This window comes from Carettochelys insculpta, chromosome 4 (genome assembly GCF_033958435.1).
Source record: "Carettochelys insculpta isolate YL-2023 chromosome 4, ASM3395843v1, whole genome shotgun sequence".
Taxonomy (NCBI): Eukaryota; Metazoa; Chordata; order Testudines; family Carettochelyidae; genus Carettochelys; species Carettochelys insculpta.
The window spans coordinates 7,433,557-7,505,217 of NC_134140.1; the positions used below are offsets into that span (position 1 = coordinate 7,433,557).

The 71,661-nt window shown below is 47.5% G+C and overlaps 1 protein-coding gene across 2 annotated transcripts; it reads left to right on the plus strand.

Annotated features, from left to right (window-relative positions):
* Positions 1-9,586: 9,586 nt before the first annotated feature.
* Positions 9,587-33,431, plus strand: LOC142011925 (5-hydroxytryptamine receptor 7-like). 2 transcript variants are annotated; one of them, XM_074991659.1, is made up of 3 exons: positions 9,587-9,703; positions 10,362-10,933; positions 31,422-33,431. In XM_074991659.1, the coding sequence occupies exons 2-3, from the start codon at positions 10,425-10,427 to the stop codon at positions 32,191-32,193; spliced, it is 1,281 nt and encodes a 426-aa protein (XP_074847760.1). In that variant the 5' UTR covers positions 9,587-9,703; positions 10,362-10,424; the 3' UTR covers positions 32,194-33,431. The 2 variants fall into 2 exon arrangements, with proteins under 2 accessions (XP_074847760.1, XP_074847761.1); XM_074991660.1 differs by lacking the exon at positions 9,587-9,703 and having other exon boundaries at positions 10,320-10,933.
* Positions 33,432-71,661: the final 38,230 nt, after the last annotated feature.

The window sequence follows — 71,661 nt, forward strand, 5'->3', positions numbered from 1 at the left end:
CAACGTCTGCTTACAGCAAGCTGTAGTTTTAGTCCTTTATGCCAAGGTAGTAGAAAACACCACTGTGCTGAAAAGAACATACAGTCCTGGAAGCGAAATAGATTTTTCTTTCCTTTGTGCAGGAAAGAGTCAACCCCTGAAAGAGAATTGGCTTCAGAATCCATAGGCAATCAGAATGCTACCAAACATCCACATTCACGTTGGCATGGAACAGGTTGACCCTCTGTAGGCTGGCACACTCAGGACCTCACAGGTGCCAAACGAGCGGAATTTGCCAGTCCACGGGAGGGCAATATTGTCTAGCAGTGTTACCAACACTTCTGCTGCTTACGGGGCTCTTAGAAGACATCCGGGGTAAATTACAGCTAACTAGCAGCACAGAACACTGAGAGACAGGACTTATGGCTGCAAACAAACTTTATGGGACTCCGGGAAACTGGGCCACACTCATAAGTGGTCATCTGGTTAACTAAACTCATGCCGGATTACAGATATTGCTGGATGAGAGCATGCTGGACTAGAGAGGTTCAACCTGTACATGCCTTATTCTACAGAGATGGATGTGCAGGTGTTTCAGCCCCGATGGTGTGTCTGATGTGGTTAGGTCCTGGGATGGTGTTGCTTGTATAGATATCTGGACAGAGTTGGCAACCATGTTTGTTGCAGGGATAGGGTCCTGGGTTAGGGTTTATGTGCTATGTTGTGTGGCTGTAGGTGAGTGTTTGCTTAAGCTCACATCAGCTGCCTGTAGGCACGGACTGGTCCGTTTCCCAAGGTCTGTGAGAGTGAGGGATCATTCTGCAGGATAGCTTGTAGGGTGTCAGTGATGTGGTGGTCTGTTATTTTCCTTTTGGGGCCTGTCCCAGGAGACTTCTGGCTATTCATCTGGTTCTGTCAATCTGCTTCCTTACTTCCCCAGGTGGGTATTTAAGTTTTAAGAATACTTGATAAAGATCCTGTTGGTGTTTGTTTCCATCTGAGGGATTGAAGCAGGTCCAGTTGTATCTTAGGGCTTGGCTGTAGACAATAGATGGTGTGATGAGCAGGAGACCGTCACTTATCCCCCTCTGCCTTTCTCCTAGCTCCGCTCTTACTAATCTTCCATGGGAGGTTGTATTTCCCAGACTCTTCCTGCTAATTTCTCTCTCTCATCTCAGGAGCATCTCTAATTTGTCAGGCTTCTCTCTAGTCAGCTGCCCACAGTGGAGCTCTGCAATTGAATTACATCTGTTCTCGGCTGCCTCAAGTGGAATAACCCCTTTGCTTGTCTTACACATAACACGGTCCAGGGTGCCATCTGCCTATTTGTGCAGCAGGCAGCTTCCCGTGTGTAATGCAACATCTGGTCTATGGGCCATTTCCCCATTTTTATAAAGGGTCTCTTTTAAAAAAAAATCAACATGCAATAAATTAATTTTCTAAAGGCAATTCGTTATACACAATTCTAATAATATGTACTCTACAGTGAGTATTATACAATAACAGTTTGAGGGTGTTATTTACTAGGGCCCTTACAGCCTTATTTCAAAGGCTTGAAACTTCATCATCTATCATGTTCCCATTATTAAAGTCCTCTAATAACTGGTGTGTTAACGTTATGAATATGAATATTGGGTGATTGCCGGATAACATAAAAAGTTAATTAAACAACTAGAATTAAAAGTTCGTTATCATCAAAAATCCTGTAAAGCTGAAGCTAAGGCTGGACAAAAAGATAGCTTAATGTTAAGCCTAACAGGGTTATTGCATACAAAGACACATCACTAAAAATAGGAATACAAAAATTTTCTATGCGGAGATAAACATCTAATTTAAAGGTTACACTCTCCCTCAGACCAAGCAAAATCACTTTACCATAACAGAATTAATTAGGACTTTCAAAACCTTTAAACTATGCGTAGAGAGTAAACAGCATTTTCTCACATAGAATCACTAATCACTGAAACTATTCCAGTCTTCAGGCACCCACATGAAAACTCGGATGTGACGGAAAAATTGGCAGAGGCCTGAAGTCCCACAATGATTTCCAACAATTTTTGGCAGCTTCTTTTGTTGTCTCTGTCAAAAATAACTGAAAGGTGTCTAATAAATTCAAATGCGTCGGTAGGAAAATGTCAGAATGTGAGACCCCTTTTGTCGCCGGAGGCCCGGACCAAATGGCCCTCCAGTGCCCCACCCCGATAGGATCTACTTATGGGGTCTCATTCCCCTGAGCCCTGCATTCCATCACTGACACCGAACATGTGCTCATTTTTTCCCCTCTACTTTCATTATTCAAATTATGGTGAGGCCAGCGCAGATCAGGGGACCCTGGCACCAGCAGCTGTACTAACACCTAGTGAAAGGCAGCTTCCCTCAGAAGTTTATCCAAACTGCCCCCTTGCATCCCAGTTCTCCAGATCACCATCTTCTCGCCATTCCATTCTCTGCTAGTTGTTTAATATTTTTCTGATGGTGTGTTTGGTCCTTGTCCCCTTACGCTGAACCCTGGAGGGCAGTGCTAGCAGTCCTGTGTATGCACGGCGTCTAGTTGATCATGGGCACTGCTTGAACTGGTTAGAATATCTCATGGTGCCCTGCTACAAACCAGTTTCTTTGTCAGTGCTCTCAAGCAGCATTAAAATAAAAGCAGAATCGCCCCCTCGGGCTTTCCACTTCAGCCTGTTGTCTCTGTCTTAGGTCAGTCTAGGACAGCCACTGCCAAGGTATCTCAGCACCTCACAGTCTTCGGCTTTACCCACCCTCTGCCCCCATGAGATTCGAGATGGGGCTCTGGGGGGCAGAGCAACACAATGACACGCACAAGGTCACAAAGCCCAGGTGGAACAGAGGTGAGCTGAGGATTCCAAAGCTCTGGTATCCTAACCACTGGCCCCTCCTTCCTGTCTTAGGCTCGTCTGCATGGGGCATGATTCCTCACTGACTCCGTGTATGGATATTGTAACTGAAGAATAAGAACACGTAATTCTGAACTAGCTTAATCCACAGTGGTTTAACCTGCTTCGGCAAAAGGCACTCTTATTTGGAAGTAAGAGCATCCACACATGGAGTCAGTCAGGTATGATTGTTACCCAGTTTTCAAGTCACATCCTGCCTGAAGCCTGGATTCACGCCGTAGTGTAGACAAGCTCTTAGCTAGTAGCTCATTTGGAGCTGGGGACATCTTTGGTACATTCAGCGCCCAGTCTACACTGAACCAAACTACAGGCTGAACCTCTCTGATCCGGCACACTCTCATCTGGCCACATCCATAATATGTCATGATTTGAGTTAGCTGGACCACTGCTTGTCATGACTGGGGCCAAGTTCCTCGTGATCCCATAGGACTTGTTTTCAGCAACCAGTCCTGGCTCTCTCTCAGTGTGCTGTTCTGACATTTAGTTGCAGTTTACCCCTAAATGTCTTCTAAGAGCCCAGTAAGCAGTGGAAGTGTTGGTAACGTGGTAGAACATGGAGTATTGACCTCCTGGGATCTGGCAAATTCTCTCATTCGGCACCGGTCAGGTCCTGAGGGTGCCAGATAAGAGAGATTCACCCTGTATAATAAGCTTCACTGGACAAAAAGGGAGCAGAATGATTATAAAACCTGGTGTGGCAGCAGGGGCCAGACGCTGTGGCCTTGTTCACTTAATGCTTCATTCCAGCTCAGTTCAGCAAAGCATGTAAGGTGTATTTAGCCTGAAGTCCCAGTGAAGTCATTATGACTTTATCACATCCTTCGATGTGTTGCTGAAATCAAAATTAGACACCTCCCATTGCTGCGTGCAGGGTAGTGGTAGCTGTGCTGGCCCCCAGGTGTTAGAGAAACAAAATTGCCTCTCTCACCATGAGCGGCTGAGCCAGTAGAAGATATTAGCTTACCCCCGCCCCTTGTCTTGCTGAATCAAGACCTGTAAAACCGGAACTGCTGATGGAGCAGCTATGGGGCAAAGATGGCAGTGACTGAGGAGCCTGGGTAATTTAAACGGGCCTGGCAGCCCCTGGCTATAGCCAGCACTGCAGGGATGGAGGCTGGGGGGAGGGGGTGGGACAAGGACGTTTCCTGCCTGCCATCGTTCTGGGCAGCTCCCAGAAGCAGCTGGCACAGCACTGTGGCCGTGGGGTGAGGCTCTCCGTGCACTGCCCCTTCCATCCTGAGCACCGACTCTGCTGCTCCCATAGGCCAGGGACTGCAGCCAACAGGAGCTGGTGGGAGGTGCCTGCGGACAGCAGGGCCCACTGTCTAGAACCTGCTCCTAGAGTGGTGTGCCAGCTGCTTTCAGAAGCCTCCCACAGTAAGTACCTCCTCACCCTGTCCTGCTCCCTGGGCACCAGCCAAATGTCAGGCACAATTCTTCTGTGTAGGAAGGTCTTGTGCAGTTCTAGAGACCCATTGCCTGTTCTGCCCTAGGGCCCAGAACTGGTGTTGGTGGACTTGGTGGTTGTCCTGGTCACCTGGCTAAATTACACCTTCCAGCTGGAGCTTCACTAGGACCAGGTGTTCATTGTCTCCCCGGGAACTTCCCCCTCCCCACTGAGATACAACTAAAATAGCAGCTGTAGGATGGTGTCTTTCTCGCTGAGCAGGGAATAAATAGAAAGAAGGGGTTTGTACGCCGCCCCGTCACATACTGCAGTAGCTCTTCGAGCGTGTGGTTAATGCAGTGTGAATGCTGCTCACCTCTGCGCTGTGTGAGTGTAGTTCAGACCCACTGAGCGTTTAGTAGTCTGAATCAAAAAGCTCCTGCTTGTCATCTTCCCTGTCTGCCCTGAACTCCCTGGGTGGTGTTGCCGGGTGCTGTTACACCACTGCTGTTTTACTCCGACCCCCATGATGGCTGTACTTCAACCGTGAACAAAGGGATCCGTGGTGCATGACTAGTAAGTGTCACTTTCGGTTATATTTTAACAATGCAAATGAGTCTGGTTTACAGGTGGTGTACACCTAAAACATAGGTTGAGCTAGCTACATCGCTCGGGCGAGAGAGCCTGACACCCGCCCCCTCCTGAGCTACATAGTTAAGCCCCGGTATAAACATTGCCAGGTTGCTGGGCAAATTCTTCCATCAACCTCTGTTCTAGGGGAGTGATAAAGATCGCATCCATTGCTGTAGCAAGTGACTGCCCTTTGGCACAGCTGCAGTGTGGCCACTCTACCCTTTGTATGCTAGCGGCACCGTGACTTTTCCCTGACTTGAGCCAGTGTTGCAGATCTGTTATTGGTGTGGGCAAAGTGCGGTGGGATTCTTTCCGGCTCCAAAGTGACCTTTCTGCATTCCTGTACCTAGCAAAAACCATGCTGCATGTTGGCTGGGTGAGGACTGGGCCCATGCAGTTTTAAGATGGAGCTTCACTGGTTTAGGAATGGGAGGATGGGGTTACCTGTGACTTGGGGACTGGACTTTGGATGTCCTTTCCAGTCCTGTGTCCAGGCTCATTTCCTGGGAAACGGCAACAGATCCCCAGCTAATCTGCCGCTCACTAGCACACCTGGGTAACAATAAGCTGCAGCAACAGCACATTCAAGCAGAAAAAGAGTGGAGTCCCCACTGCATTACCCATACACTGATTCCTTCCTGGGGTAAAGTAAGGTAGCAGGCACAGCCTCAGTCACATGATGTGAAATGCCTGGCTGCGATGGAAGGTGGAGAAATCAGAGTTTTGTTCATTTGACTGATTTATCTCTGCTGGTCGTGGAGGTTTAATGCACACCTGTTAATGAGCTCGAGGAGCCCTTCTCCTGTTCTCATTATGGAACCAAACCTGCACCATCTTCCCCCACCTCTCCAGACAAGCGTAGGGCCTGTGAAGCCATTAAAAACCTTCACATTCTAACAGGGAACCCCAATGGCATATTGGGGTGCATTAGGAGGAGCATTTTGAGCAGATCTAGAGAGGTGGTTGTTCCCCTCTATTCGGCACTGGTGAGGCCACATCTGGAATATTGTGTACAATTTTGGGCCCTCCAGTATAAAAAGGATGTGGATGTGCTGGAGCAGGTTCAGCAGAGGGCAACAAAAATGACTAAGGGGCTGGAGCACATAACCTATGAGGAGCGGCTGAGGGATTTGGACTTATTTAGTTTGCAGAAGAGAAGACTGAGGGCCTATTTAATAGCAGCCTTCAGTTTCCTGAAGGGAAGCGCTAAAAGGGATGGAGAGAAACTGTTTTCAGCAGTGACACACAGCAGAACGAGGGGTAATCTCCCGGTACGCACAGTTTCAATTTGCGCTTAACTCACATTAATACGAGTTAAGTGCAAATCGAAAGTGCTCCAGCCTGGCTACACCAACTGGGGGAAGCTGGGGAGAAGCCATGCCTGGGTCCCAGAGTGGCAAGGAGCTGTGAACCAGCCAGTAGCCTGATTCCCAGCTCCTGCCAGGGGTGGGAGACCAGGTGCCAGGCTGCCCTCATCAGTTTCCTGGCTCCCCTCTGTTACGTGGGAAATTTGACTTACGCAGGGTTGCAAGAATGCAACCTCCACATGAGCCAGGGTTCTAGTGCAGGTGCTATTGTGCACACATACTGCATTTTGAAATCTCTAAGGGCTATTTTGAAATGCATTTTGTGTGTAGCAGCTCTATTTCGAAATAAAGTGTTCTGGAATAGCTCTTCCAGACTAGCTTATTTCGGAATATCACTGCTGTGTGGACATGCCCTTAAACAAACTGATAAAAGGCCAAACTGGTTTTAATCTGAAGCGTCAGTGAGAGGCTGAGTCAGGTGGACCTGGTATGTCCAGTGAGAACAGAAATGTGGCAATACCAATTGCAGCTGAGTGAAATTATTTTCATTTACATATATTGGCTTCTGCTCAAACTGCACTTGCTTCCACGGAGTGCTGCTCCCACCCAGCAGCCAGGGCTGGCATGCACTTAATGGAACCCGGGTTTTTTTTGTTTTTTTTTTTTTAAACAAACTCTGCTGTGTCTTGCTTTGCTGGCCCAGGGCTTTTCCACCAGGATGTGCTCTGAGCCTGCAGCTTCCCTTCTGCCCAGATGTCTGTGAGTGGCAGAAAATGGTCAATGCTTCACTTAACAGGCATGTGCTGTGCTTCCCGGGCAGTTTTAGTAAGAGCTTTTTCCTTGAAGAGCCCAAAGCTGCTTTTCCTTTACTTCTATTGTTTCTGTTTTCTTGATTCTCTCTGCAACGTCTCCCTCCCTCCCATGCTCTGCAGGCGTAGCAAATCATAGAATACAAGGACTGGAAGGGACTTCCAAAGGTCATCAGGTCCAGTCCCCCGCCCTCAAGGTGGGACTCAGTATCATCTCGAGCAGTGTTTCTTAAACTATGTTCCGTGGAACACTGATGTTCCATGACCAAATTGCAGGTGTGCTGCAAGCATTTGGAAAAATACACTGATGGTCTATATTTTCTGTTATTAAAGCCAGATACAATGTTACTTCTTCATTGCTGTGATACCCGGTAAATTCCTTTCATTTTATTTTTTGCCGTATATGTTGTTTGGTTGTTGGTTTGTTTTTTTGTTTTTGGGGTTTTTTTTCTTTTTGGTCTGACAAATTTGCCTAAAAATATTGTTTGGTGTTCTGTGGGCTCAAAAAATCTAAGAAACACTGATCTAGATGGTCCCTGAGAGAGATATCAAGCAGTCCTGGAGCACCTTAAAGACTGACAAATTTATTAGTTTTTGTGGGTAGAACCCACTTCTTCAAAACAAAAAGCAGTCAAGTAGCACTTTAAAGACTAGCAAAATAATTTATTAGGTGATGAGCTTTCGTGGGACAGACCCACTTCTTTGCTAGTCTTTAAAGTGCTACTTGACTACTTTTTGTTTTGAGAGTGTATAGACTAGCACGTCTCCCTCTCTGTTTCCGCTTCTTCAGTTTATTGGAGTAAACCATTTGAATCCAGGGTTTATATAACGGGGATGGGAAAGGAAGGAGGGGAAAAGGGGGGTTACCTGTCACTACTAGGATAGCAACGAAGGGTCCTGTGGCACCTTATAGACTAAAAGAAAAGTTTTGAGCATGAGCTTTCGTGAGCACAGACTCACTTCATCAGATGCTGGTCTTGGAAATCTGCAGGGCCAGGTATAAATAAGCCAGAGCAAGGGTGGGGATAACAAGGTTAGCTCAGTCAGCAAGGGTGAGGCTTACTACGGCAGTTGATCTGGAGGTGTGAACACCAAGGGAGGGGAAGCTGCTTCTGTATTTAGCCAGCCATTCACAGTCTTTGTTTAAGCCTGAGCTGAGGGCGTCGAATTTGCAGGGCTAACCTTGTTATCCCCACCCTTGTTCTGGCTTATTTATACCTGGCCCTGCAGATTTCCAAGACCAGCATCTGATGAAGTGAGTCTGTGCTCACGAAAGCTCATGCTCAAAACTTTTCTGTTAGTCTATAAGGTGCCACAGGACCCTTCGTTGCTGTTACAGATCCAGATTAACACGGCTACCCCTCCGATACTTGACTACTAGGACAGTAGCTGGAGCAAATTCAATTAAGTAGGTGTGGGCCGCTACTGTGAATATCACAGATAGGGAAATTGCCCTTGTAATGCATAAGATAACTGAGATCTCTGTTAAGGCCTAATTTAAATGTATGGAACTTGCAAATGCATTCCAGTTCAGCTGCTCCCCTCTGTAATCTTGGGGTAAGATCCTTTTGTAGAACGGCTACTTTTAAATCCAAGGGTGGTTAAAGTGTTCCCCTACAGGTTTATGTGTGCAGTAAACCCTCAATTTCACAGACCCCCACTGAGCAGCCTTCCAGAACAACGGACACCCCCTCCCCCCAGCAAAAAAAAAATTAAAGGTACTGCTGCTGCAGCCTGGAGGAGCCGCCATCTCCTCTGCCAGAGCCGCCAGGCATGAGTGGCGGCAGCTCCTCCAGGCCTTGTGGTGGTGCTTCCAGCAGAGGGCTGTGTGGCCGGGTGCCTTTAGCCACAGGCAGTGAGACAGCTCCAGTCCCACAGCGGGGCAGCACCAGCTAGGCGGCCCAGGGCCTCCAGCCACATGGCGGGGTCCAGCAGCCCCTCCGTGGGTGGTGGCCCCAGTGAGAGGCGGGGTTTTATTTTTTGGGGGTGGGGGAGGCTGGGGCAGGGGGAGCCAGGGGGCGGGTGGGCAGTAAACCCTCCAATGTAAGGGACTAGCGGACAACCTTCCCCCTCATTAGCCCCAGGGGTTCACTGCACTCCAGCCTGCTGTTCTAGAGCCCCAGGGACGGAGAGTCCCCAGAGCACATGGAGCCAAGAGGTGAGGTACCTGCAGCCATGGGCTGAGTGTGCCTCTCCCTACTGTCAGCTGCACCTCCCTGCCCCCTCTCCGGATCCGCCCCTGCCCCCGCTCCCCCAGGCCCTGGCTGCCTGAGAGGCCTTTTTCTGGGGGACGCAGGTGCCTGGGAAGGCTGCAAGAGGGGGGAGGATTTTGCAAGATCCCTGTAAAACCTCTCGGCCCGCGCCGGGGCGCACAGGGCAGCCGAGGTGGGCGCGGGAGGGCGGGGACTGCATCCCCCACCCCAGCCCGGAGCGCCGCGCCTGGCGCTGGGGCGGCGCGCGTGTGCTCGGGAGCAGGCGGGCCGGCAGGGGGCCGGAGACCCCGGGGAGGGGCGCAGGGAGGCGGGGCCGGCGCTGAGCTGCGCTCCGGGGTGCCCGATCCCGCCCGCGGGCTGCTTGCAAGGAGCCGGGGCCGGGGGGAGGCAGCTCCCGCCGGCGAGCCCTGGAAGATGCCGCGGGCAGGAGGGCGCCGGCTGGGCTCCGCCCACAGAGGTATCGCCGGGTGGGCAGAGCCGGGGCTGGGGCCGAGCCCCACGCAGCAGGGGGGCGGGGGGGGGGAGTCGGCGAGCCGCTGCTGCCCCCCGCCGAGGGGGCGCGGTCGGGAAGGGAGCGAGTGGCGGCTGCTGCGAGGCTGCCGAGCGGATTGCAGCCGGAGCAGCTCCCCCGGCGCCTTAGAGGTTAGCAGGTTTCTAAGGCATCGGCTTTGGCTGAGCGGCAACCGGGTCCCTTGCTCCGCCGCCCGGAGGGGGAGGAAAGCAGCAGGGAGACGGGGGGAGTCGTTCAGCCCGGGGGGCTGCGTGCGCGGCATGGGGTTTCAAGTGCGCGGCGCACGTGTGGCTCTGGTGACGGGTGCTGCTCTCTGGCACGCACTCATACCAGCCGCCCCCCTCCGGCCTGAGATGTCCCCAGCGGCAGCCTTGGCACCGTAAGTGGCCAGGAGTGTGCTGGAAGTTTAGCGGTGGTTAACTCAGCTTCCTGCAGACCGGCTGGAGGGGTGTTGAAAAAGCCAGGGAGTGACTCCGGCGGCGCAGGCGTTAACTAGTGGCTGGCACTGCAGATTTAGAGCCGAAGGAGAAATTAAAAAAAAAAAAAAAAAAAGAATCGAGGAATGTGGAAAAAAAAAACAAAACCCCAAATCTGTGTGTTGTAGGTGTCGCCCGGGAAAGCCGTGGGAGAACATTGGGGTTGTTCCTCCTTGCCATGAGCCGAAAGGATGATGCTGAGAGTCCTCCCCAATCAGTTTATGGAGCAGGGTCCTCTCTTTGTGGAGACGACAGGGCACAAGTATCCCACTCCGGAGTCACTGCCCGATCCACCCATGACTGAGGGATTCTCGGCCCCAGCTGAGCCAGACCTGCTGTCCTCCAACCTCACCAACTCTACGGACTGTGGGGAGGAGATCCTGCTCTATGGGGACACGGAGAAGATTGTGATCGGGACGGTGCTCTCCGTCATCACCTTAATGACCATCGCAGGGAACAGCTTGGTCATCATCTCGGTGTGCATTGTCAAGAAGCTCCGGCAGCCTTCCAACTACCTGGTGGTCTCCCTGGCAGCGGCTGACCTCTCGGTGGCCTTCGCGGTCATGCCCTTCGTGATCATTACAGACCTGGTGGGAGGCGAGTGGCTGTTCGGGAAGGTGTTTTGCAATGTGTTCATTGCCATGGATGTTATGTGCTGCACCGCGTCCATCATGACCTTGTGTGTCATCAGCGTGGACAGGTAAGCAGGCCTTCGCACCTCTGTGTGGAATGGTGGCAGCCGGGCTTGGCTGAAGGGAGCTTGGCTGAGAATCTGTGCCAAGGTGGGTGTGTGGCCATGTCCGTTCTATGGCTTGGGGAAAATGGGGCATGACTTGCTCAAGTCAGTGCGGAAAGGGACCTGGTCTCCTGCTGCCAGCCTCCCCTGGGAAGTGGCAGAAGCTCCCTAAAAGTGGGGGGGGGGTCCACAGGTACCCAAAGCATGGCTCTGCCTTCTGTGCTGCCCCTTCTCCTAAGGACTCTGCCCTCTGGAGTCTCGCCCCGGTGCTTTCTCTTCTCCCCCAAACTCCACCCCCCATTCACTCCGGTCTTTCCCCCTTCCCCTGCCACTTGCCCTTATGGCTGGTAAAAAGTGGGAGGATATGGCCCACCCACTTTTGAAAATGTGGCACCCTTCTGACACCCATCCTCCCCACACCAGCCCCTCTTCCTGCTCTCCCAATGGACAAGAATCACTCATCAGCCTCCATGTCCAAGTCCAACCCGGTGTGCAACTGCATAAAAAAGTAGGAAGTTCATTGAAAAATCTTGATACTCCATTGGGGCTGTGTTTTTTCCTGGGCAAACAAGAAACAATGTGTATTCTTACAGCCTTTCTGAATATTAGCGGGCCACTCCTGCTAATTCACCATTGCCCATGATTAACCAGCTTTGCTGAGTATTCCGAGCATGGCAAACAGCCCTTATATTAAACCCAAAATGATTAGAAAACTGTTGTTATAAATTGAAGTCTTCATTAGTCCCAGTTTTATTGTGTCAGTGGGTTTTTTGCAAGAGAGCTAATTAATTAAAGGCAGTGTGTTTAAAATACAGAAGCACAGATCAAAGCAGAAAAAAATCTATATCACTTGTTTTAAAAATTATATACAAATAGTGGAATATATGAATTTTTGCTTTTTGGGGATTTTAGATGAGTGCAGCATTAAAACAGGGACAGCTTAAAAATGAAATAGACCTGCCTTTAAAATGCACCCACCTCCTCTTTTTAATTAATAAAGTGGACAGACTTGAATTCGAAAACAATTTTTAAAAGCCACCATTGCAAGGAGCAATAGAGACCAAGAAGTGAACATGAAAAAGAACAGATCTCTTACTAAAATTAACTGCAGTTCATGCCACTTACTAATTTTGACCATCTGGGCCAAACTCACTGGTGGTGTAAGCAGGCACAAGTCCAGAGCAAGCAAAAAATTTGTGGAGTTTGGCCTGTCCTCTTTCATCACTGATAACAGACACAGGATTTCAGGGAACTGCTGGTTACAGTGGCCAGAAAGCATTTTAATCCAGAAAATGCAACAGGGCCAAATCCTAAATAGGGCTGAGTTCCTGTAACAGTCATTGATTTCAGTGGAGAAGCAATTGCTCAGAATTTGGGCTTTGGGGATTATAGAACAGAATGTGAGTTGATCTGAGTGCTCAGCACAGCTCAGGTGTAGAGGGAGACAGATGTGCATTCGATTGGCTTGGTAAAATAGAGCAACCTCAGGACTGCTCTAAATTACCTTGGGTGCCTGCAGCCATGAGTAGCCATTCTCCCAGTTGGGGATTTCTGGTGCAGAAGAGAACTCTAGCTACTGTACCCATCTCCAGATTGCTCCCTGACTAGGTGGGGGGGAGTGTGGGAGGTTGGTATATGAGTTGCTGCAGCAGCTCTGCATCGCCTACGCAACTGGGAACAAGAGTTACCTCTGCCATGAGTGATGCAAAGCTGTCGTAACGCAGGGCAGCATCAGGGCCTGTGAGCCATCCATTGAGAAATTCCTGATGCCAAAATCAGTTAAAAACAACCAACCCACCCCTTTCTCTCTCCACCTGCTCCCTGCTTCCCTCTTCCCCCAATTATTTACTGACACACAAAAATACATCCTCTGTTTAATCCTCTGCAGAAGTCAACAAATGAGTCTCCCGATGGTGAGTGAAACAAATCACTCCTCTGCCTTGATTGTTCTTTCCTGTGTGCCAGATCGTGAGCTACGTTTAGATCGAAAAAGCAGAAAAAGGGAACTAGCAGGGTGCTGCCTTAGAGGCTGGGGTAGGGGGTGATGTTATACAGTGAGGTGACTACTGTGCTTTCAGTTAGCTCAGCTGGGTGACCAAGTAAAGAGCAGTGACAATCAGAAGTTGCAGCTGAGCTGAGGTTGTTCCTATGAATGCTTAATTTGTACCTTGTAGTGAATCCATCTGGACCAGTAAATTGCTGCTTGTTCATGATTATACACCCCACCCCATCATTGCTGATTGGTAAATCCCTTTGGAAAGAGGGAGTAAAGTTTTGGTGACTAACTAAACAGCAAACAATTCAAGGAGGAAAAAAAAATCCATACACCAGGGGTTCAAATTGTAACCGGAATGGGCCGCTCACCAGAGAATTGTATTCCTGTGAACAAAGGCCCCTTTTGATTTGTATAAAAATAAATGGGGTCTAACCATCCCATGTCACTGGGGTTTGTAATGAGATCTATTTCATTGTAACCATTAAATGGAATTTTAATACAAGTTGAACCTCTCAAATCCAGAACGCTCTTGTCTGGCAAATTCCATAATCCAGCATGATTTTAATTAGTCAGATGACCACTTATCATGGGTGTGGCCAAGTTTCCCATGGTCCCATAAAGTTTGTTTCCAGCCACCAGTCCTGGCTAGCTGTGTTCTGTGCTGTTATTTAGCTGTAATTTACCTGTACATGTCTTCTAAGAGCCCAATAAGCAGTGGAAGTTTTGGTAATGCTGCTAGACAGTATTGACCGGCAAATTATCTCATCTGGCACCATTCCGGTCCCCAGGGTTCTGGACACGAGAAGTTCAACTTGTACATCTATGAACACGGTAACAGCCACTCTGTGATGTGTGTCAACTGCTCCTTCTCTGATTGCTCCAATAAGCATGTGATAGCTCTGTGAGCTACAACCTAGGCTCACGACCTTCCCCTACATGTCTGAATCAGGTGACGAAGGGAAGATGTTGGTTGCTCTTCCAAGCTGTGCTTACGTGAGTCTCCAGAACGTGATGCTGCTCACCGCAGAGAGTGCAGATGTTCTCCAGATGATTGTGCATCTCCCTGGGCTCTTCGTGGGTGGTGACACTTGAATGTGCCCATGCACTCTGCTAGGGTCTTTTGGCTGGGTCCCTTCTCCAGGAGGGGAGGGGACATGGAAGGGGGACAATATGTGGCAGTTTCCCAAAAGCTGGTGACACCAACATGAGACATCACTTACAGTGTCTGGCTCAGAGTATTGTGAACTACCCCCACCATCTGCATATGGGGTTACTGGGAAAATGTGGCATGGCACTGTTAACTATTTCATTCTTCAGAAGAAAGGAAAAGGAGGGTTAGAGATTAGCATCCTATGAGCCTCCCTCTCAGGTCTGTCCTCGTTGGGCTTCTGAGTTATTCTCTTTACAGGTGGGGCAGTTCACACCTTTCTCCTATTGCTTCAAGCTCTCTGGTAGACCTATCTTCAGGGGCTAGCTTGGCAAATTAGGAAGGGCTGGTCCTGCTTGGGGCAGGGGGCTGGACTCGATGGCCTCCTGAGGTCCCTTCCAGCCCCCTAGGAGTCTATGAAACTGGGGCCAACTGTTTCTTTTGAACCATCACAGCTCAACAAAACACAACTTTGTTTTAAATGAAAGCTGAGAGCCAGGAGAATAAGTGAGGAATTTTAGAGAGATATGGATATACTGTGTTAAAGAGTACTGCTGGGCCTGACCTCTGACTTAGAGTGTCATTAGTTTAAAATAATGTTGCCAGGTACTCTGTCATGTACTGCTGAAGACTCAGAGCCAACTCAGAGCCAAACCAGAGCCTGGTTTCTAGGATTTGCTCAGTTAGGCTATTCCAGATGCAGGGGAAATGGTCAGTAATTCCCCAGGCAGCCTCCTTCCTCTGTAAACTGTCTTTTGTTCACAAAACGGCAAGAAGTCCTGTGGCACCTTATAGACTAACAGATGTTTTGGAGCATAAGCTTCCGTGGGCAAAGACCCACTTGATGCATGATTCATCGTGAAGGTGCATGATGAAGCAGGTCTTTGCCCATGAAAGCTGATGCTCCAAAATATCTGTTAGTCTATAAGGTGCCATAGGACTTCTTGTTGTTCTTGAAGATACAGGCTAACATGGCTACCTCTGTGATACTTCTGTTTACAAACCATTTAATTAGCAATGAAGAGTGTCTGCCTTTGGTGGATCAGGTTGCACTGGGGCCCAGTTGATTTCTCTCTTGTGTTCTGGCTTCTCCTGGAGTTTTCCTGTTCACTAATGGGGTCTATATAGATTTCCATGATGGGGCATGTCTGTGAAGGGTCTTGAATGGGCTGCATTGCTGCTGTAGTTCATTTGTTCTCCTCCGCTTACCCAAAAATGCCCCTTGTTTTGGAGATCAGATCCTGCTCCTGACCTAGGGGCGGCTAACTATAAACAGAGATGGGATCAAGGCGGTACCATCTGGTCCAGATCCACACATGGGTTTGTAACCCATCTAAATTCTGGGGTGCTCAGGTGTGGGATTTTAGATTAACCTATTCTGAAGTGCTTTCACATACCTAAAAGGGTGTTACAAGGAGGAGGGAGAAAAATTATTCTCCTTCGCCCCGATGAAACTGCAGCAAGGGAGGCTTCGGTTGGGCATTAGGAAAAATATCCTAACTGTCAGGGTAGTTAAACACTGGGATAAATTGCCTCTGGTGGTTGTAGAATCCCCATCCTGGGGGATATTTAAAAATAGGTTGGATAAATATCTAACAGGGATGATAAAGATGGTGCTTGGTCCTGCCACGAGGGCAGAGAACTGGACTTGATGACCTCTCAAGGTCCCTTCCAGTTCTAGGATTCTATGAAGATAAGAGATTGTACAGGTGCCATGGCAGATACAGGCTAACACAGCTATCCTTCTGAGATTTGTTACTGCCTAGGCCTTTAACGTTTATTTAAGGAATGCAGTAGATTTTTGGAGGGCAGGGAGAAAGAGGAAAAAATTACCCCTTTTACTGGCCAGCCACAGCACCAGCCAGACACTTGGGAATTTTAGACACTAAGGACCCAGTGTGAAATCCACGCTGGTGCAGAGATGCCGAGGGCATGTCTGATCAGTGCTGTCCACTGCTATGCACCATCTTAAAGGATGCCTGAGCCTCATTCTGGCCCTCAGCGGGCGGTTGAGTTCGATACCAAACAAGGGTGGAGCACTGGGGCCCACTTCTTTGCTTGACCAATCCGTTCCAAAGTGCTGAAATCCCCTGCAGTACAGGCCACGCAGGCTCACAAGCATATGTGTAAAAGCAGAGCTGGTGCGTGGGGGATGCACAGAGGGGGTCACATGCACCCCCAGTTTTGCCCCCTCTCCCATCCTCCATCAGTGCTGGGCCATTCTGGAGGAGGAGCAAGGTACTGCCCCCACATTCACCAGAAGGATGGCGCTTCCCCGGACAAAACCAGTGGGAGTGGAGCATGGGCAGGGAGAAGATGGGACGGGGATATGGGCAGGGCAGGGGCTCAGGGGTGGTGCCCCTGCAGAATCCCACACCAGTTGCCTCTCTGGAAAAGCATCGAAGAGAGTCTTGAATGCGTCTGGGTTTACCTCAGTATGGGTACATTAACTACATATAGGCCAAACAGGTAATAACACCTCCAGGCCACTTGTACGCTGGTGGGAGCGTGGAGTGTACTTGTATCTACACACAGCAGGGAAAAGCTGTGGCACTGAGATACTGCAGGGGTAAATATAGCAGTGTAGAGGTTGGAGGTGCTGCTTGGGCCTCTTGAGCAGTGTGTGTACATAAGAACGGCCACACTGGATCAGACCAAAGGTCCTTCGAGCCCAGTCTCCTGGCTTCTGTCAGTGGCCAGTTGCAAGTGCCCCAGAGGGAGTGAATAGAACAGGGAATCATCTTGTGATCCTTCCGCTGTCATGCATTTCCAGCTTCTGACACACACAGGCTAGGGACACCATTCCTACCCTGCCTGGCTAACAGCCATTGATGGGCCTAACCTCCAGGAATGTATCTAGCTCTTTTCTGAACCCTGTTAAAGTCCTGGTCTTGACGGCTACGTCTACACGTGAAGCCAACATCGAAATAGCTTATTTCGATGTAGCAACATCGAAATAGTCTATTTCGATGAATAACGTCTACACGTCCTCCAGGGCTGGCAACGTCGATGTTCAACTTCGACGTTGCGCGGCACCACATCGAAATAGGCGCTGCGAGGGTACGTCTACACGCCAAAGTAGCACACATCGAAATAAGGGTGCCAGGCACAGCTGCAGACAGGGTCACAGGGCGGACTCAACAGCAAGCCGCTCCCTTAAAGGGCCCCTCCCAGACCCAGTTGCACTAAACAACACAAGATCCACAGAGCCGACAACTGGTTGCAGACCCTGTGCATGCAGCATGGATCCCCAGCTGCGGCAGCAGCAGCCAGAAGCCCTGGGCTAAGGGCTGCTGCCCACGGTGACCATAGAGCCCCGCAGGGGCTGGAGAGAGAGCATCTCTCAACCCCCCAGCTGATGGCCGCCATGGAGGACCCGGCAATTTCGACGTTGCGGGATGCGGATCATCTACACGGTCCCTACTTCGACGTTGAACGTCGAAGTAGGGCGCTATTCCGATCCCCTCATGAGGTTAGCGACTTCGACGTCTCACCGCCTAACGTCGAAGTTAACTTCGAAGTAGTGCCCGATGCATGTAGTCGCGACGGGCGCTATTTCGAAGTTAGTGCCGCTACTTCGAAGTAGCGTGCACGTGTAGACACAGCTGACGTGCTCTGGCAACAAGTTTCACAGGCCTATTATGCACTGCATGAAGAACTATTTCTTTCATTAGTTTTAAACCTGCTACCCATTGATTTAATTAATTTCAAAGTTTTGATGTTAATGGGAACAAGAAATAACTTTTCATTATTCACTTTTTCCACGCTAGTCATGATTTTATAGACTTCTATTATATCCCCCCTTAGTTTCCTCTTTTCTAAGCTGAAAAGCCCCAGTCTTTTTGATCTCTTCATATAGGACCCATTCCAAACCCCTAATCATTTTTGTTGCCCTTTTCTGAATCTTTTCCAATGCCAAGACATCTTCTTTGAGCTGAGGCGACACCACCCGTATGCCGTATTCAAGATGTGGGTGTACCATGGATTTATATAAAGGCAATGAGATATTCTCTATTCCTTTTTAAATGATTCCTAACCTTCTGTTTACATTTATGACTGCTGCTGCACATTGAGTGAGTGTTTTCAGAAGGCTGTCCACAATGACTCCAAGATCTCATTCTTGAGTAGTGATAACCATCATTTGTTATGTATAGTTGAGATTATTTTTCCAATGTGCACTACTTAACATTTAGCAACATAAATTCCATTCGCCATTTCGTAGCTCAGTCACTTAGTTTGGTGAGATCTTTCTGAAGCCCTTTACAGTCTGCTTTGTTCTTAACTATCAGGAGCTGTTTGGTATAATCGGCACATTTTGCCACACTACTGATTACCCCTTTTTCCAGATCATTTATAAATAGGTTGAATACCATTGGTCCCAGTATAAACCCTTTGGGGACACCGCTAGTTACCACTCTCCATTCTGAAGAGTTGCCATTCATTCCTACCCTTTGTTTCATGTCTTTTAACCAGTTATCAGTCCGTTAAAGGACATTCCCTCTCAACCCATGACAACTTACTTTACGTAAGAGCCTTGGTTGAGGGATCTTGTCAAAGGCTTTCTGGAAATCTAAGTACACTATAGCTACGTCTACACGTGAAGCCTACATCGAAGTAGCCTATTTCGACGTGGAGACATCGAAATAAATAACGTCTACATGTCCTCCAGGGCTGGCAACGTCGATGTTCAGCATCGATGTTGCGCAGCACCACATCGAAATAGGCGCTGCGAGGGAACGTCTACACGCCAAAGTAGCACACATCGAAATAAGGGTGCCAGGCACAGCTGCAGACAGGGTCACAGGGCGGACTCAACAGCAAGCCGCTCCCTTAAAGGGCCCCTCCCAGACACACTTGCACTAAACAGCACAAGATCCACAGAGCCGATAACTGGTTGCAGACCCTGTGCATGCAGCACGGACCCCCAGCTGCAGCAGCAGCAGCCAGAAGCCCTGGGCTAAGGGCTGCTGCACACGGTGACCATAGATCCCTGCAGGGGCTGTAGAGAGCATCTCTCAACCCCTCAGCTGATGGCCGCCATGGCGGACCCCACAATTTCGATGTTGCAAGACGCGCAACGACTACACATTCCCTACTTTGACGTTGAACGTCGAAGTAGGGCGCTATTCCCATCCCCTCATGGGGTTAGCGACTTCGATGTCTCACCGCCTAACGTCGATGTTAACATCGAAATAGCGTCCAACACGTATAGCCGTGACGGGCGCTATTTCGAAGTTAGTGCTGCTACTTCGAAGTAGCGTGCACGTGTAGACACGGCTTATATGTCCTGGATCCCCCTTGTCCACATGCTAATTGACCCTCTCAAAGAACTGTAGTATAGTAGTAACGTCTGATTTCCATTTACAGAAACCATGTTGACTTTTCCCCCAACAAATTATGTTCATCTGTGTGTCTGAGTATTTTATTCTTTACCATAGTTTCAACTAAATTTCCTGGTACTGACATTAGACTTACTGGTCTGTAATTGCCAGGATCACCTCTAGAGCCCTTTTTAAATATTGGCATCCCATTAGGTATCTTCCAGTCCTTTGGTGCAGAAGCTGATTTAAAGGATAGCTCACAAAGCACAGTTAATAGGATAGGGTATACATTCAGGTGCATCACACGCTGCTGGCTTAAGCAGAACCTTGCTAGCTACAGGACTATTTTGACGTGTGTTAGTTGCCGGCCACAGTCTGTTCTGTACGCACTGCTGTCGGTGTAGATCTACCCAAAGTTAAGTTTACCTGGCACTCATGGGATGAAAGATGGTGCTAGGATTCTAGTGCTGTATAGCACATGCATTTTGACACACCCGCACTCCCCAGTGATTGTAATGCTGCCTGTCAAGTGTCACAGGATTCTTCCTCCCCTTCCATTACCGTGGGGGAGCCATTAATAATGGCACTCAGGCAGTAACCATAATACCCACCCTTTTTCATCAAAAATTTTCAATGTGCTTTTCAAAGGAGGGCAGTATCATTATCTCCATTTTACAGGTGGGGAAGCTGAGGCATGGAGTGTAAAGCGGTTTGTCCATGGTGACTCAGCAGGCCTATGAATCCCAGTAGGCTTTCAGATGTGGACACTATATAATAAACAGTCAAAAAAGTTTATTAGGTAGTAAACTATTTTGCTAGTCTTTAAAGTGCTACTTGACTGCTTTTTGTTTTGATAGTGTATAGACTAGCACGGCTTACTCTCTGTTACTAGTCAAAAAAGTGTGGCACATCTGCGCTGTATAAATATCCCCCCCCCCCCCCCCAAAATAGCCCAAATTGCCACTGACCCCTGCATCAGGCAATGTGATTGCTTATTGTCTGACAAATGGAATCAGAAAACAAAGTGACCGTGGCTGCTTTTGGACTGTACCTTCTGTCAGTTGATGGGGGTGGAGGACTCTGTAAAACATCTGGGCCTACTTATAAACTCTGACCGTTTTCATCGTATTTTCCCCATTTTATGAAACCAGTCGGCAAAGTCCATAGCATTCAAGTATCCATTTTCTCTGGCTGCGGCAGCACAATGCATGTTGCTGCACCTGCTGTAGAAAGCTACTTCTAATAACGAGCCAATGAAATGCAATTATCGGCCTGTCTTCTAGCTATGGTTACAGCTGTCTTCACACCAGTTAATGTGTAACTTCCACTTTTTAAAGCATTTTAAATGAATCAGAAATGTGTCGGCTTCTGAGGAAACTGGGTGAATTGCTTAAAACGCTTGTAGGTTTAAAAAGCCGTTGGCTTAGATTTCCCCCCTTCACAGTGGCTCTTTGCAGAGCCACTACAAGGGGAAATGCCGACCCCGCAGGAGCCCGTTCGCGCTGGGAGGAAGCTAAAATGCTGCTTCCAAGCCCAAAAGGGCTGGTGGGGAGCTCACCCTCCCTCCCTGCTGTGGGTTTGAATCATAGACTCATAGAATCATAGAATGCTAGGACTGGAAGGGACCTTGAGAGGTCATTGAGTTCAGCCTCCTGCCCTCATGGCAGGACCAAGTACTGTCTAGACCATCCTTGATAGACATTTATCTAACCTGTTCTTAAATATCTCCAAAGATGGAGATTCCACAACCTCCCTAGGCAATTTATTCCACTGTGTGACCACCCTGACAGTTAGGAACTTTTTCCTAATGTCCAACCTAAACCTCCCTTGCTGCAGTTTAAGCCCATTGCTTCTTGTTCTATCCTCAGAGGTCAAGAAGAACAAGTTTTCTCCCTCCTCCTGATGACACCCTTTTAGATACCTGAAAACCACTATCATGTCCCCCCTCAATCTTCTTTTTTCCAAACTAAACAAGCCCAATTCTTTCAGCCTTTCTTCTTAGGTCAGGTACTCTAGACCTTTGATCATTCTTGTTGCTCTTTTCTGGACCCTTTCCAATTTCTCCACATCTGTCTTGAAATGCGGTGCCCAGAACTGGACACAACACTCCAACTAAGGCCTAACCAGAGGCCTAACAAATGCCACGTCTCAACTCCAATGGGCTGGTGGGGAGGGGAGCCTTCCCTTTAGAGCTGCCTCCCCCACCCCAACTCACCCACCTTTTTGCACACTGGCAAGCCCAGGTTTCCCCCAACCCAGAAAGTTGATGTTTACTTTGCATTTTGCTCTGCTCCATCACATTTAATTACTTTATCGGCTCAATTATTTAATAAGAGTTCCACTTTTAAAATATTTTTACAAATATGAAATTCATAAAGAGAAATGGTGAAATTCAGATGCCTGAACTGAATGCTGCATGTGCAACAGATTTAGGGCTGTGGATAATTAGAAATAGTTGAGTTGTGGAGATTTAGAAAATGTGTCTGCGCTCGCCATCAAAGGTGGTGTGTTCTGCGGTGAACTTGAAATGTTAATACATTTGATCCTTGTTTAACTTGTTCTGTGCACTACCATGTTGCTAACCTCTCTAGTAAGACTGTAACTACAGTAAATGTAAGTAAATGTGACGTTTATGAGCAATCGGTTCAGCTGAAAAAAGTGGGTGTGCCGTAGAATTGTTTGTCCCACTGAAGTGTGCCACGTTACTGAAAAGGTTAGGAACCACTGCCTTAGACAACAGCTAGTGGCTATTCAAGAGCTTAAGACAGGTTCTGTGCTCTGATCCACTTCCTTCTCATGACTCAGCCAGGGACAGGATGCAGAAGCCATCCCCAAGTACCCTCCTAGACAGACACTTACTCTAGTGCAGGCACTGAACCAATTCCTGTGCCGCCTTCCATGGTCCCTTGTTCCAGCAGAACGTGCAGGCTGCTGGAGAGAGGGGCACGGCTGAAACACAGCTTGATACTTGAGCATTCAGTAAGGATTTAAAAGTAGCTATCCTTAACCTTCAAAACTCCATTACAAAGGAAAGCAGCTGAATTGGAGCTCAGCTGCCAGTTCAATACCATACAGTTAGGCCTCAATAAGGATCTTATTTAGTTAACACTCTACAGAGGCAACTTCTCCTCGATGACCATTCACATCTCTCCATCAGCTATACTGAATGGCCACAATCATCCTGACTAATCACCCTAATTTACAATAGCTAGTAACTTCCTTCTTTTGCAGTCATTTTCTTACATGTATACCTGCCTTGGTGTTTCCACTCCAGTCCCTCTGATGAAGTGGGTTCTAACCAGAAAAGTGTATGCCCTAATAACTCTGCTGGTCTGTAAGGAGCTACAGGACTCCTCGTTGTTTTTTGTCAGGTGCACAAGTTAGAGCAGCCCCCAGACACCAGGGCTGGGACAGAGAATTAGGGAGCTGTAGTTGGCCCTGCACTCTGGTGCACTCAAAGAAAGCTATAAGAAGCAGATAATATCGCCACAAAAAAAAAAAAAACTGTCCTGTGGCACCTTCCAAGACTAACAATTTAATTAGGTAATGAGCTTTCCTGGGTAAGAGCCATGTCTTCCGATTTGGAGCAAAAATAGGCAAAAAAGCGTTTAATGCTTTAACTTCCCAGGACATACTGTAATGGACTTTAAAATGGTCATCCTACCACAAAAGGATTTTACCACTAGGTTACAAAGGTTACATCTAATTGGAATTAATTTGTAAGTGTGACACATTTAACCTCATGCTTAACAGAGATCTCGATTATCTTATGCATTACAAGGGCAATTTTGCCACATTTGATATTCACAGGAACGGCCCCCATCCCACTTCACTTCATTTACTTCTTCCACGGGTCCTATTTATGACAGGTAACCTCACCCCCTCTTTTTTTCCCTTTCTTCCTCTTCCACTCCCTGCTCACTATCTATCTATCTATCTATCTATCTAAGATAGATAGATAGATAATGTCCTGTATTCTTATTTTTGCGTCAAATCTGATAAAATGGGCCTTACCCATGAAATCATCATCATCAATAACTGTGGGCTCAGCGCCCGTTGGTGTCTGATGCCTCTCTCACTAATCCTTTCCATCATTCCCTGTCCAGTGCTGAGTGGCTTAGTTTCTGTAGACTAGCTCCTCACCAATCTACTACATCTATCCATTCTCTGTGGGGTCTGCCTCTCCTATTTGAACTGTCCATTATACCGAATACCAAAGTCTTGATTTTTCATTCATTGTTCATTCTGCAAATATGCCCATATAGTTGTAGTTTCCATTTTATAACCTTCTGCAGCAGGTTCTCTTTCGGCCGTATCTTTCTATATAATTTCTCATTGGTGACCTTCTGCATCCATCCTGTTCTCAGAATCTTTCTATAACAGCTCCTTTCGAACGTCAATATTCTTCTTTTCGAACCTTTCTTTATCACCCATGTCTCACAGCCATACAACATACAGCTGAATACACACGTTTTCAGGATGCTCAGCTTCATTCCTAAGCTAATCACTTTGCTTTTCCAGATCTTATCCATCACCTTCAAACTCATTCTTGCTTTCGCTATTCTAGTCGCTATTTCCTTCTTACAGGCTAGGTCATACGTTACGTTGCTCCTCAGATATGTAACTTCTCTACATTTTCTAGTTCAATACCATCGACCCTGATCTTCCTTCCTATTTCCTTATCTCCAAATACTATTGTTTTCGTTTTATCGATGTTCATAATAAGTCCGTACTGCTTCCCTTCTTTGTTTAGCACCTGCACCATTTTTGCTAGCTTCTCCTCATCTTCCTCAATGATAACTATACCATCCACGAACCTCAAGTGGTTAATCTTTTTCTCATGCACAGATATCCCTTCTACCTCTTCCTTGATTTAGTCCATTGCTCCCTCCAGATGTGTGATGAAGATACTTGGTGATATTGGATCTCCTTGTCTCATGCTTCTACTTGTTTTAAACAAACCTCCCAACTCTCTGCTTGTTCTCACCACTGCTTCTGCATTGTCATTGATGTCCTTCAACAACTGTATCAGTCTGCTATCCACTCCATACGACTCCAACATGGCTCAAGTCACTTTTTGATCTATACTGTCAAATGCCTTTTGAAAATCAACCAAGCAAGTGTATATGTTCTTGTTCTTTCGTCGAGCTTTCTCCGCTATCAGTCTTAGTGCCAATATGTGCTGTATGGTACTTCTATCTTTTCTGAACCTCACTTGCTCATCTGCTGTATGTTCTTCTATCTGCGATCTTAATCTCTAGTCAGTATCATCATCAGCACCTTACCTAGATGACTTGTTAGGGCAATCGTTCTGTAGTTCTTGCACTCCAATGTGCTTCATTTCTTGGGTACTGTCACTAGCACAGATTTTGTCCATTCCTTAGGGGCCTTCCCTTCTTTCCATGCTATATTACATAGTCAGTGTATTTCCTGAATCATGCTTTCTTCATCGTATTTGATTGTCTCTCCCGTGATCTTATCATTTCCAGGGCTCTTGTTGTTCTTTATTCATTTCACTGCTTTTTCTACTTCCTGCTTCAAAATATCGGTCTTGCTGTAGATGCACAATGCCGATATCTTTCAGTTCTTCAATCAGTCTCTCTGAGACACTTGGGTTCAACTGTGCTTTGTATAGATCGGTTCAATATCTCGTCCATTGCTGCACTATCTTCTCCTTGAATAGTAACAGAGAGGTCATGAGAACTTCTTCGTTCTCATCTTTGATCACCATCTGCTTTGGTTGCCACTTCCTATTAATATTCCTAATCATTTTATACATCTTCCTGGTCTTACATTCGCCATAATACCTCTCTATGTCTTCACATTACTCCTCTAACCATTTCTCCTTATCCTTTCTGGCTGCTTTCCTCAACTCATTGCATTTCACCCTATATTACTGTTCTGCCATCTCGGAAACATCTTTTCTGAGCTTCAACACTCTCTTCTCTTGTACCAACTTCAGTGTCTGCTGAGTAATCCACTTATTATTGTTTTTTACTCATGAATGCTCATTATCTAATAAATAAATGTGTTAGTCTTTAAGGTGCCACAGGACTGCTTTTTTTTTTTTTTTTTGGTAAAGCTACAGACTAACATGACTACCCCTCTGGCAGAGATATGTTAACTCTGGTTTCTTCTTTACATCCTAAACATAGATGGGCCCATAATCCATACAGGCTGGAGATCTCTTCAGGGTGTTTGAAAGCGTAATGCCTCGGAGGGCAGCACCGCCAATAGAAGTCAAAGCCAGGTCTTTGTTTGACATTATTTGTAGGCATTTCAGTGAGTGTGAGAGAGTCAAGGGATAAGTGATGCTGGCAGAGCACATGGCAGGCAACAAAGCCTTCTGTTTTGCCTGGAGAGGCTGATTATTTCACCCCATTGTTATGCAGGTTGCTACCAACCTGACAAATGCAATCTAAACAGTAAGCTGGCAAAGGCAGTCCTCTCAGAACTCTGCTGCTTAGACATTAGCTGAGAGACAGGTGTAGGGAGATTCATAGACCCAAAGACCAAACAGGACCGTTGTACCATCTAGTCACAACTGTATGAAATAATTCCTACAGCAGCGAGGTTAGAAAAACATCCCATCTTGATTTAAAAATGATCAGTGATGGTAAGTCTCTCACACCCCTTGGTAAATTTTGCCAGTGGTTAATTACTCCCAGTATTAAAATTTACACCTTATTTCTAGTCTGAACGTGTCTAGCTTCAACTTCTAGTCATTGGATCCTGTTGTGTTTTTCTCTGCTAGATTTAATGAAGCTTTATGTAATATTTATTCTGTGTATAGTTGCTCCTAAACAGCAATCAAGTTCCCCCTTAATGTGCTGTTTGTTAACCTAAATAGATTGAGCTCCTTGAGTCTATGACCATAAGGCATGTTTTATTATCTTTTATTCATTCTCGTGGCTCTTCTCTGAACCCTTCCAATGTATCAATATCCAATCAACATTGAATTGGGATAGAGTTGTGGTCGCCAAACACAAAGACAAAACAACCTCTCTATTCCTATTCAAGATGCCCCTGTTTATGCAATCAAGGATTTCATAAGTCTTTCTGATCACAGCATTGCACAGGTTGCTTATGTTCAGCTGATTACCCACAATGACCTTTGAAATCTTTTTCATAGATGAGTCACTTTATTCCAGGATAGTGGCCCTTAGCCTGTAAGTATGGCCTATGTGTTTTGTTCTTAGATCTATACCTTTACATTTCTCCACATTAAAACACTTACTGATCACCCATTTGTGATCTGTCCTCTTCATTATTTACCAGTCCCCAATTTTTGTGCCATCTGCAAACTTGATTGTTTTGTTTTCTTGCAACTAACTTACCAAATGTTAGCTAGCATAGGGGACAGGAACCAAACCCCGTGGGACCCTAGTAGGAATACATCTGCTTATTGGTTCTCCAGGTCTGTTACTTAGTCAGTTTTTAATCCATTTAATATGTGCCATTTAATTTTATATTGTTCTAGTTCTTTAATCAAAATGTTGTGTGGTGTCAAGTCAAATACTTTACAAGTAGTCTAAATACATGACATCAACACTATTAATCATATCAACCCAAACTGTAGTCTCATCTGAAGAAGACATTATGCTAGTTTGACAAGAGCTATTGTCCATAAACTCATGTTGTTTGGCTTAATTTATACTCTTTTAATTCTTTATTAATGAAGCCCCCTAGCAGCTGCTCCATTGTCTTGCCTGGGATCAGTCTTAGAAGAAGAGGCTTTTAATTACCTAAGTCACTTCATGTACTCTTTTAAAATAAGGGCACAATATCAGCTTCTTCCAATCTTCTGCAACTTTCTAAGGCTTAATGATAATCAACATTAATGGGCCAGCTCTTTCAGAATTCTTGAATGCGAATAATCTGTGCTGTGTTTAAAATTTCTAGCTTTAGTCTCTTCCGTTTAACATCTTCCTGAGATATGAGTGAAATGTGATGACTCTACACCATCTGCTTCTTTCCTTGGAGTTGACTCTGTTCCTTCTCTTCAGCGAGGCATCGTGGGGGCGAATGTCTGAGTATGGCTCACCCACTCTTCAGCCCAGATGGCTCTTTGTCATTGCATTATGTCATGTCCTCCTTTCCATTGTGTGTACACAGAGGGAGTCTTGGGCTGTGGTGCCATCAGCAGAATGCAGCTGTCCACTTACGCTATTCCCATGCTACAGCTGCAGCTGGAACAAGTCCACCTAACCGCTCGCTACCCCGAGGGGGTTCTCCCATTGCTGTAGTTACCAGCTTGCAAAGGTGGTAGCTGACTACACCGGTAGCTTGACTGCATTGCTCAGAGGTGTGGATCCTTCACACACCTGAGCAATGTAGCTGGGTCAACTAAACGTTCTAGTGTAGACCTGGCCTGGAAGAGGAGAGTGGACGAGAGCAAACTAGCTGGTGCTCAGCTCAGAGGGTTGGAGGTCGTGCCAGTGGTTACAGTGCTACTTCTGTTGACGAGCTGTGCCCACTGATTCTCAGTGAGTCTCTTGCTAGATTTCCTGGACCCTGAGGTAGCCATGGTGAGCAGTGTTCCCTCAATCTTTTTTTTTAACCCATGGAGGGAATAAAGTTTGTTCTGTGCTCCAAGGCATATGCACACCGGCTGTGGATGCTGTGGGGCATTCTGGTAACCGGAAGGGTGGTGTCTGAATCTCTCCTGGGGGGCTGCCCAAGCACTCGGCTTGCAGGGAATGGTGATGGTGGGCAGTTGCATTTTGCTAGGTGTTTGTGACTACTGCAGGCTGAAAAAATTATTCCCTTTTCAAGAAAAAATTCCAAAGAATCACTTTTCCTCACCCAATGAAATGAATGGGCAGCGGGTTTAAGACTAATGAAAGGAAGTTTTTCTTCACGCAGCGCACAGTCAGCCTGTGGAACTCCTCGCCAGAGGAGGCTGTGAAGACCAGGACTTTAACAGGGTTGAAAAAAGAGCTAGATAAATTCATGGAGATTAGGTCCATCAATGACTATTAGTCAGGATGGGTAGGGATGGCGTCCCTAGCCTTTGTTTGTCAGAGGCTGGAAATGGGTGACAGAAGAGGGATCGCTTGATGATTACCTGGTCTATTCATTCCCTTTGGGGCGTCTGGCTTTGGCCTCTGTTGGAAGACAGGAGACTGTGCTACATGAACCTTTGGTCTGACCCAGTATGGCTGTTCTTGTATTGAAAAATTTTTTTTTGGGCCTTTGGGTTTATTTAAAAGTGTTTAGGAGATTTTTTTTCTCCCTTTTTCTGTCCCTCCCTCCTTTCCTACCCCCACCCTTATTTTTCTTGTACTGCACGGGAAGAGGAGGAGATGTACTTCACTCTTGTGGGGTTTTACAGCAAAATTTGTTTAAAATGTTGCAGTCAGAACACACCAAAATTTCACCCCATCTGCAAGTTCTTCTCTGATATTTTACTTCTGGTGGGAAGAAATGCTTTTCATCTAAACAGCTGTTGAGTGACAAATGTTGTCAGTTCTAGTGATGACTTTTCCCTTTGGGGGGAGAGTTTGCCATGGTTGACAAAAGGATTGCCATCTATTTAGTGTATCGTAGAAAGGTTAAGAAGTAACATCCTCCTGTCTATGAATATGTACACAACCAAGAGATGTCTGACGGCAGACAGCTCTTAAAGCTACCAGAAAAAGACATAATAGCCGCACCTACACGTGCCGGCTACTTCGAAGTAGCCGCGCCAACTTCGAAATAGCGCCCGCCACGTCTACACGTGGCAAGCGCTATTTCAAAGTTGAAATCGACATAAGGCGGTGAGACGTCGAAGTCGCTATCTTCATGAGGAGATGGGAATAGCGCCCTACTTCGACGTTGAACGTCGAAGTAGAGCAAGTGCAGCCGATCCGCGTCCCGCAACATCGAAATAGCGGGGTCCGCCATGGCGGCCATCAGCTGAGGGGTTGAGAGACGCTCTCTCCAGCCCCTGCGGGGCTCTATTGTCACCATGTGCATCAGCCCTTAGCCCAGGGCTTCTGGCTGCTGCTGCTGCAGCTGGGGATCCATGCTGCATGCACAGGGTCTGCAACCAGTTGTCGGCTCTGTGGATCTTGTGCTGTTTAGTGCAAGTGTGTCTGGGAGGGGCCCTTTAAGGGAGAGGCTTGCTGTTGAGTCCGCCCTGTGACCCTGTCTGCAGCTGTTCCTGGCACCCTTATTTCGATGTGGGACGCTTTGGTGTGTAGACGCTCCCCTGCAGCGCCTGCTTCGATGTAGTGCTGCCCAACATCGACGTTGAACATTGACGGCACCAGCCCTGGAGGACGTGTAGACGTTATTCATCGAAATAGCTTATTTTGATGTCGCTACATCGAAATAAGCTATTTCGATGTAGCATTCACGTGTAGACGTAGCTAAGGAGAGCCAGGGACTGGAAGCTGAAGCTGGATGAATGCAGATGACAAATAAGGTTCACATTTTTAACAGTGACAGGTAATTAGCTGTTGGAACAACAAATCTAGGGGTGTCGTGGGTTCTCCATCACTGGAGGTCTTTAACCCCAAACTGGATGTCTTTCTAAAACATCTGCTGTAGCTCAAACAAAAATTGTGGTCTCGATGCAAAAATTATTGGTTGAAGGAGGCCCTGTGACCTTTGTTATGCAGGAGAATCAAACTAGATAATAATTCAGGTCCCTTCAGCCCTTAAAACCTATGAATTCATCAATTACCCGGGCCTTTGGGTGCTCCCAGTTGCAAATCCTAGAATATAGCTCATGTTGGGATACTACTTGGAAGCTTCCCGTCACATGATTGGCTTCCTTGGTGTACACGCACCAGTTCTCAATAGGGTGCTCTAGCTTCAGTTGTTTCTCTAGGCACAACTTAAGATGTTGACGTAGATCCATAGACTCCCTATGTGTTTTGGTTCCTGAATGCCTTAGAGAATGTGGCTAATTAGAGAGGGGAGGGGTTAGGTGGGATATATTTCCCATGGGTAGGTGGGAGAAGGTTTAAGAAAAAGGTAGGGAAGGTTACTTAACCCCGTCTTTTCTTCCACTACCCTATTGGAATGCATTTTCTGCCCATCTCTTTCTTTCAATGCTTGGGCAAGTAAGTTTTACCAACTCATACTCTGTTACATTCACTTTCCAGATGCGGGTCTGCCCCTCTCTCTCTCTTTTTTGTACTGTGTTGAGAGACGGCTGGGGCACTTTTGACAACAGTCTGTAGGATTGAACTTTGAAGGCTGGAAGGGATCTTAGTTCTGGAGTTTTCATCCACTTTCGGGTAGACAAAGCCCGAGGGCTGAAGTGTGCTGTCTGTGGGTGCAATGCCCTTGACTTCACTTAGGGTTACTCCTGATTTACAATGGTGTAATGTAGAGCAGAATTTGTCCCTAAGTCTGACAGAAGTAATGGAAAAAGTTACACCTTGTGGCTTGGGCTCTTACCTGCTGGCGTGATAGGATGATGGGAGTTGTTGTGACTAGAGATCATTGAAAATTTCCCATAAAATAATTTCAGTGGAAAATTGGGTTTGTGATGAAATAATTGGTTTTCACAAAGTAAGTTATGATTTCCAACTGCGTCTGAAACCAGATACAGTTTCTATGATGCACCTTGTGAATGGGGTTCCTGTGGTATACCATGATGGCTCTAAAGGGACTACTGTGAAGAATCATGGAAGTGTAGTCCAGCTAGGGAATGTAAACTAGAGAAACCGTGGGTGCGTGAAGTATCTGGACTACAGCTCCCATGAAGTGTTGCACTGGCATTTCTTAAAGGACATTCAAGGGTTTCCCCACTACAAAGCAGGAATTTCGCATGGATAGTTCCAACAAATATTTCTTTTCCTTTTTGGGCAACTGTACCACATTTTGGAGGTGGGGGGAAAAACGCCATGGGGAGGGGAAAAAAAAGTTTTTTCCAACGAGCTCTCATTATGACTGAGCTGACACTTACCAGGATTTCTGTATACATTTGACTACTCACACCTTCCTGGGAACCAAAAAACAAACCTGACCAGCTTTGCATCTGTTTTGCAGGTACCTGGGGATCACACGGCCACTGACATATCCTGTAAGACAAAATGGGAAACTCATGGCCAAAATGGTGTTCATTGTTTGGCTTCTCTCTGCCTCCATAACGCTTCCACCTCTGTTTGGCTGGGCTAAGAACGTCAATGTTGAAAGGGTCTGCCTTATCAGCCAGGACTTTGGCTACACAGTCTACTCTACTGGGGTCGCCTTCTACATCCCGATGACGGTCATGCTTGTCATGTACAGCCAGATCTACAAAGCAGCCAAGGTCAGTGCAGAGAAGCACCAGTTCATGAACTTCCCCAGACACCAGGAGGAGGAAGGCGTGTATTGCATGGATGTCAGCGTCCGAGGCCATCACAGCTCCAAGCGCAGCAAAGCAGTGGAGGAATGTGCCACCTTATCCAAACTGCTCAGGCAAGATAGAAAGAACATTTCCATCTTCAAAAGGGAGCAGAAAGCAGCCAGGACCCTCGGCATTATCGTGGGGGCCTTTACCTTTTGCTGGTTCCCCTTCTTCCTGATGTCTACGGCCCGGCCTTTCATTTGTGGCATCCAGTGCAGCTGCATGCCGCTGAGGCTGGAAAGGACCCTGCTGTGGCTGGGTTACACCAACTCCCTTATCAACCCCCTAATCTATGCTTTCTTCAACCGCGATCTAAGGACTACTTTTTGGAACCTTCTCCGATGCAGGTACAGGAACATCAACAGGAGGCTGTCTGCAGCCAGCATGCACGAGGCCTTGAAAGTCACAGAGAGACATGAGGGCATCTTGTAAATTTCCAAGAGGGTCAAGTTCCCTCACGGAATGCAAGCACTTAGTGACTAATGAAAGAGGTCCTCCTGCCTATCCATCCAGTGTACTGCAGGGGCGATTGCCTGTGAAGTAGGGCGCATGTGTGCATTGTTGTTCCTCTGCCGCAGTTAACCATCAACAAGATTGCACAAGTCCTTGTGACCCATAGGCTGCTCAAGCTTAGAGCGGTAGAGGACCACACCTACAACAGAAGGAATCATAGTCCTTCCCTTTTCCTCTTTAATAGTGAGATTCAGCCCATGGAGATGGCAGTCCATGCGAGTATGTGGCCCCTCGGAAGGCAAATCAGAATCTCCTGGACTCTCTTCCAAGTTCTGACACTGACTGACTGTGTGACCTTGGGCCTGTCATTTTATCACCCTGTCCCTCATTTTCTTTATCTGTACATGCAAGAATAATGATGCCTGCCTTTGCAAAAGGCTTTGAGCTCTGTGGCGAGGGAAAGCCTTATGTGCTATTCTTTGAGCATAGACCGCATTTCTATATCAAACAGGAGAACAGCTCCAGGCTGCATCGTAGATGTCACCAGAAGATGACATAGCCCTACACTTTTCACCCCTGCTTATAAACTGTTGCAACTGATGTGATTCCATTGCACACTCAAGCCAGTTCTAAATTTGCAAGGCAGGAAACAATACCAATGATCCTCTTTCCCCAAGCCCTGTTGTTCCATCCCTGCAACTAGCATGCTTACCAATGACAATGCAAAAACTTGTTTATAGTTTGATAGAGAAGTTTAACAGTTTATTTATATCAGAGAAGCAAAGAGCAAGTCAAGACTGCTGTATTTACTGGGAGATATATAGTATAGTTCATTCACAGCTAGGTGATGTGTTTTTCTAATTTTGTGGCTAATTGATTAATCAAGGCACTACATAAGAGCACGATTTGGTTGACAAGAAACAAACTGTATTATCTCATTGGCTGCTTTATGTGCTGCACTGTATGTACAGAAAACATGAAAAATATCAAACAGAACAATGCATAATTTCTAAAAAGAGTTTCTTTATTCCATTCTAGATTTTTTCTTTTTTTCAATGGATTAAGACCTTTGATGCATTTTCCCACCCTTTCATCGAGTTCTTTTTGGCCCTGATCTCAAACCTATCAGAGTCGATAGAAAAAATGTCCACTGGTTTCCCTGGGGTTTGGAATTTGTGAATGTAAAACTGTTCCTTTCCAGGCTGAGGAAGAGGTTGTACTAATGCATGGCAGGTCTTGGACTCCTCTTTCACAGAGATTTCCTTTGTTAACCCCTACAGAAACAAAGGCGAGACTGAAGTATGAAATAAAGGGAGTTCCTGGTACTTTAAGAGTGAGACCTAATAAATAATTTTGTTAGTCTTTAAGTGTATGTCTACACAACAAAGTTATATCAAAACAACGTCCGCTATTTTGAAATAACTTGGCGAGTGTCTACACAATGCAACCGCTATTTGGAAATAATTTTGAAATAGCGGTCGGCTTATTTCAAAATTGGTAAGCCTCCTTCTATGAGGAATAGCACCTATTTCTAAATAGGTGTTTCAAAATAGGGGCTGTGTAGTCAGGGACGAGGGGTGATTTTGGAATTAACTATTCCAGAGTAGCTTATTCTGACATAAAGCTGCTGTGGAAACATAGTGTTTCAGACTAGAGCCCTTGGAAGCAGAGTGCTGTTTTTATATCCCTCCCACTGATTAAGCCTTGTGGGGGACCAGGGCCAAGCATATTTGTGGGCCTCCGTGTGGGCAAAGGAGCAGGGCACAGGGAGGTCAGTCTCTGAAGCGAGGGGCAAGGCAGGGCAGCCTTGCTATGCCCAGCCCCGCCTGAGGGCACTGCTTGTAAACTGGCTGGTGTCAGACACACACTTGGTCGGGTGCTCTTGGGAGGAGGACTCATGTTGTGCCATATGCCTCCCCACCCCCACCCCAGCTCTATGCCCAGTGTCCTCCCAGCCCTGCTGCCCCACTGCCTTAGCCAGCAACCCTCTGCCCCACGACAGATCCCACACACAGAACTCTCAGGCCTTAGATCAGGGCCCTTCCCCACAGCCCCATCCCCACAACTACCCCAGATGCCTCCTCACACTCCAGAACACACCAACTTCCCCTCACACCCTCTCCTAGCCCAGCACCCCCCAGAGATCCACTCCCCTGTGCCCTGCCCCAGCCATACACCCAGCCAGCCCCAGGGCAGCGGATTCTTTGGGAGCAGTGTGAGGAGGGTTTGGTTTTCAACCAGACTGAGCACTAAAAGGCTGGTTGGCCACAGTAACCAGCCTCTGCCAGTGGGTTGGGCAGAGATGTGGCTGCAGCTGGAGCTATTGACACCTGAGCACAGTGGCTGAGCCAGGTTTCGAGAGCGAGGTGGCACAGCCAGGGGAAATCCTGTCTGCCCCTTTCTGCCCCACAGTGGCCTGATTGCCTTGTCCCTTTGCTGTGGGGACAGACTCCCCTCCTTGCCCCAGCGATGCTCCCACTGGGCTGGCAGGGTCTGCGTCAGCTCCTCCCAGCCTGGCAGGTCCCAGGGGACAGGTGAGTGAGTGGGGACAAGTGACGGGGTGGCAAGGGAGCAGTGTGGGGGGGGGGAGCAGAGTGAGAGGGGGGCGGGGCCTTAGGGGTGGGGTCTTAGGGGCAGAAATGGGGAGGGGGGCTGGAGCAAGGGTGTTTGGTTGTCAGGAATTAGAGAGTTAGCTACCCTAGGCATGACCAGCCAGGCAAGGCCCTGCCCCCACCCTGGCTGGGTCCCTCAGGACCACCTGGAGGGGCCCAGCCTAGCTCCACACATGCCCCTCCGCCCAATGTCCCAGACTGGCTGCACTTCTATGGCTGTCCTGGGTTGGGGGAGCAAGGTTGCCAATTTGTCTAATCACACAAACCCAAACACCCTTGCCCCTCCCCTTCCCCAAGGCCACGTCCCTTCCCTACCCCTGTTCCAAGGCCCCATCCTGCTTACTCCACGACCCCCTTTTCATTTGCTCTCCCCCATCCTCACTTACTTTCCTCGGGCTGGGACACGGGGTTGGGGGTGCAGGTTCTAGGCTGGGGCCAAGGGGTTCGGGAGGGTGGGAGGAAGGGAGCTCTGTGCGGAGCCTGGGGCAGGAGCGTTGGGGTGTAGGATGGTGGGCGATCTGGGAGGGAGTTTGGCTGAGGGTTGGGGTGTGATGTGGGGATGCCAACTCTGGGACTGAAGTTTGGGAGGAGTTTTGGGGTGTGGGCTCCGGCCAGGCTAAACTTATGTTGGGCAGCTCCTGGTCAGGGGAGCTAAGGCAGGCTCCCTGCCTGCCCTAGACTTGCATCACTCCTGGAAGCAGCCGACACATCCCTTTTGCCTTTAGGGGCAGGTCCCATTGGAGGCTCTGCACGCTGCCCCCAGTTGCAGGCTCCACCCTGGCAGGTCCCATTGGAGGCTCCGCACGCTGCCCCAGTTGCAGGCTCCACCCCGGCAGGTCCCACTGGAGGCTCCGCACGCTGCCCCCAGTTGCAGGCTCCACCCCGGCAGGTCCCATTGGAGGCTCCGCACGCTGCCCCCAGTTTCAGGCTCCACCCCGGCAGGTCCTATTGGCCACAGTTCCCAGCCCATGGGAGCTGCAGAATCGTGCTCAGGGTAGTACATAGGACCTCCCTGCCCGCCCCATGCCCTCAGAGCCTCATGGACACGCTGGCTGCTTCTGGGAGTCTGCCTTAGTTCCACTGCAGGGCTGGCCTCTTAGGGCTTTAAAATCTCCTGGTTTGGGATGGAGCCTGATTCCAGGCGATTCCTGGCAAAACTGGGAGGGATGGCGACCCTGCTGGGGAGGCAAGCGAGGCCTCCAAGGTGACAGGCATCAGAGACCGCCTGGAGCTGTACTGGGGGATTGCTGAGCAGCCAACCCCTTTGGCAGGGCCCTGGGTTACAGTGCAAGGTTAATGAACTGGCCTGGGACCCTTCTGAGCCCAGTACTGCTCTGGCACACCTACATGCGCACACTCCTCCTTTCTCTGCATGGCCTTGGTTAAGTGTGTATATTCAGGAAGCAGTTACTTAGTGCAATAGCAAGGTCCTCTCTCTAAGGCAAGATCCGAGTAACTCTTTCCCACAGGCTGCTTCCTTGTTGGCTTTCAGATTCACTTAGCGTTCGTCGGCTCACAGCTGGAGCCTGTGCTGCAAACACAAACAGAGCTGGTAATTACAGTCTTTCTGCAGGCGTCTCCAGTAGGCATTGCTTATAGGCTGGAAAATGAAGCGGTCCATTAACAACAATTTGTTTGAGATGAGTCCTGGATGTTAATGCAAACAGCAGGAAGCCTCACTGGTGAGGTGAGCTGATGTCCTCTGATCTTCCAGCCAGGTGTTCTTTGGATTATAGCAAGGGAGACCAGACGGCTGCCAAGGTCTTCTATTTGAGCTCTGCTACATGCAGCTGTCGCTCATGGGTTAGCGTGTTCTGTGTGTGATTTCTCCACCAAGGATACGAGTGTCTTACAGAGTCGGCTAGAGAACTTGGATCTTTTGCTTGAGGTGTGGAGTCTTGTGTCCAGATTGGGGAATTCCTAGGTCAATTTGTGTTACTGTGGCAGGTAGGAGCCCCAGTCAGACACCAGGTTCCACTGTGTTAAGCATCCCTGAATCTGCCAGAGCTGGGCAAATACTGGATTCTTTTTTGTTTGCTGGCAAGGCCAGAAGAATCAGCAGAGGGGCGTCATTTGGGCTGAACCACGAAACCAACCTCTTTTGAAATGTAAGAGAGGTCGCCGTGTTGGTCTGTATGCCAACAAACCACAGCAGCAGAAATGTAGCACTTTAAGGACTAACAAAATGATTTATTTGGTGACGAGCTTTCAAGGTACAGACTGATGAAGTGGGTCTGTCCCGCGAAAGCTCATCACCAAATAAATCATTCTGTTAGTCTTTAAAGTGCTACATTTCTGCTGCTTCTCTTCTGAAATGTTCAGCAAAGCAGATGTTGGAAAAAATGTTTTAAAACAAAGTGAAAATACTTCATTTTGATTTTCAGCTTCTTCCATTTTTCAACAACATTGAAGGAAATTTCAAAATGGCCATTTTGCACAGAAAAGTCTAAAGGTGGGGGCGGGGGGGCACGGGATTTCCCTCTCTTCCCTTAAGAAACAATTCAGCAAACTCTTTCGGTGTGGCCAAGTCTGTAGGCTTTGTCCTCTGGAAAAAGTTGCATCTGAAAAATTTCACCAAACCCGCGTTGGCACATCTTCTCGTGGATGTTAATCTAGCAGGAGTGCTTCCTGGCCCATACTTGCAAAGCACGCCAGACAGGTGTGACCATGAGGGAGGTGGGTTGCGTTTTACCCATGGGTTGTGTTCAGGGCTTGTTCTGCTTACTTTTGCCTTTCGTCAAGTCTTGCTCTGGTTCTATTAACTCCTGCAGCCCTTCTGAGGCCCCATTGTTGAGTTCCCCTCTGTTAGCACAAATCCTCTAGCCAGGCCTCTTCAAGTCGCGGTGTGTAAGAAGGAGGAGCACAGGGAGGGGTTGCTTTTCCCTTGCAAATCTTCTTGTGACCCCCCTCATCTTCTAGGCCATTCCGTTTTTGTTTGGTTGGTTTGTTTTTGATGGAAATTTCCCTTTTCCAGATCAGCTGCACTTTAGTGAATTGCTAGCATCTTCATTGCAAGGTGGTCCACAATAGGCTTTTTTTTCACTCTGAAGATCTCTTGGGCCTCAAGTCAGCTGCTCATCTTTCAATCTTCTTATTCAAAGAGGTCTTACTCCTTGGCTAAAGTAGTTTGTGATAAGAGCTGCCCTTTCACCACATTTTATGAGATGCTGGCCTTCACTTCCAGCGTGGTACAGAGAAACTCATTTGTTCTGGGTGCCCACGAGGTTAGGAAGCCTTTCACTCCATAATTCTTTCAACAGTAGAACATAAGAACATAAGAACATAAGAATGGCCATACTGGGTCAGACCAAAGGTCCATCAAGCCCAGCATCCCATCTGCCGACGGTGGCCAATGCCAGGCGCCCCAGAGAAGGAGAACAGAAGACAAGTGATTTATCTCCTGCCATCCATCTCCTGCCCTTGTTATGAAGGCTAGGGCACCATACTTTATCCCTGGCTAATAGCCATTTATGGACCTGACCTGCAAAAATTTATCAAGCTCTTTTTTAAACCCTAATAGAGTCCTGGCCTTCACAGCCGCCTCGGGCAAGGAGTTCCACAGGTTGACTGTGCGCTGTGTGAAGAAAAATTTCCTTTTATTAGTTTTGAACCCACTACCCATCAATTTCATTTGGTGTCCCCTAGTTCTTGTATTATGGGAAAAGGTAAATAATTTTTCTATATTCACTTTCTCCACACCATTCATGATTTTATATACCTCTATCATATCGCCCCTCAATCGCCTCTTTTCCAAACTGAAAAGTCCCAGTCTCTCTAGCCTCTCCCCATATGGGACCCTTTCCAAGCCCCTAATCATCTTAGTCGCCCTTTTCTGAACCTTTTCTAATGCCAATATATCTTTTTTGAGGTGAGGAGACCACATCTGCACGCAGTACTCGAGATGTGGGCGTACCATAGTTTTATATAGGGGAAGTATGATATCTTTTGTCTTATTATCGATCCCTTTTTTAATAATTCCTAACATCCTATTTGCCTTACTAACTGCCGCTGCACACTGCGTGGATGTCTTCAGAGAACTATCCACTATAACTCCAAGATCCCTTTCCTGATCTGTCGTAGCTAAATTTGACCCCATCATGTAGTACGTGTAATTTGGGTTATTTTTTCCAACATGCATTACCTTACACTTACCCACATTAAATTTCATTTGCCATTTTGCTGCCCAATCACTCAGTTTGCTGAGATCTTTTTGTAGTTCTTCACAATCCCTTTTGGTTTTGACAGTACTACTTGAAGATGGACATAAGGGCTCCCACTTTTGATAGTCACACATGCCAAGATGTGAAAAAGCCAAGTCTACCTGTATCATGTTCAACCCATATTAAAAGTCTCGTTTGTTCTGACAGCTACACACTGCCTATTTCATCAGCAACCACTATGGGCTCAGCGCCCGTTGGTGTCCAATGCCTCCCTCACTATTTCCTTCCATCTTTCCCTGTCCAGTGTGGAGTGGCTTAACTTCTGTAGACCAGCTCTGCACCAATCCACTATATCATCTACCTGTTCTCTGTGGAGTCTTTCTCTCCTATTTGAGCCGTGTACTAATTGCTCCTGTTTTATTTAGGACCTTTTCCCAGGTTCCTTATTCGCCTTTGAAACTTGTCATGTTTTCCAGTTCTGCTTCACATTAGTAACATCCAGGTCCTGGTGGCATTTCACCTACAGCCCAACAGCAGCCTAGAACGTGGCTGGGATCAGACTTAACATCTCCAAAAAGGTTGGGCTGTCCCTTAGCCACAAAAATCACCTGGCCTCATGCAATTAGTTTAAATTGACAGAAAATTAAAGATACCATGCAAAGAACTGAACAGGCACTCTAGCACCAATTGATTAATTAATAAACCCATGAATATTTCTGTACTTACTTCCTATGTAAAGAACTCTGAACTGGATGAAAGAAAATAAGAATTAACCTAGAGAGGGTTTGAGACCCTTTCCTTTCCAAAAATATGAGCCCTGCAACATGAGCTGGCAGAGGAGTGATAGTTATGTTCATCTGGCCTGTGGCACACAAACTACTGCAATGTTATTCCATGGCTGGCTTGAGATGTCCCCCCAGCAATCAAATGGAACACAGGGTTTTTAGGCTGTGCAGTTGGCAGATGGGTTACTGGAACGAGGAGGAAATGACACATGCTGTTGCGGAGAATGACGCAGATGAGAATTTCTGTGTTGAGCACGGAGGAGTAGCCATGTTAGTCTGTAACCTCACAAAAAGAAAATAAAAAACCGAGCAGCACTGTAGCACCTTAAACACTAGCAGTTTTATTTATTAAGTAATGAGCTTTCGTGGGTAAGGCCCTGCTTCAGATTTTGGAGCAAAAATGAGAAAATGGAGAGAAAGAGAGAGAGAGAGAGTGTGTGTGTGTATAATTTGTACATTTTCTCATACACACACATATATATAAGGAGAAAGGAGGAGAATGGCCTATAATTAATGGTGCTCTGGAAAGAATAAAATACGTTAAATGGGATGAGGGCTATTCCTGCTGATATCAAAGGTGGGGAAATTGCTCTTGTAAGGAGTAAGGTAATTGACATCTCCATTAAGCCCCAGGTGAAATATGTCAAACTAGCAAATGAATTCCCATTCAGATGTCTCCCACTGTAATCTAGTGATAAAATTCTTTTGCAGCCAGCCATTCCCTAATAAATGAAATTATTAGGCTGAAAGGTGCTGCAGGGCTGCTTGATTTCTTTTGTGTTGATCAGGGATCCCCCCCAAAACAGGGGAGACAAAGCAGTGTTTAAAGCAGAGGACTTGGAGCCTAGGCTTCTCAAGATGGTTTCATCCACCGGCGGACATGAGAATCTCCTGCCCCATAACATCGGTATTTTGTAATCGGTGTTACGGCTCAATAAATCAAGTTAATGGTGTTAACTGTGAAGACAGTCATGTTTCAATATCGAGCTAATGCCTTAAAATTCAAATTTATCTTGCAGGGTAGATACAGCCTGTGTCTTGGATGGAAGTGATGCTTACCCTGGATTCTTTTCTCAGTTCCCCCTCAGTCTGCATGTAACTGGCTGGAAGGAAGAGGCGCCACCAGAAGCTGAAGGGTGGGCAGGGCTGGCGTATGAGGCACCTCAACTCCCATTGCTTCCAAAGGAAGTTAAGGACGCGGCCGTTATACAGCGCAAGCCTTCGGGTCCTGATCTCACTCCCACTGAAGCAAACCTCCCCTGGCGAGGGGTGGGACAAGTTCAGCTCCTCAGCTTGGAAGTCTGACTGTGAAGAGTGGAGCCTACCAGCTCCTCAGCATTGAGCGCACTCTATCTAATGCCTCCCCACCAACCAGGAGTGCTGGTGGGGAAGGGCAGAATGAGGGCAGTGGCTTCTGTAGATGTTGCTGAACTTGTTCAGTCCGTATGAGCATGGTTAGTGCAAGCCAAGCAGGAAATCTGAATGTGGGGGCAGGGAAGAGACCCTATATCTCCCCATCCATGAGTCACCTGTGTTCCCTCCATTACAATGCTTTGGACACTTACAAAAACAAGGGCCTGTGGCAGTGCAAGTAGCTGGAATTGTAGTATTTATTACTTGTCATTTAAAGTGTTTCTTATTCATTGAAAGCAAAGGCCGGGCCCCACTTCTCCCCTTGCCATATCCTGTATGCCCAGAGGAGAAACAGGCACAGTCAGCACACAGCCCCTGTCCCAACATCCTTCTACTTTGCTTGAACAACATTCCCTCTTATGCTAGCTAGTGAGCTTCAGACTATGTCTTCAAGGGATCTTGGGCGTAACCGTAGGAGCTGGGTACCTAACTTTCCTCGGTTCCTTTTCAAAGTCCTAAATCCCACCCCTAGTGGCCTCTCTCAGACTTAAAGCACAACCCCACAGAAGAGAGTGTGAGGGTAAATCATGCTGGACCAATATTGTCGCTTTGTTTCCTTGCATTCCTGTCTCTGGCTACGTCTACACTAGCCAAAAACTTCGAAATGGCCATGCAAATGGCCATTTCAAAGTTTACTAATGAAGTGCTGAAATGCATATTCAGCGCCTCATTAGCATGCAGGCAGCTGCGGCGCTTCGAAATTGACGCGGCTCGCCGCCGAGCGGCTCGTCCAGACAGGGCTCCTTTTTGAAAGGACCCCGCCTACTTCGAAGTCCCCTTATTCCTGTGAGCAGATGGGAATAAGGGGACTTCGAAGTAGCCGGGGTCCATTCGAAAAGGAGCCCCGTCGGGAAGAGCTGTGCGGCGGTGAGCCGCATCAAATTCGAAGTGCCGCGGCCGCCCGCATGCTAATGAGGCGCTGAATATGCATTTCAGAGCTTCATTAGTAAACTTCGAAATGGCCATTTGCTTGGCCATTTCGAAGTTTTTGGCTAGTGTAGACACAGCCTGTGTCTGGAGCCACCTGTTGTCTCTTGGCTTATACTTATGTAGTACCTAGAGATACTGAGACCTCATACTAGGGTGAGTGAAGTCTCTGCTCTACAGCTGTAGCTGTATGCATACTGGCCTTTAGCTCATGCAGTAGAGCACAGGACTATAGTCCCTCTAACTGCAGGTTCAAACTCTGGTGATGGTGACCCACCTCTGTTAGCAGAGTGCTTATATTGGAAGCTCTCTGGGGTAGGCACCATTTTGCTTTTTCTGTCTTTGTACAGCTCCTAGCACAGTGGGGGGCCTGATCCATGACTGGGGCTTCTTGACACTACAGCAATAAAAATACACTGTATGCTTTGCTAGGTATGCTGAGTTTGGAAGCCACGGTGGGCGTGTGACACATATGAGGGATTCCCAGGCTTATGCGGTACCTCAGTAGCCTAGACCTTTGGCACAAGGAAGTCATGTCATTTCCTCAACTTCATTGGCCCTGGCAAACACAAGCAGGTCCCTCTAGTTCCCTAGATTAGCCGTAGGCAGACTCCAACCCCTGAGACCTCTGAGCATCTCCTTGGAGAGTTCAGTCCTCGTTTCTTTCCAGCATTTCCAGCTTTGCTGCTTCCAAAGAAGCCATACACCCCAGCTAAGCGGTTCCACCTCAGATCACTGCTCTGCTTAACTCACAGCACTCAGCAATGTTTGGCATGAAATCAGATATATTTAGCAAAGCAGAGAGATGCAAATAATAGCAAGTAGGTGTATTAGAAACAAATGGCTACCTAAAAAATAAAATCATAGCTCACATGCTACAGCCTACACTTAATTAAATGGCTACTCCCAGATCTTGTGGGCTAATGGTCACCTGACAGTCCTGTAGCATTTCACAGCCCTTGTGGCTGGGCTCCAGCTGGCATCCCAGGGAATTGGTTCCTCTAACCTCCCACAAGACAGATCAGATCCATCCTTTGTCCTCATTAACAAAAAAGGCACACCATGGCTGTTTGTTGTAGCCTATGCATTTCCTCACTTGTCAATTTCGCAAGTGCTTCTTTTCCCTGGGGCTCAGTTCAGTGGGAGGGAAAGCCATCTCACAGGCATTCAATGAGAGACAGGAGCTGAGAGATGTAACGGGCTTTTTAGACAGACAGCTCACTGCTGCTCCTACAACACAGCGTGAGATGCACAATAACCAGACAGGGAGCAAGGTGTCTGTTGCTCCCCGGCTAGAAGGAACAGATCTGAGATCACAATTTTCATATTGAGACATGACTTACTTTACTTAAACCCTTGTACTTCGGGTGGAACATAGGTCATCGCCAGGTCTTATCAATATCACTCTGTCTTGGGACAAAACTTCTAGCTGACCCCAGGAGTACCCCACTTGTTCTCCAAGCTCAATAGATCTTCTCCACATTGTCTGAGGTCTTCCTCTTTTGTGTTTTCCTTGCGGGTTCCACGTGAGAGTTCAACGGAGGATGCTGGATGATGGTTTTCTGAGAGTGTGGCCTAGCCATCCCTACTTCCTTCTCTTGATTCGAACATCAAGTGGTTCTTGTCCTGCTCTGTTCCAAAACTCCTCATTTGTGACCAAGTCTTGCCCTTTGAGGTCAAGGATGAAACTCAGACGTCTGTTTATAGCTCCTTAAATATTCCCTGTATGTATGTTTTTGCAAGTGGTTAGTGCAATATTGGCCTTGTAAACCCAGGGTTGTGAGTTCAATCCTTGAGGGGGCCTTTCAAGGCTCTGGGGCAGGTTAGATTAAAAATAAAAACATCTGTCAGGGATGGTGATAGGTCCTGCTGTAAGGGAAGGGGACTGGACTTGATGACATCTCAAGGTCCCTTCTAGGTCTGTGATATGATATGCCAAGGATGATGATGCCCAGTGGGCCACTGGCTCTTGGTACAGCCATCACTTGCCACCAGTAGGTGAGCTATTATTAGGGCAACCATATCTCCCTGGCCCAAATATGGGTCAGGGAGATATAGGGAGGGAGGGGTGGCTCCTCCAAGCCCCAGGGAGCTGCAAAGGAGGCAACAGCTGCTGGTGCTTCCCTGGGAGCCCTAGGAAAGCGGCAGCCATGGGCCGTACCCTGGAGTCCTGGGAAAGCAGTCACTGTGGGCCCTGCCCCGGAGCCCTGGAGAAGCTGCAGCTGCCAGCCTCCCTGGGAGCCCTGGGAAAGTGGCAGCCCCCAGCGCTCCCGATCCATGGGGAAGCGGCAGCTACCCATGCTTCCCTGAGGCGCGGGGGGTGGTGGGGGGCAGCCCAATACAGAACAATTCATTCCTTTCAAAATATAAGTCGGGACGCCTTTTGGGGCATTCCAAATATGGGACTGGCTCACCCAGTATGGGATAGATGGTCACCCTAGCTAGTATGCATCCTCCATGCCTCTGCCAGTTGGTACCCAGGGGTTTCTGGGTCATGGGCCTCAAGGCAAAGGCTGATGGCTTGCCTGATCTGGCTCTGATCCTAAAGGTGTATCGCCCATCTTCTTTTTCTCTGGGGCTGTGTCTATACTGGTCTAAAACTTCAAAATGGTCATGCAAATGGCCATTTCGAAGATTACTAATGAGGCGCTGAAATGCATATTCAGCACCTCATTAGCATGCCGCCGGCCACGGCTCTTTGCAATCGCCACGTTTCGCTCCTGCACTGCTCGTCCAGATGGGGTATTCCTATCTGCTGATAGGAATAAGGGGATTTTGAAGCTGGCGGGGCACTTTCAAAAAGGACCCCGTCGGGACGAGCTGCACGGGAGCGAAACTCATTAATTTCAAAGAGTCGCAGCTGGCGGCATGCTAATGAGGCACTGAACATGCATTTCAGCACCTCATTAGGAGTCTTCGAAATGGCCATTTGCATGGCCATTTTGAAGTTTTGGGCCAGTGTAGACACAGACTGGCTGTGTGTGCACTGCAAAAGTAACTTTGAAGCTGAGCATCTATACACACCCTACTTTGAGTTAAACTTCCAAGTGCAGCACTACTCCATTCCTAGGAATGGACTAAGGGCTTGGAAGTTGGGATCCCTAACTTCAAAGTAAGGGAAAATGTGTGTAGACTCTCTGCTGGCTACTTTGAAGTAGTGCCTGTCTTCTAAGTTAACTTCAAAGTAAGTTCCTAGTGTAGACACATCCTCTTTCTTTCCTTTGCTATCTTTAGGCTTGTACCCATTCATTTACTCCCCTGCCAATGTCTCTAGGATGACTACCATCCGTTGTCTGCGGTCTTGAGCATAATTCGGTGATGCATTCTGGGCTATGGCTTCTGCAGAAGATAACAATGCCAAATAAATGGTCGAGCTGCTGCTACACACTTGTCTCATGGCAAACAATTAACTTAATGAGACACTGTTTCCTAAGTTGCTCAGCCATGCTTTATGGGAAGGAAATGGCCTGTGTGCTGAGATTCCTTGCTCCTTCGTTTTAATGGGCGCTAATCCTTTTATGCATCACAAAAATGCAATAAAAGGGACAGTTAGGCAATGTACAATGTACAAAGGGCCAGATCCAGGAGGGAGAAAGGGTGCAGAGCACCTCTTGTGAGAGGCCGAGTGTCGTCCATGTGCATTGAGAATAGTGGGAGTGGAAGAAGCTCAGTACCTCACGTTCAATGGCATGATTAGGTTTGGTGCAGTAATAATCACATCAGATAGCTTCTGTTCAGGGAGGTGCATGTTCCGTGGCTGCAACCTACAATGGGCACATGTGCCTCACTACACAAAGAGGCCAGTCCAGTGAGAACAAATCTCTTTATATAGACGCACCAAGGGGGGGAGAGATTGGGCACATCCGAGCAGCAGCAAAGAGGTGTGATTTAGAAGTGGTGGAGACTGGCTCTTTATGTGCCCAAGATCTGGCCTTCAGCAGCACTGTCATTGGATGTAATGCTATTGCTTTCGTATACGCACACTCCTCTGAGCCTTCTCTGCCTGACTATCCGGAGTTAGATTTCGAAAGTAGAGAGGATGGTTATTCTGAGGCTTTTGCAGCATGCTTCACCCTCTCCCTATTAGCCAAACATAAGAACAGCCATACTAGGTCAGATCAAAGGTCCATCTAGCCCAACATTCTGTATTCTGGACAGTGGCTGATGCTAGATGCCCCAGAGGGGGCGAACAGATCAGAAATCATCAAGGGATTTCTTGACTGTCATCCATTTCCAGCTTCTGACAGAGGCCAGGGACATCATTCCTGCCCCACCTGGCTAATAGCCATTGATGGACCTAACCTCCTTGAATTGCTCTAGTTCTTTTTCGGACCCTGTTAAAGTCACAGCCTTGACAATATCTGCTGGCAAAGAGTTCCACAGTGATGCTATTTCTGGAGAATTCAAGGTGGTTTCTGAGTTGCTGCAGCTGAGGCCAGGACAGGAGAATTGCTAGATGGGCTCTGATGGGTGGGCCATTTAATCCAGCGTCCGGTCTTTAACAGTGCCTGGAACCAGATACTTCGGAGGAAAGGAGGTGGAACCCTGCAGCAGAGGATGTGAAACCCTGCTGCCCCATGAATGTCTCACCCTAATAGTCAGGCATCAGTTTAAAATGTGAACCACATTGTCAGCTTTCTTCCAATCCTTGTTTTTAAATCTACAGGCACTTACCGTTATAACTCTGGTTATTCTTGTTAGCTATAGCTATTAGCACGCCCTTTCGGCATCACTCTGCCCTGCAGGCAGAGAAATAAAACAGCACGGGCAGGCTTTAAAATCCCCTGGCGTTTCCCCCAAGTGCTAAATGGGCCTCCCCCACTCTGGTGAGCTGACAAATGTGAGGTGGGAAAGGGGCAGGGAGTGCACTGCTTTATTATTTCCATTGTATAGTGTTTAACACAAGGTGCAGGGCAGGTTAGTCAGTCTTGGGGGTGCCCTTTCACCCATCCTATAATGCAATTACAGTTAGTCCTTGCTATAAGTCATGCCGATATAAGTTGTTTTGCACTTACACCATTGAAACTTTGAGGAACATGATGTAAACATTCCTCCCTCTTAGGTCGTTTAGGAAGTGGAAAATTAGCGGTACTCTCCCAGCTTCCTCTGCAGCGCTCCTCTGTCTCATACTGCACATAGGGTAAAATGGCTTGAAAATGTACTTTGGGTTAGGATCATTTCTTTAAATGTTGCTTAAAATGCCTGGTATAGTGTATGGCCATGGCTACACTAAACCCCGCCTTTCGAAAGGGGGATGCTAATGAGCCACTTCAGCAGATGCTAATGAAGTGCTGCCATGAATAGGAAGAAGGGGCTTTTGATGGCCGGGGCGTCCTTTCAAAATGCCCCTGTCTGTACAAGCAGTGTGCGTTTAGAAAGCGGCACTTTTGAAACGTTTGCAGCTGCCATTATGCTAATGAGGTGCTGAATATTCATGACAGCACCTCATTAGCATCTGCCGAAGTGGCTCATTAGCATACCCCTTTGGAAAGTCAGGGGCTAGTGTAGCCATGGCCTAGCTGAGTGGTATATCAGGGTTTAAATGGTCATGGAGGCAAAATTCTTGTGCTTATAGTCTCCGTCCCCCTCTATTTACATTATTTCTTATGGGGGAAAATTCCTCATTATACGTCGTTTCCCTTTAAGTCGCAACTTTATGGTCCTTATCCCTAACGTGTACCAAGAACCCCCTGTAATATGTTTTGCACTCCTAAAAAAAATCCCCACTTTGTAGTCAGTTGAAGGAGATCAGGTAATTTCACCTTCTAGCAGAGCCCTAGTGTGTGTCGTTGTAGTGCATGGTTAACCGGCTGCAGCGTGCCACCCCAGCGGTGTCTGCATTTGAGCAGGGGGGTGGTGTGAGCCTTGCAAATAGCTATATGGGAGGTGAGGGAAATAAGCCCCTTTCAGGCTTAGGCCCAGTGTTTGCTAAGTACTTCAGGATCCCCTAAGGATACAATACAGGGCACCGAGGGTGAGGGAAGTTGCCTGAGTAAGCCACATTCACGTTCGCTGTTCACTGAGGCAGTGATGACACCCCTCCTCCTTTTCCTGCGGCTCCTCCAGGCAGGCAGGTAAGAGAGACCTTGCTGGCCAAGCCTCACGCTAACAGGATCTTGGTATTGTTCAGACTATGCAATAAGGCCATCCTCATGGACAGTGCCAGGTGCCACATGGCTTCCTGACCTGGGAGTCCAGGAGCAGTGGCTGTAGGGAGAGCTCTGGCTCAGGCTATATGCAGCTCTCCTCTGTGAGACTGACTCTGTTTCTCCAAAATGGCCTCCCTGTCCCCAGCGCCGTAGGGCTCAGGTGCATTGGGTGTTCCTCACCCAGAGGCATCCCTTGGCAGACTCGGGATGGCGTTCGGTGAGGCTGGCGTGTGAGCGCCATCTCCCTGCACTAGCTAAGACCCCTGTCCCATTTGGCTACGCGGCCGAGACAGCAGAGGGAACCGTGCTGCACGCTACTGGCATTCCTGCAAGGAGCACCTTCCCTTTGGGCTGAGCCTGCCTCTGAGTCCTGCCTGTGGTGTCACCACAGGGAGCTGGTAGCTGGATGCCTTGGCCGTGCCCCGTCTGGCCACCACGTGCTGTTTGCCAGACAGCCCTTGTGGCTCACATCCCCCCCGCAGAGTGAGCCCACTTGGGATCCCTTTCAACAGCTGCAGCTGCCTGTTTCCCTGCCCTTTGCAGCACCATAGCCTCCACCAATGATTTTATGCCCTGGTGGGTCAGTCTGCTGGTGCTACTGTCTCATTCCTTATACCCCCGCCCCACCCCATTGGCATCTGTTGTCTTCTATTGACATTGGAAGCACTTTGGGGCAGGGTCTGGCTTTTATTGTGTGGTTTGTACAGCACCTAGCACGATGAGGGGCTGGTCTATGTCTGGCACTCCTAGGCACTACGGAAGTTCTTAAGCTCCTTTGAAATCAGTTGATGCACGCTACCTTTGAGACTCTGGGCCTATGGTAGCACACACAATAGGCACCAACAAGGAGGCGCCTCAGACAGAGAAATCAATTCACCCGCCGCTCAGACAGCCTCAGCTCTTGTGGCATAACACAGGAAGCCGCTGCACAGCAGCAACACTGCAGCTTTTTTTGGGGTCTCCAAATCTGAGCTCCATGAGGGGGTCGGGGCTGATCAAGACAATGGCTCCAGCTGGATACGCCTGTCTCTCTCCTGAGACATTCATCTTGGTTTCGTGCTGTCACTTGTCAGGATTTGCTCCTCTGTCATTACAACTGTCATCACAATGCCTACCCTGAGAGCTCCGTGTGAGTCCAGGCAGGGTGACGTGAACATGGTACGGTGTGTTAAGCAGCAGCTTCCTTGATTTACAGCAGACCCAGAGAGGATGGAGGGTTTTGTCACTGCTAAAGAAGCCTTCCCAGAGCCCACATCTCCTACCGTTTCCAGGATCCTAGCATTTCCTGTTACTCTCCTGTCTGTCTCCAGCCAGCTGTTGTTTCTTGCCTTATATTGCTTTCCTGCCCCAAAGAGTATACAGCTGAAACGTTCATTCTGTGTTTTTACAACACTCAGCGCAGTGGGGCCTGGCCCTGGCTGGGGTTCCTAAATGCTACTACAATACAAATACAGGTTGAACCTCTCTCATCTGGCACCCTCAGGACCTGACCAGGGCCGGACGAGAGAATTTGCCGCACCACGGGAGGTCAATATTGTCTAGCAGCACTGCCAACACTTCCACTGCTAACTGGGCTCTTAGAAGACGTGTAGGGGTAAATTAGAGCTAAACAACAGCAGGCAACACTGAGAGGCAGGACTGGTGGCTGTAAACAAACTTTCTGGGATCACAGGACACTTGGCCACACCCATGATACTTGGACATCTGGCAAACTAAAATCATGCCGGATTATGGCTATTGCCAAAGGAGAGAGTTCTGGATCAGAGCAATTCAGCCTGTACTAAACAATAAACACAAGGACAGATCCAGGAATGACAGTGCCCGACACCTTCAGGCTACTTGAATCTCTTGTTGCCATGCAGCAAGGTCCATGCACCTCCAGAGGAAAAGTTGTCTCCCCTTCCTTCCCCTTGAAGCAGAGATACAGCAACGGTGAAGTTGGCCTCTGGCAAGTACAGTTTTTATTCTCCTTCAACCTGCATGGGTGTTTCAGTGCCGTTTTCTTCAGTGGTGTGGTATGTTTGCCACGTCCTCACTGCTCATTTTTGACTGGCTGTATCCTGGAGATGACATCGCAGACCACACATGGAGGACACCGTTCTTCAGAACAAAATGGAACTTCCTGCCGGCCTGACTTTGCGCTCACTCTATGCGCAAAGTCTTGCTGCATGGAGGATGCCATTTTATAAAACAAAATGGTGTCCTCCTGAAAGCATGCATTTGACACTTCCCATGCCTGGCGTGGAAGTGTACACTAAAAATGTTACAGCACACCACTGGATTGCTTATAAATATCATAGACAAACAGACAGATATCTCCTCAGATAGGCCATTACTTTCCCCACATACTTTAAAAGCACCATGGATGATGGTCTAGGACAGAGCCCTGCAAACTGTGGCTCTGGAGCCACATGCGGGTCTTTAAGGACTTCTTTGTGGCTCCCGGAGCTATCATTGCCAATTTAAAGCAAACAAACGAACCAACCTCTTCATTATTTTTGATAAATATAATTGGAGATGTACATCTGCTAGAACTGGAAGGGACCTCAGGAGGTTACCTAGTCCAGTCCCCTACCTTCTTGGCAGGACCAAGCACCATCCCTGATATCTATTTGCCCCAATCCCTAAATGGCCTCCTCAAGGATTGAAGTCACAACCCTGGGTTTAGCAGGCCAATGCTCAAACCACCCAACTCATAGCTCAATAGCAAATTATAAGTGACTTCAAAATGTTGGATAATGCCCCTTTAATATGTGCAGTGCATGGTGGGATATGATACTGTATCTGTGTTTTGATTATGTGGCTAAAAATGTCTTGGTTTTGAAAAGGACAAGGAAACTTTGCAGCATTCCTGCTGTGAAGGGCAACACGCATTTAAAGAAAGAGAACTGAAATGAAACGTGAAGTAAAATTGGCAGAATTAAAGCAGCATTGGAACGGCTTCAAAAAAGAGAAAAATCAAAGATGAAAACAGAATTTCAAACTGAGTGGACCCAACCCTTCACATCTCTATTGAGTTCGGCTGGGCTCCCTTTGTCTCACTTGCAATGAGATATTTGCCAACAACAAAAAATGCAACCTCGAGAGGCATTTTCTCCAAATAAACCCTACTTTTGTTGAACAATATCCAGAAAAAAAGCTGTGGAGAAGCTGCGACCCAAAGTGCAGCGAAGTAAGAACACATTTGTTAAATGGGTGAAATTGCCAAGTATCATAACTGGTTAGTTTTGTGGCAATTCAAGAGCTCATGAATCGAAGAAAGCCCTTCAAGGATGGTGAATATATAAAAGAGTGCTTTATCGAACTATCAGAGCAGCTGTACAGTGATTTCAAAAACAAAAATGAAATTGTTCAGTCTAGTGTCGTCTAGAGAGAGGGAAGGCTCAATAGTGAAAGGCAGGAAGATAGTGGTACAAACACACATGTAAAGTGTGAAGAAATAGAGTATGCAAAACATTTGTGAGCATCCTGCAGTAAACACGTATCACATTGCAAACCTTTGTGTGTGCGAGGTTCTGAAAATACAGGTTATAAAAAGTGTTTTAACGTTATTTATTACGGACTGTTGTATTCACATGCTTTGGGGAGCTTGAATTATTGAGTTTTTAAACTGAATTGAAAAAAATGGCTCTTCTTGCTATTGTTTGCCATTCTTGCTATTATTTTGGTTGCCAACCCCAGGTCTAGGAGGAAAGGCCCAGCTGTGCCTTCTCTAAGAAGAACCTAAGGGCTGTAGCCAGATTATTGATTGGAAGTAAACCTGAAATGATATGAAGGCCAGTATTATGAGAACCAAATAGTGGGCCTCTGGTGAGACTGTCAGGGTGATTGGCTGTTACTCAGCCAGGCCCTCAAAGGAGCTGGACCCACATTGCTTGTTAGAAGAGAGTTGATTCTGTATCTTTTCATAAATCTTATTAAAACTCTTCAAACAAAAAGAAGATCATGAAAACATCCCCAAAGCTGAGCTGCTGTTAATGATACTGTGATGAGTGCTGACCTGGCTTAGCAGCCTAAATCTGGCAAAGAGTTACACACTCACTGGTGCAACAGTTCACTCCCTTTGCGGCGGCTGCACTTACAATGGCAGGTAGACTACAGATATTGCACGCTGAGCTTGCACAAATATAAATAGCAAAGTAGATGGTGAGGCACAGCTTGGGCAAGGTGCCCTGTATCCTACAATGTTCTCTACACACCCAAGCATTTAGTCCCATGTCTACACATGGCTATGTTTAGGAGTGTGGTGTCTGCTCACCATACCCTCGTCCGTCTGCCCGAGCCCTTCACTGTGCAGTGTGACACCACACCACAGGGACCCTGCATGCAGTCTGCCTGTCACTGCAGTGTGTCATTACAGGTACTCTGCATACCTCTGCATGTGTGGGCAAGGACTTTGTGGGGTGCTTGTTCCCTGTGTCATGGGTAAGGCCTGGAACAGAGCGGGGAATTGAAACTAGGTTTTAAGAGTCCTTCTCCTCATGCAGTCGAAATCAGGGCTGTTTCCCGAGGTCAAGGAGGCTGGGTTTTTTTCAGACCAGCTGTCATCACCCACTTCATCTTGGATTGGAAGGTGGCACTACATTAGTCCCTGGGGATGGTGCTAGTAAACAGCAGAACCCCAAGATACTCACACTCATGTTGCGTGAACCTCAGGTTAACGCAACTCTGAATGGTGGGGAGCTGGTGCCTGGCTCTGGGCTGCTTGCCACTCAGAGGAGCCAGGAAACTGATCAGGGCAGTAAATGCTGGTCAGTTTCCTTGCTTCTGTGACTGGTGGGCAGCCAGAAGCCAGGGGCCCGGCTCCCTGCCACTCACAGGAGCGGGGAAACTGACCAGAGCCTGGATCTCAGCTGCCGCTACTGACAGGAGCCTGACTCTCGCTGTCCCAGGCAGGAGCAGTTTCCCAGCTCCTGTCAGGGATGGCAGCCTGACTCTTGGCTGCTGCTGATACCGACAGGAGCTGGGAAACTGACCAGCACAGCAGAGCTGACTGGTTTCCTCTCTCCTGTGAGTGGTAGGGAGCTGGAGACTGGCTCCCAGCTCCCTGCTGCTCCCTGGAGACAGGAAACTGTCCAGTGCTGCTGAGCTGGTCAGTTTCCTGGCTCCCCAAGTAATGCGAACTTTGATTTATGCGGGGTTGCACAGGAACACAACCTCCATGTAACTGGAGGGTCTACTCTATATAGTTTTGGATTCAAAGTCACCCTTTTATTTCATGCTGCCCAAGGACTTTTCATTTAAACTGTATCCTGGGTAATGCATCTTCCTTTCCTAGCATGTTTTTTTCTGCCAGGAGAACAGCAGGAAAACATGCCTAATTTTCAAATAAACCTCTTTGCCTCACTGAAGATTAACATGTAATTAACACCTTTTAAGGATAATTTCATCACTATGCAAATGAACAGCTCACCCAGTTCTGAGATGCAGGGCCACTAGCATTCACCTCCATCTGTGCTGTGAAACGAACGCCTGTTACTGTGTGAAGAACCAGACAATTAAAACTAATATACATACATACTAACTAGCTTGCCAACAGACTAGTACGTGGGCCAGTGGCTAGGTCAGAGAGCTAGAACCTAAGACAGTGAGCTCTAATCCTGGTTCCGCTTCTGGTTTATTGTAAAGTGTGGGTCAAGTCCCATCTCCCTCAGTTTCTCCTTCATGGCTATGTCTACACTGGAGTTAACTGTCGACAAAAAGTACCATGAGAAGAGACCTTCCAACAAAACTTCTGTCGACCACTTGCGTCCACACAAGAAAGCAGATCGAAAAGGTGATCTGCTCTGGCAACGGAGAGCAGCCAGACTGGCCAACTGCTTCCGCAGCTAAATGGGCACTGGAACGCCGTCACACAGGGTCGCATGGTGAGCAAACCCTCCAGGGAGCCCCAGCCAAGTGCGCCCGTAAAGGGACCCCCCCCAACGCACGTTCCTTGTCCGTGCTGAGGTTTGCCTACACTGCTGAGGGACAGCATATCCAGTGCAGGGCTCACACGCTTTCCATGTGAGTTTGCGTTTTCCAGATAGCCACAGTGCCAGAGCAGCCCTCAAGGGGCTTGTGCTGGCCCCACGCCCAGTGGCTCAAGCTGCTGCTTACCCTGCTCATGGCTGTCCTCCACCTCCTCTGGGGGCACAAGCCCAACACTGGTATCAAACACCCAAAGTGCCATGGCTGCTGCACAGGCCTACCTGTGCCCATCCCCTTGGGTAACCAGGCAGGTGTGGGGGTTCACCACCGGCTCTGGCTGGTGGGAGCAGCTGGTCGTGGGGCAGCGGAATGCCCAGCAGTGGCTCCAGAATGCCGCATGTGGAAGAACACCTTCCCGGAGCTGTGCGCCTGGCTCACCCCTGTCCTCTGCAGACAGGACACCCAGCTGCAGCCCACCACCCCATGGAAAAGCGGGTCACCATCACCTTCTGGAACCTCACCACTCTGGATAGCTACCACTCTGCTGGGAACCAAGTCAGCATGGGGAGGTCCACTGTTTGGGGCAATCCTCATGCAGGTAAGGCACTCTCAGGCTGCAGTCCCTGCACAGGGTTAGGCGGAGGAGGGAGGGGGGTGAAGGGTGGTGTTGGGGAGGGGAAGTCCCAACCTTGGGGAACCATGCCATCCCACCCTCACAAAGACCCACTCCGAGGGGAGTTGCCTTGTGCGGGGATGCCCAGAGAGCCTGTGAGGGAAGGGGAATGGAAGGGGGCAGGAGAGCATGCTGGGACCCGGGGACATCGTCCCTCAGTCCCTCACACACGAGTTTGGGTTTCTCTCCTTACAAGTAGCAATGGCCATCCACATGCTCCTCTTCTGGAGGGTCAGCTGCATTTCAGACCTGGACACGCTCATGGCCAGATTAACTGCCCTGGGGTTCCCCAACTGCTTCAAGGCCGTTGAAAGGATCCACATCCCCATCTGTGCCCAGGACCACAAAGTGGCTCAGTACATAAACCTCAAGGAATGTCACTCCATGGTGCTGCAGGTCCTAGTCAACCACCAGGGACAGGTCCTCGACATGTACTTCAGGTGGTCGGGCCAGGCACATAACGCCTGCATGTTCTGCAACTCCAGCCTATGCAGGATGGAGGCAGGCACCTATGTCCTCTGCTGGGAGCTAGTGGTCAGGGACATGGATATGCCATTGTGCATGGTGGGGTGGGAGGTGCACCCTTCCCCCTCATGCCCTGGCTCATGAAGCCCTACACTGACCACCTGGACCCAAGCCAGGAACTCTTCAATGCCCAGCTCAACTAAGCACAGGACCAGGTTCAGTGTGCCTTCAGCTGCCGGAAAGCATGGTTTAGGTGCCTTCTGACCCAGCTGGATGTGGGGAAGCATAGCATCCCCCAAGTTGTGGGTGCAGCTGCCATCTGCCAAGACCATCAGTATGAGATGCAGATCCATGAGGCTGTGGCAGGGAGGGTCTCCTAAGGACCCTCTCCAGGGCACCTCCCCCCATTCCCACTTCAACCCCCTCCCCAACAACATGGATGTGGGGGTGGTGTGCAAATAACTATTTTACTTAAAGGAAGATAAATATTTGGAAAATAAACTTTACACAGTGCAATGTGTTGTAACTATTTACAGTGGGATGGTGTTGGGACATGGGGTGAGGGCTAGCTGAACTTGGATGGGAAGCTTGGGACGGAGGTGAGGAGCATCAATACAGGGAGAAGGGTGGTGTGGGTCATGACCCTGCAGGAGAGTGGGACCCCCGAGCAGGTTCAGCTCTGGGATCCCCTCTTGTCACTGGTTCAAGGTACTTGTTGGGGCTGGGTTGGGTCCAGTTGGGGCCAGGAGCATGGGAAGCTACAGAGGTGGTGGGGCTGCAGCAGGGTCGGGCTCAGTGGGAGGACTGGGGGAGCAGGTGGGGTGGGCATAGCAGGGTGGGCTGGAGGAGCAGGGAGGGCTGGCATGGTGGTGGGGGGAACTGGGGGGTAGGGGGTGGCCATGGCCACCATCCACTGAACGAGGTCTAACACCCTTGGGTGATGGCTGGCAGGGCCAAGGCAGCAGGAGCGGGGTGCCAGTGGCAGGGGAGTGGCAGGTCGAGTGGGGGCAGCACCCACAGGTGGCTGGGCCAACTGGCCCCACCAGATGACACTGATGGCATCTATGTGGAACATCAGTTGGTCTCAGGGCAACATCTGCCACTCCTGGTCTCCCATGTAGCCACTGCACCAGGAGGTCAATTAGCCTCCAGAGAGTGTCAGTGTGGGCCCTCTGGGGGTCATCATCCTGCAGGAGACATCCAGCCATGGGACTGCCCACACCAGAGTGAGGTGCCGGCTTGTCCCGGTGCTGGTCCTGGCATGCCTGACTGTGGCTTCTTGCTCACCCTGATGGGGAGTTGCGGGCTGGCCCAGCCTGGCCCTCGGGTGGTGCAGTTGTAAGGAAACCAAGCAGGAGACACAGTGAGTCATTCATCCAACACAGCCCCCAGGGCCCTGCTCCTTACCCATTGTGAGCAGCCGCCACCATCCCCCGGGCCCAAAGGACAGGGATGTCCCAGGAGCACTGGCATGTGTTCCGTCAATGGCGGGTCCTGCCACACAAGAGCTCCCTGATGCCTTGGGGACCGGGCTCACCACTGTGAGTCCCCCATCACTCAGCAGGCTAGTGAACTGGGGCTCTCCAGCCACAGAGGGGTCCCCACATGGGTGGCAGGTGAACCGGGCACAGCCTGGCCCTCCACAAGGTCTCCCCATGCACATGCAGCTCACAGTGCTGTCCATGGGAGTGGGCGCTGACTCCCTCCTGTGGGCGTGCCCATGTGCCAGGAGCTGCACTTCTCAGCGCTGTGTCTGGGTTCAGGCTGATGCCTATGTGGCTGGCCCACTTCCAGCTGTGGCAAGGGCTGCCCCCCTCAGCTCCTGGGGTGTGTGAGACACATGGGGAACTTACCAGAGGGTTCTTCAAACAAGTCTGGGAATGCCCTGGACCTGGCCTGGATGGAGAAAGGGCCCAAGTCCAGGGCAATTGCCAGCATGGCCTTGCTGGCCTCAGAGTCACCCTCCGGCTCCAGCAGGGTCCCAGGCTACTGCTTCTCCAGGTCTGTGGGCAGAGCCTCCTTGTCCATATTTAGGGTGAATACTGGGGGGGTGGGAGGAAATGTTCTCGGCCCTCAGGAGGCTACAAAGTTTGGCATAGTAGGGACAGGTTGCGAGTCTTGCCCCGACTTCCTGGTTGCATCCTGGGCCCAGGTGTATCCCTGGCACAGCTCCTTTACCTTCTCCTGGACTTGCTGCATGGGCTGGGCAGGGTGGCCTGTGCCGCTAGGGTGGTGGTGAGCTGGGTATAAGCCGGGGAATTTCTCCTCTTTGTGGAGGGTGTCAAGGAGAATGGACTGCTCAGCCCATAGGCAGAGGAGGTCCTGGATCTCAGGTCCAGTCCAGGATGGGGTCTAGCATTAGGTGCCCGGGGGGGTGCTCCTGGGACCCCTCCTGTACCTCCCTTGAAGGCCCCAGTGTGTCCCAGGGCTGCTGGCTGTCTGCCACAGCCTGGGGAGACACGGGTGAGCGGCTCTGAGGGCGTGTGCAGAGACATTGTGCTGCTTGCATGCTCTCAGCTTCCTGCCACGGCATTTCCGGGGCTCCCTGTGGCTTTAAGAATGGCCAGAGGCAGAGAGCATAGAGCTGTGCTTGCAGTGGACAGGGTGCCTCCCAGGGCTGGGTAGCTGGTGCCTTGGAGGACTGTCCTGTTGCAAAAGGCCCCTTGCCGCACCACAGAGCATGCAATAGAATCTGTTGACAAAGGTGTTCTGCCTCATGGGGGAGAGGCAGAAGGCTGTCAACAAAAGCATCACATTCAGTCGACTTACCGTGCATCTTACCCTGGTACCCTGAACTAGCGCAGCTGTGTAGACATAGCCTAAGGTTATGGTGAAGTGAGGATTTTATTCCCTTGGTTAGTTTACATGTGTTTCCTACTGCCCTGTAGTAACCCAAGGTGGGTGCCTCAGTTTCCCTAGGCACAGCACCAGTGCATAGTGGTGAGGGGCGTTTTGGTGAGATGACTTCTCACACGTAGGCAATAGCCCTCCAGGCTCTTTGTAAAGTAGGTAACCAGGTGACCCCGGAAACAGGACAAAGGAGGAAGGAAGGGCCTGGCTGCTTTGTACTGGAACTGGGCAAGTCGAGTGGGCTGCTTGGTCTGCTGGAGAAGGAGGAAGGAGGACCAGGGCCCCAGCCTGGAGACCCCTCTGGGCCCCCCTCCCCAAGATGGATTGTGCTGGCGGCTTCTGGTTTGTGAGCTGTTCTATGCTATGTCCCTGGTGCCTGATAAACCTTCTGTTCTCCCTGCTGAATGCAAGTCACATCTGACTGCGGATGGGTGCAGGGCCTGGTGACCCCCGCACACACTCTGTGATGAAGGTGTCACAGGGCTGCTTATTATCCCTGATGTAGATTAATGGCGTTATATGTGAAGCAGATAGAGTTACCAGGGAGCTGTTTTTACCCATTCACCCACCCCTCATCTAAGTGCTGCTCATGATCACCAATCCACCTTCCTCTGGCCTATTAGTTTTATTATAATTGGAGCCAGGAGACGGAAGAAGTGTTACATTATCCAGCAAGCAGAACAACCTAATGGCTTTGTTAACTACAGTAGACTGCCGATAATCTGGAACCTTTGGGACCTAGGTGGTGCTGAATTATTGGATATGCTGGACTACCAGGAGGTACTGGGGCTGTAGTGCACTGAGGCTGGCAGCCCCCTGTGCAGGTTGGAGCTGAGCTCGGGCTGCTGGGAGGGGGAGATGATCCTGGGTGGACAAGGGGGTTTTAGCCCCCCTAGCTGCCTCCAGCAGCAGGCAGCCAGGCAGGCTATAAGCCTTCCTCCTTCCTTCCCAGAGAGGTGTCTTGTGCCACTCTGGGAAGCAGAGGGAAGGGGCTCTTAGCCTGCCTAGCTGCCTGCAGCTGTGGGAAGCCAGGCAGGCTGAAAGGCTGCCAAAGCTCACTCACCAGGCTCTTGCCAGTTTGATGCTGGACTGTCGGGAATGCCGTACAGTTGGATGCCGGACTCTTGGAATTTTACCGTAGTAATAAAAAGAACAGAAAAAAATTATACATTCTTAAAATGGGAAAACACGTCAAAGGCAAAGCTCAGTGTCTCGAAGCCTAAATGTAGCCTATATGGTCAGCTTCTGATATGCCTTTAGTTACTTTTGCGGCACAGAGCACCAAAGCAGTCCGGTCTGACTTGCCCCTGGAACTAACTTTATGTCACCTTGGAAAACTGCAAGATGAAGGTAAAAACATTTGAGAATACCCATATAGCAAATGGAAAAAGGCTGCAATGCTGAAAGTGGACCCAGGTCAACATGTTGTCCTATACTAGGCAAAAGAGAAGGTCCCTGCCTTGTGATTAAAACAGCTGCCTTGATTGAGGCTTGTGGTGACTGATGCGTTAATGGACTGGCACAATTTCATGCTGTAATAATTCAAGTCAGCCATGAACAACTGTGCCCATTACCTCTTTGTGTATAAATCCTTAAAAGTTCCTAGCTGCTGCTTAAAATGGAAGCATACAGGGGCAAATCCAGCTAATCCCTCCAGGGCCCATAGCTCAATCAATACGGTCCACACCTGAATACAGGGCCAAGCAGAAGGGGGCCAGGAAGGCCATTTGGCCTTGGCCTCAGAGCCAGGTTTTTCTTCAATAATTAGTGCACTTGTGCAGGAAAAGGCTAGAAGAGGCTTTGTTAAAAATATTTAAATTATGTCTCACTTTTTTTTTGGGTGCCTTATTTTGTTTTCATTTTTATTTTTATTATGGCTATGGGTTTTAAAAGCAGGAAGTGGCCCTAGCTTCTCTGGACCTCTCAGACAACCAGCTTTGACATATAAAGTAGTTGTTCTATATTCCATTCAGTTTCCCTCTTTCACCACCTCATCTGACTCAGGTACAGCATTAGGTAGGATCCGGCTGTACCTCTGCATGAAGGGCACTTGCCTACCCCCTGTACCCTGCCAGACCCATAGCTAGGTCATCATCATCAATAACCGTGGGCTCAGTGCCTGTTGGTATCTGATGCCTCCCTCACTATTTTCTCCCATCTTTCCCTGTCCAGTGCAGAGTGGCTTAGTTTCTGTAGACGAGCTCGGCACCAATCTACTACATCATCTACTCATTCTCTGTGGTGTCTGCCTCTCCTATTTGAACCGTCCATTAGGCCGAATACCAGGGTCTTGATTTTTCATTCATCTTTCATTCTGCAGATATGCCCAAATAGCTGTAACTTCTGTTCTGTTGTATAACCTTCTCTTTCGGCTGAATCTTCCTGTACAATTCCTCCTTTATGACCTACATCCATCCTGTTCTCAAGATCTTTCTATAACAACTCCTCTCAAATGCCAATATCCTTCTCTTCGACTCTTTCATTATCAGCCATGTCTCACACCTGTACAACATAATTCTGAACACACGCACATTTTCAAAACACTTGGCTTTGTTCCTAAGCTAATCACTTTGCTTTTCCAGATCTTATCCATTGCCCTCAGACTCGCTCTTGCTTTCACTGTTCTAGTCACTGTTTCCTTCTTACAGTCTAGATTATATGTTACGTTGCTCCCCAGATATGTAAACTTCTCTACATTCTCTAGTTTGAACCCCTCTGCACTGATCTTCCTTCCTACTTTCTTATCTCCAAATACCATTGGCTTTGTTTTATTGATGTTCACAATCAGTCCATATCACTTCCCTTCCTCGTTTAGCACCTGCATCATTCTCGCTAACTTCTCCTGATCTTCTTCAATGATAACTGTATCATCCACGAACCTCAAGCTGTTAGTAACAGAGAGGAAGCCGTGCTAGTCTATACACTATCAAAACAAAAAGCAGTCAAGTAGCACTTTAAAGACTAGCAAAATTGTTTATTAGGTGAGCTTTTGTGGGACAGACCCAATTCTTCAGACCATAGCCAGACCAGAACAGACTCAATATTTAAGGCACAGAGAACCAAAAACGGTAAGCAATGAGGACAAATCAGAAAAAAGACAATCAAGGTGAGCAAATCAGAGAGTGGAGGAGTGGGGGGGAAGGTCAAGAATTAGACTGAGCCAAGTATGCAGATGAGCCCCTACAGTGACTCAGAAAGTTCCCATCATGATTTAAACCATGTGTTAATGTGCCGAATTTGAATATAAAAGCCAGCTCGGCTGCTTCTCTTTCCAGAACGGTGTAATAATTCCTCTTCAGTAACACACGTACCTTTAGGTCATTGACAGAATGCCCCATTCCATTAAAATGTTGACTAACTGGTTTGTGGATCTGGAGTGTTTTGATGTCTGTTTTGTGCCCGTTGACCCTTTGTCTATGGGAGTTAGAAGTCTGTCCAATATACAAAGCATCTGGGCATTGTTAGCACATGATGGCATATGTGATGTTAGTAGAGGAGCATGAGAAAGTTTATGTGTGTCCAGTAATCTTTGTGATTCTGGGTGGTAGGACTACCAGGTCTTTGCATTCAAAGCATCAACATTAGCGCAGAATATATTTTTATCCTGAACCCCCACATCAGTAAGGGTCGGAGATCGGCCTTACGAGTGTTGGTTGGACCTTACCTCTGAATTGGCAGGTTTTTGCAGCTATGGGTTTAAAAAAAGAAATCCAAGTTTTTAAAACGTTTGTGTTTGATTTTAAATTGCTATGTTCTAATTATATTTTTTCCCTGAAGCAATTAGTGATGTATGTATTTTTAGCTGCATCGCTCTGTTTTTAAAGGGCTTTGTCTGAGAATAATCTCTGTTTAAAATGTTAATGTGGATCATTGTTAAGCAAAGGTGCAGCCTTACAAACTATAGTTGGTGTCTATGATTCCAACAGCTGAAGGACAGACTGCAGTTCAAGCTTTCTCAACTTAAATCTTTGCACACATCCAGTCACCGAGTCTGAGTGCAGCTGGTCTGTTGTTTTCTGACCCCTACCGCTGCTTTTTCCAGCAATGGCCACAGTCTCCCCAGCTGAGTAAAGGATTTTAGACTCCCTCCAAGCTCAAAAAAAAAAAAAAAAGAGGGGGGTGGGTGGGAAAAAGAAAACTCCAGAAAAATTTGGGCAGAGTTCTGAGCCCAGTCATACTGGTATAAATTCATTCATTTGAATGGCATTTCTCTGTATTTATGCTGGTGTAACAGAGCACATGTTCCAATACAATTTTCAAACAGCAATCCTTGATTTTTGGTGTCCAATCTGAGGGTACTTAAAAGGATCTTTTTTAAAATTTCCTGTGTGCCTACCCTTTGAAGAGAAGGCACCTTCTGCGTCAGCCAAAATCTTGGAGCATCCTAAACCGCTAGCTGCTTTTGAAAATTCTGCCTTATGCCGTTGAGGCTTAACTGGAGAAACAGCTGAATTCCACCAAACTTGTCAGGCACATAAAGCAAAGCACAAGCCTGCCAGCAAGAGTTTGCAGGGTCGGACTCTTAGATTGGAAAAGATGCAGTGTGAAAAAAACCTTCACAAGAAAAATACAATGCCCCTCCCCACATCAAGACACTCACTGGTACTATAACCAGCCTGCATTTGTGTAAAATAATAGCAGCAACTTCTGCGTCCTTGCATGAATGCTATCAAATGGAGAACACTCTCCAAGTCCTCTCTCTCCAAAGGGCTTCTTATTCAGCGTTATATATATCATCACATCACATGCTAACATGTCTTCCTTTCTGACTCTCCTCCACAATGACTTCTCAGCTCAGCTGCTGTCTTCTTCCTCCCAGCTTGATCTGTTGGCTCTCGATTACATGCATGTCGGGACTGTGCTTTTCATGACCCAACCATTGGGTGGGGGGCGGGATAGGTCAGTGGTTTGAGCACTGGCCTGCTAAACCCAGGCTTGTGCTTTCAATCCTTAAGGACCTCATTTAAAGAATGGGGCAAATAGATGTCAGGGATGGTGCTTGGTCCTGCCAAGAGGACAGGGGACTGGACTAGATGACCTCCCAAGGTCCCTTCCAGCTCTAGGAGATGTGTATCTCCAATTCTATAATATGTATAACTTCCTTGGTTTTCTTCTGTGTATGGATGTTACTTTGAGCCTGTCTCTGACAAAGACACACCTCATGAGATCTTTTTTGCTTACTCCATTCATCCACCTCAGCATTCACATTTCTGGGGAACTTCCTGATTCCTCATGTTCTTCTTTGTTACCCAGTGCTCAGGGCCATACATTCCAACTGGGTGGGTCTCCACTTACAGACTTTTCCATTAAGTCTAACAGGTACCTTCCTGTCATGTAAGGTGCCATCTGGACTTAGGGGAAGATCAACCTGGACAGGGTTGATCATCTGGAGTTCAATTTCATGCGCTTGGTAGAGATGTGCAAAATCAAACCATCTGTGGTCGGCAGTAGACCCCTGTACTCCTCAATATCGTTTCTCCATCAACCTCCCTCTGTGAAGACAGCCAGGTGAGTTGATTGCAGATAAGTTGATTCTAGATATGCCATTACCATAGCTAGAATAGTGTATCTACAATCGACTTTCCTGCCTATTGTAGACCTGCCCTTAGTACACTTTCTTACTCCGTTTATTGGCCTATCTTTATTGTCATGCTCCATTTCCCAATTTTCTGGGTTCTGGAGTCCAGATACTTGAAACTTTGCATTGTCAATAGTCTGCCCAGTTAGTTTTAAGGATAATTCTTCTGTGCAGGCACAATTGAATTATACACCATATACTTGGTTATTCCTTTGTTTATTATGAATCCATGCCTGCCCAAGACACCTTTCCATTTATCAAGAACCTTTTCTAACCAAGCTTTCTCCTCATTGCACATAATGAGATCATCCACAAACAACACTCACCAAGGTGCTTCCTTCTCTACCTTTCTCGTGAGGAAACCTAGGATGAGGCTAAATAAGAAAAAGTTCAGTGCAGATGCCTGATGCACTCCCATCTTTACCAAAGTACCCTCCCTTTCACCATGAGATGTTCTGACTACCAAGGCAGCATCTGCATATGTGGCTTGAACAAGCCACACACAATTCTGATGTCATTTTCTCCCTCCTGTCTTACCAGATGACATCCCTTGGAACTTGTTCAAAGGCCTTTTCCAGATCAATGAACACCATGTGAATGTGTTCCCTTTTCCCAGCTCATAATTTAATTGAACTGGGAAGTCAGCACATGGATTTCTCTTCTTCCAAGTTTTTCCTATGCCTTGGAAGGGAGCAATGGCCCCAACTATTAAGGATAATCTCCTTCCCCTCCCCCTGCCCTGCCTCGTTGGCTCAAAGTGCAAGTGCTATCTCCTTGATAAAACCTTGAAGGCTTATATACATCCGGTGGTTTTCTTCCAAGCCTTTCCACTCATCTTGGCATGGTGATTTCTAACAACATGCAGAACTTGATGTTTCATCATTCTTATTAAGCTTCAGGCTTCCTGCCATACTCAAGGCGGGTGGAAAAAAACCCCAACAGAAAGAATACTCATTTGAGAGCCAGAATTAACCCACACACCCTCCCCTTCCTGGCAAAGAACTAAGGCTTTTTAAATAAAGCTCTTAGGTTAATAGGGTCTAATCTGATTTCCCTGGTTTGATCTTTTATTTGAGAAAAAGGATTTCCAGCTGGGAAGCATATATTAATGAAACACCACGTAGAAGCTAGCGGGAGGTTTGTGGGAATAGAGATGTACTGTGGTTGGGAAGGAATTAAATAAAATAGGTAAAGAAATTTCCAAACTCTGATTTCTATTACGTATGGGAAGCAAGAATCACAGCATAGTCAACTCAACTGGTTAGCAAGTGTGTCTGTTTCTGCTCTATGCTGGGTTGACAAAGACCTACAGATATGTGCACCCTGGAGGTACAGCTACACTACAATAAAAGACCTGTGCCCAGTGGGTCAGCTGATTTGGGTGCGGGGACTTGGGCTGTGGAGCTAAAAATTAAAGTGTAGTTGTTTGGGCTCAGACACCCTCCCCTGTTGCATGGTCCCAGACCCGAGGCTCCAGAACAAACCCAACCGTCTACAGAGCAATTTAAATACCCCAAATCCCTCAAGCCTGAGCCAGCACACACTGGTGTTTAATTACAGTACTGACATAGCCCATCTAACTAACTGAGATTCTCCTTTAGTGCAAGGATAGAGGGTCTGTAGGTAGATGCTGGGGGCTCTAGTTCTGTTCCCATTGCTGCTGAGTAGCCCTGCACATGGCACAGTGACATACACATCTCATAGAGCTGGAAGGGACCTGAGAAGGTCTTTGAGTCCACTCCCTTGCCCTTCTGGAAGGGCTACACATCCTCCCATTTTTTCTTTTTTAAATCTGTTTGCCCCAGACTGCTAAATGGCCCCCTCTGGACTGAGCTCACAACCCCAGGTTTAGCAGGCCAGTGCTCAAACCACTGAGCTATCTCTCCCCCACAAGCAAAGCAAAAAAGCAGTCCAGTAGCACTTTAAGGACTAACAAAATAATTTGTTAGGTGAGCTTTTGTGGGACAGACCCACTTCTTCAGACCATAGCCAGACCAGAACAGACCCAATATTTAAGGCACAGAGAACCAAAAATAGTAATCAAGGTTGACAAATCATAAAAATATTATCAAGATGAGCAAATCAGAGAGCAAAGAGGCAGAAGTGGGGGAGGGAGTCAAGAATTAGATAAAGCCAAGTATGCAAAAGAGCCCCTACAATGAGCTAGAATAGTATATAGACTCGCACGGCTAGCTCTCTGTTACGCCCCAAAAATGAAATTGTAAGTAGTCATAGGCTTGGTTCAGAGTGTAAGGTGCTATCTGGAGTTAGGTGTCTATGTCAAGTCAGCCCTTTTTAATGGAAAATAATGGCAGTCCCTCCCATTGAGCCAAATCCAGTTCACATTTTTTTCTGAACCATGTAGACATAGCTATGCTGTGTGCTGAATCTCAGACCTAATAGTTCTATAGCTTATTACGCCACATCCACAACTTGATCTCAGGGATTTAATTGTGCTTTTAATCGTCCCATTTTCACTAAGTGCACAATCTGCAGCAAAATTTCCACCAATATTTTAAGAGGGATAAAAAATTGGTTATGGAGTAGGTCCAAAACTCAATAAATATTGGGGACAGAGGAAGAAATGGTGTTTCTAGAACATGTAATCCCAGAGGCACTGAAACCACTGGTTAGGGAGAGCCTGCTGGCTTTTCATACATGCAGCACAGCACCTGGCATTAGCTCCTAAGGTGGCAGGAAGTGTTGCCAACCCACAGAAATTTCATTCATGGACAAAAGGGGAAAAATTTACCAAAAAAATTTTTTACGGACATAATTTTTATACTATATTAAGCTGACATAAATGGCCGAAAGGGAAAAGTAATCGTTGTCATTCATACATCACAAGACCAATGTGCTCATTTTCATTCAGTTAGTCATGTTGCCAATGTGCTGATGCTAACTTGGTGGGACAGTGTGGATGATAACATCTCATGATTCACGTGATGTCACCTTGACCACTGAGCTAAATAAACAACTAAAATGTCCAATTTCCGCTGCTCCACAGTAAAATGGTGGAAACAGCACAGAAGAAATTTAATTCTATAGAATAATTGCTGGGTTTTGAGATTTTATTGCACTTTTACGAAATTTACAGCCATCTACATTTTTTACGGTCTTTACGGACACGTCCAATTTTTGTTCTGGTATGGCGATGGTCTGAAGAAGTGGGTCTGTCCCATGAAAGCTCATCACCTAATAAATTATTTTGTTAGTCTTTAAAGTGCTACTTGACTGCTTTTTTGTTTTGATAGTATATAGACTAACATGGTTTTCTGTTACTGTCCAATCTTGGCTATTCTTTACGGATTGTTCATAAATTTACTGATGGTTGGCAATGCTGGTGGTAGGTTATTTCCTCCTGCTAACAACTTAGGTCCATTAGTCTTTCAAATAACTGAGCAAGTCATCCTCATCAGCGATATCACGCAATATGTCTTTCTGGTAAATACAGTCAAATTCTCACATGTTGCATCAGCATAACTCTGAGTGACTGACTTCACTGGAATCCCTTGCAATTTACTCCATTGTTAATGAGATCAGAATTTCATCCAAAAGCTCTTAATAGATCAATATAGTGCAGCAAGTCACAGCTTTCGATTTTCTGTCTCAAAATCGGTCATTAAAACTGAGTGGAAGCAATCTGTTGTAATCCATTAATGGGTCATTTCAGTAAAGCTGAGCTGTGGTTTGTAATTGCAGATTCAAACTCTCTGGTATCAAACGTAGCCAAAAGGCCACAATACCTTACAACTCCCTGCCAGAAACTGAAACACCCCACTCAGCAGACTTGACTAATGAATGCATCGTAGAGTACTGTGTCTCTTCGGCCTTCCCTTGTGTCAGATTTCCAGCCAATTCTGTACGTCACAGCTCAGCTCCATGGTACTGATTTGCTAACTGAGTCTCTGCAGCACCCCTGGGTCCCTTGAAACAGTGGTTCTCAACCGTTCCAGACTACTGTACCCCTTACAGGAGTCTGATTTGTTTTGTATACCCCAAGTTTTACCTCCCTTAAGAGCGGCTTGTTTACAAAATCAAACATGAAATAGAAAAGTGGCACAGCACACTAGTATGGAAAAAATTGCCGACTTTCTAATTTTTGCCATATAATTATCAAATAAGTCAATTGGAATATAAATGTTGTACATAAGAACATAAGAACGGCCATACTGGGTCAGACCAAAGGTCCATCCAGCCCAGTATCCTGTCTGCCGATAGTGGCCAGTGCCAGGTGCCCCAGAGGAGGTGAACTGAAGACAATGATCAAGCGATTTGTCTCCTGCCATCTGTCTCCAGCCTTTGACTAAAGGCTAGGGGCACCGTACTTTACCCTTGGCTAATAGCCATTTATGGACCTAACCTCCAAAAATTTATCAAGCTCTTTTTTAAACTCTGTTAGAGTGCTGGCCTTCACAGCCTCCTCCGGCAAGGAGTTCCACAGGTTGACTCTGCGCTGTGTGAAGAAAAATTTTCTTTTATTAGTTTGAACCTACTACCCATCAATTTCATTTGGTGTCCTCTAGTTCTTATATTATGGGAACAAGTACATAACTTCTCAATATTCACTTTCTCCACACCATTCATGATTTTATATACCTCTATCATATTGCCCCTCAATCTCCTCTTTTCTAGACTGAAAAGTCCCAGTCTCTCTAGCCTCTCCTCATATGGGACCCTTTCCAAACCCTTAATCATTTTAGTTGCCCTTTTCTGAACTTTTTCTAATGCCAGTATATCTTTTTTGAGGTGAGAAGACCACATCTGCACGCAGTACTCAAGATGTGGGCGTACCATAGTTTTAAATAGGGGAAGTATGATATTCTTCACCTTATTTTCGATCCCTTTTTTAATAATTCCTAACATCCTATTTGCTTTACTGACTGCTGCCGCACACTGCGTGGATGTTTTCAGAGAACTATCCACTATAATTCCAAGATCCCTTTCCTGATCTGCTGTATCTAAATTTGCCCCCATCACATTGTATGTATAATTGGGGTTATTTTTCCCAATGTGCACTACCTTACACTTACCCACATTAAATTTCATTTGTCATTTTGCTGCCCAATCACTAAGTTTGCTGAGATTTTTTTGAAGTTCTTCACACTCTACTTTGGTTTTGGCTATCCTGAACAGCTTGGTATCATCTGCAAACTTTGCCACCTCACCGCTTACCCCTTTCTCTAGATCATTGATGAACAAGTTCAACAGGATTGGTCCCAGGACTGACCCATGGGGAACACCACTAGTTACCCCACTCCATTGTGAAAATTTACCATTTATTCCAACCCTTTGTTTCCTGTCTTTTAACCAGTTTCCAATCCATGAAAGGATCTTTCCTCCTATCCCATGACCACCTAATTTACATAAGAGCCTTTGGTGAGGGACCTTGTCAAAGGCTTTCTGGAAATCTAAGTATATTATGTCCACCGGATCCCCCCGTCTGCACGTTTGTTAACCCCTTCAAAGAACTCTAATAGATTAGTAAGACACGACTTCCCTCTACAGAAACCATGCTGACTTTTGCCCAACAAATCATGTTCTTCTACATGTCTGACAATTTTATCCTTTACTATTGTTTCTACTAATTTGCCCGGTACTGACGTTAGACTTACCGGTCTGTAATTGCCAGGGTCTCCTCTAGAGCCCTTTTTAAATATTGGCATTATATTAGCTGTCTTCCAGTCACTGGGTACCGAAGCTCATTTAAAGGATAGGTTACAAACCACCATTAATAGCTCTGCAATTTCACATTTGAGTTCTTTCAGAACCCTTGGGTGAATGCCATCTGGTCCTGGAGACTTGTTACTGTTGAGCTTATCAATTAGTTCCAAAACCTCTTCTACTGACACTTCAATCTGGGACAGTTCCTCAGATTTGTTACCTACAAAGGACGGCTCAGATTTGGGAACCTCTGTAATATCCTCAGCTATGAAGACTGAAGCAAAGAAATCATTTAGTTTCTCTGCAATGGCTTTATCTTCCTTGATTGCTCCTTTTATATCTCTATCATCCAGGGGTCCCACTGCTTTTTTAGCGGGCTTCCTGCTTCTAATGTACTTAAAAAACATTTTACTATTGTTTTTTGAATTTATGGCTAACTGTTCCTCAAAATCTTTTTTGGCTTTTCTTATTACATTTTTACACTTAATTTGGCAGTGTTTATGTTCCTTTCTATTTTCCTCACTAGGATTTGACTTCCACTTTTTAAAGGATGCCTTTTTATCTCTCACTGCCTCTTTTACATGGTTGTTAAGCCACGGTGGCTCTTTTTTAGGTCTCTTACTGTGTTTTTTAATTTGGGGTATACATTTAAGTTGGGCCTCTAATATGGTGTCCTTGAAAAGTTTCTATGAAGCCTGCAGGGATTTTACTTTAGTTACTCTACCTTTTACTTACGTGCCAGTGCGTAGTGTATAAAACAGTACCTAGAAGTGATTATCTGTGTGAAATGTAAGTTCCTACTGACTTCGCTAGTGCTTTGTATTCCCACTGAGATGGGAAATCATCTTGTGTTGCATTCAGAGGTGCCTGCAGATGCTTTTCTGCTTATACCTGCTCTGTAATAGATTGTGATGTTGCGGTCACCAAACTGTTTTTGATCTAAAAGTCCAAATGCAGATCTGTTACAAGGGGGAGAAACTCCACTGAAGTGGTTTGCTTTCATCAAGCTGGGTAACTTTATAGAGTTAAGAGACCTAATTCTTGTGTGAGTGGGTAGTATTCCACTGAAGTCAATTGGGATGGTGCTACCTTATGCTAGAGATGAATTTAGCTCTGCAGATCCCTGTTGTGTGACAGGAACATGTTGTGTTTCTCTGGTTATCCCTGATCAGAGCGGCTTGGCTGAAAAGTTAGTCTAAATGTTTTCTTTCAGCTAAAGCTTAAGGGAAATAAATGAAACACTGTGCATTCTAGTCTCTGTTTGCTGCTGTGAATTTTTCATCCGTCAGAAACCTACTGGCACCTTTTCTGCTGGCTGTATGTCATTGGTGGATTTTGCTCATAAAGCCCAGGAAATAAAAGCAGATTAGCGATCCTCGTTATAACCACCTAGCTTGTCTTGAGTCAGCTTCTACAAAGACCATTAGTGAATGCCTGCTGAGACTGTTTCATGGGGCAATCTTGTGGGGTGTACAAGTCCAAAATCCAGCACAAGACAGGATGAGGAGGTCTCCTGTGGCTAGGCCTCTGAGTAGCACTCAGGTTAGAGCTGGGTTCAGTCCCTAGCTCTGGCATGTGCAGCCTTGGCCACCTAGCATAATGGGAATAGGGTCTTGGTTGAGAGTGTCTCTTCAATATGTAAAAATGATGCTGCCAAGTAGTTTTAAGGCCACCCCAATTTAGATCCTAACTTTAGATAACAGCAAGAAGTCCTGTGGCACCTTACAGACTAACAGATATTTTGGAGCATAAACTTTTGTGGGCAAAGACCCTCTTGACCCATGATTCATCATGAAGATGCATCTGATGAAGCAGGTCTTTGCCCCCGAAAGCTGATGCTCCAAAATATCTGTTAGTCTATAAGGTGCCACAGGACTCCTTGTGGCTTTTGAAGACACAGACTAACATGGCTACTTCTCTGATAACTTTAGATACCTGATTTTGAATGTTTGGAGCTCAGGCCTCTTTCATTCTGAGCCCCCACCATGCTATAAAACTCTATGACCCAACTATGCCACAACAACTCGTTTTCACCATATAAAAGCTCGGGCCACCATTGCAGGGGCAGCATTCAGGGCAGTTGCCCAAGGCCATTTCGTCTCTACATAGGCTCTCACAGATTTCTTCGCTGATAAACCTGACAAAATACAAGGTGACCTCTCCTTCTCCTGTCCCTCCCTATGACTCGCTCCTCCTCCGCCACAGATGCAGACGTTTCTCACCTGCTCTCCTCATCCAAACCCTTCACTTGCCCCAGGGAT

Coding starts and splice junctions, on each gene's coding strand:
- LOC142011925 (XM_074991659.1), top strand. CDS start 10,425: ATGATGCTGAGAGTCCTCCCCAATCAGTTTATGGAGCAGGGTCCTCTC. Junction 10,934..31,421: donor TGTGTCATCAGCGTGGACAG/GTAAGCAGGCCT, acceptor TCTGTTTTGCAG/GTACCTGGGGATCACACGGC.